Below are 72,089 nucleotides of genomic sequence, written 5' to 3' on the forward strand. Positions count from 1 at the left end.
TGTTCTGAGGACATGAAATTTTATTGTCACAATACAAAAGAGAATTAATAACATAGATAACATTCAAATAATATGCAATGCAGACTGTTTCAGCATGTTTCCAGAATTAAAGCCATTTAACTCTTAAAGTATTTCATCAGCAGAGAGGTAGGATCCAAAAGATCAATTTTATTTATTTGAATGTCCTGGATATGGTAATATAACTAAAAAAATACAGACTATTATTATTATTGCTCTGCCAAATACTCATTCGATTATTTTTTTATAAAGAGAGAGTGAGAGAGGAGAGAGAGCGAGAGAATTTTTTTTAATATTTATTTTTTAGTTCTTGGCGGACACAACATCTTTGTTTGTATGTGATGCTGAGGATTGAACCCCGGACCGCACGCATACCAGGAGAGCATGCTACCGCTTGAGCCACATCCCCAGTCCCATTAGATGATTTTTAAAGTGTTTCCAATTCCATTGTATTTAGCTACAGTAATAGACATGGTTATAATCACTTGAGAGTAGAAAGCTCATTAGCAATATTTATTACAGTTGTTTCTAGAATATTCAATTTAGTTTCTATCTTTTCATCAATATTTATCTGATTATAGATGGCTCTAGAAGTATTTTGATATAGCCACAGAGGCTGTAACCATAGAAGCAATGAATGAAATTAAAGAGCCACTCCAAGGATTATGAGACCAAGAGCTCACTTGGGTCTAGTTAACTGAGCATGCATCTGTTGAAAATCTGAATACCAACATCAGTATACCACTTTTCTGAGACATTTGCTGATAATAAAGGAGGGATGGTGAAGAACCAATGTTCCTTTCCCTCTATTATATCTAGTGATGCAATTGCTACTTAAAAGTTGCATTTTTTTTACAGGCTACCATATATTTATCACTCTTTCTCTATATCTCACATTTATAATAATTAGAGCATAAGAAGATTAAACTCAGGCCTGCAGGCCATAGCAGTAACCCTCCTGATGATTCCTGCCTATGAAATCTGACATGGGGCTATCGGTATAATACAGGACATCTGAGGCTGAAATTAAGCACCAAACATCTTTTTTGATGCCACCTTGGCTGAAGGTTAGGATATTACCAATGAAACCTCCAGGGGTCCTGGCATCCTTACATAATTTTCTTTTGTCAATTCTAGGAGACCAGTCTAAAATATATCCACTATTTCTAGACACTTTATGTTGCACTGGCAAGGTATTTGCACAATCCATCCATTTAGAAAAGGTGTCAAATTCTATTGCAGAATGATTAGGACAGTAAGGTATAGGTGGATGTTTTGTAGAAATGACTGGCTTGTTATGACAATCCCATATTAATAAATGACCTAATATATATGGCATTGAATCTCAGGGGCCAGTACAATTGGCTGGTCTAGGCTCCCCATATGCTGTATTTTCCTCAAATGATATCCTTAGAGAGCCAGCATGCTTACCATGGGACCAACAAACAGGTAGCTGGCCACTCTAACTAGTATAATTAAAACCAGTCACATGGATGGATTTTCCAGTCCATATTGTAAGTTATATTAAAGGTATACTTGGGGAAATGGGTCCACAGAAGTCTCTTTATAGGTTTCTCTTACCTGGCATCTGGTGAAGCCTGCATGGCTGTCAATTCTGCAGTGGGATTTACCTGCCTGTGTTAGGTTTTTCAGCTGTTTCCATGATGACAGTTTTGAATTCCATCCTTTGAAATCTGATTTAACTTACTGAATCATGTGCAGCTGTAGTAAGATTGTTAGTATCACAATTAAAGTAAAATGTTTGAAATATTTTATGAGATTTAGTTTGGGCATATAGGGTCCTTCTTTTCCCCTTTTTCATTTATTAAATTGAATAAAAAGCTGACAAAAGTCATAGTATCACTAATCTTGAGGTATAGAAAATAGTTTAATATAGTACAATTATTTTAATAATAAAAATGTATAATCCTTAGTTTGGCAGAAAACTTGGCAAGAGTCAATTAGGAGCTATGTTAGGGCCAACATTATTGAGTTGGAAAAAGACCATGGTAAATAGAGCCTTAATTTTTCTCAAATGCATAATTTGATTTTGACTTTAACAGAATTATGAAATAAAGAATATAATACGTTGTATATAAAAATTTATATTTTGAAACTAGCTCTAGATGAACATAAATGATTATCTTAATTTGGAATGAGGTGAGAGAAAGAATTTTAATTTAGAAGAGGTGGCCTTTACCAGGAGTATGAGAGAGATATACAGACACCTTTTTAAAATAGAAAGTACTTATGTTTAATAAGCATAGAAAAGATATTCTGTTTTGCCATAAATAAAAAATGAAATAGAAAAATGAATAGTTTTTCCTTACAAATCTATGAAAAACTTTTATTATTATTATTATTAAACCTAGTGTTCATTTAAGTATGTAGATTCAGTACCTTAAATATTTATGGTAAAAATAAGTCAACATATTGTTTAGGACAGTTATCCAATTTAGAATTTTTTGTGGCATTGAATTATCAATGATATTTTAGGGCACCAGCATCAAAATAATCTTTATATAAAAAGATATAGATGTATGAATATATTTAATACCTTTACTAAATATAATAATATTAGCTCAAATAATTATGCACAATTTTACTAATTTTAAAAATATCAATGTTTGTTGTAGGACACTAGCTTACTTTTTATTACGTTTGAAAATGAGCTTATTATGTTGATCTTTTTACTGAGATAAGCTATGGGCTTTTGAGCTGGTTTGTTTATGACTGTCTGTTAGAATATTGAGGGTGACTATTTTTAGGATCATTTTTCTCAGTGACAAACTGATTAAATTTTGTTCAGAGGATAGGGGCTCAAAATAATGCTCTGTTTTAATGTCCTTGAGGCTTCCAAAGCCCACTCATAATTTAGAGGGTGGGTAAAGTCTCCACCCAGGAATTGTATTCCTTCTGGGGCTAAGACTAGCACTTCAGTCTTTTCCTATCTCTGTGCTCTTGATTTCTTTTTACTTGATCTCCATTCAAACTGTGGGGTAACATCTAAGGATTGACTAGGGTCATAAGTCAACTTTTGTCATTTCCTCTGAGTGTCTGGGGCCAACTGAATGATAAATTTATCCTTTAAAAATGTGCAGCCATACATAGGTTTAGGATTTAGGGTGTCATGCATGATCTCCCTGAGTCCCTCCATTAAAAGAGCAGGACCTTCCTGAAGGTCCACCACAATTATTTTCCAGGCATCCTACCCATCACCCAGATCCCAGCTTGTTCCAGGGAATTGCCCACACTCCAGACAAACAAGTCTATATTGTTGGGGCATGGGCAATATGTAGGTCTTCCCCACATTGCTTTTAGGGTGGCCTTCTTCCTGTTAGAGGCTAAAGTTTGGCTAAGTAATAGTGCATTATCCTTTCAGGTGAGGTCAAACACCTGGCATGAGTCCTGAAATATTACAATATATGTATTTGGATTTTTGAAAATCTTCCTGAATTTGTTCTTATGTGTATTAAGTTGGGAGGGTCCCCTTAAATTTTCTTTCTTAGTGGATGATTTCTTAAGACATTGTTTCATGATAGGATTGGGGTTAGATCCAGCAACGCATGAAAATGAGGTACATTTGTGGATCATTTGTAATTTCCCAGTATGCAGACTAGTTGATCCTTTTTAATGTCATATCTAGAATGCAAAATGGAAAAATTAAGAGAACTTTCAATTCCTTTCTGAGAGAAGGTCTCAGTGTAGGAGTCTAGGGGCATCAGAGCAGAAGCAGCAGAAATAGTGTTGCCTTGCTCACTGTCTGTCCCTTGCTTCAGGATGAAAGCACTGGGAGGTAAGGGTCTGTTTGAATCCTTTAGAGTACCTATGCTGCAAAAATTATGATTGATATTGTTATTTGTGTACTGTTGTGTGTAAATAATGATGCTGTTATTTCTATAATTTATTCATATTTTTGTTGGGTGTGGGAAAATTGAACAATTGTTCTACCACAGCAATTTGGGAGCTAAAACTATTAAATTTATTACCCACAAAGGGCACCAGGGCACCTTATTTCTGCTAGTGACCAAGGGATTGAGGAGTATGTGCCTTATTTGAGAAAGGTATCTCACCTTGTGGTTTGTACTCCTGGTGATGCATCTCCATGTGCAAAGCATTTCAGCCATTTCTTTCTATGGGGGGCTGAGCAGCCTGGACTCTGCCAGTCTGTTGTCCCCTTACCTCAGGATGTGAGTTCCCAGCACACACTGCACTTATACATGCAGAATATAAGAAAACTTGAGTGAATAGAGAGAGAACTGGGTCAGCCTGAGGCCTGCCAAGGAATTTTATGCATACACCTTTCAACAGCCATTTTGAACAGACTTCATGGACTCAGAGCAAATCATACCCAGGGAAGGCTCCCATATGTAACAGTGGGACAGCTGGCCACACTTTCTTTGTGTCATATACTATCCCCCAAATAGTGCAGACATGGTAAATGACACCCAAAGAAAACATAACAATCATAATTGCTGTGAGCAGGAGGGTCTTTTTCATACAGGAAATATGATTGAATATGTCCCTGGAGGGTGACCTGGTCATGAAGATGAGTGTGTAGGAGGACCAGGAGGGAGGCGCTCCTAATCCAGGTGAAGAAAATGTGGCATCTCTCTAGGTGAGAGCTTTTGGCTTTGGAGATGAGGCTCACATTCTCATCTGTTCATGTGCAGAGTCCCCTCCTGGCTCCAGAGACAGGAATAGGTGGCCGAGTTTCCTCAGTCCTCAGCAGCTGTGGAAACACCCTTTCAATGAGGAAAAGGACAATGGAAAACCGTGCATTTGCTGAGATTTGTGCCAACATTAAAAAAAAAAAAACAAAAACAAAATCAGACACAGAAGGTATACCTCAGCCCCAATGACAAATGACAGCCTGGGGCCCTTGTTGTCCTACACTGATCTTTGAGGTTCTGTTTAAAGTGGACCATTTCCAGGAGCCACACTGAGTTTCCTATGGTGGGATCCTGTGGTTGGAATCAGAATTGTTGATACCTATTCAAGGTTCTGTACAATAAAAGAATGTGGGCTGCTTAGCTGCTTCTGCCTCAGGCTTAAAAATAAAGCTCAACACTGATCTTCCTCACTCTGGCTGAAACCATGTTGCCAGAGAGTCCCCAACCGGGAGCAGGTTCCCTGGCTGGGGTACTCTGTGGTCTATGGGATCCTGTCTACATATGAGTGACTTGCAGGATAAGAACTGTGCTGGCTATTTCTATTCAGTTTATAGGACAACTGAGAAAAACATGTATGTATTTATTATCTTTCAGACATTGACTCAAGCAGACAGTTTCTTAAAATCTTTGGAAAAATCTTATACAATGCTTCATATTTATTTGCAAAATATTTGAATATGATGCATCATTTTTCTCTGTCTTAATTTTTGTTTTGTGATCATGGTCATATTTTACAATGGAGAGTTTCTTGATTGTGTATATTTCTTGGAGGGCTGCCATGCTGACTCAGTCTGCATCCCTCCTGACTTCACCCACAGGAGGGAGCATCTCCAAGCCCTGCACAGCCTCTCTTTCTCCAGTCACAGTCCTGGAAGCACCTCTCTGACTGGTTCCAGCAGAAGCCACACTGTTCCCTCAGCCAGCTCCTGGGCTGTCAACAGGGGTCCTGGGGTGCCAGCCTGTTTCTATCGAAGCAGGTATGGTAAGGTTTATGACTCACAGTCTGGCTAAGGGCTGCAATTGCTGCACTCTACTATGGGCAGGACACTCACAGGACCTCCAAAGGGAAGGGGCAAACACAAATCTCCCTTGTGGGGCCAGCACACTGCTCAGAGGAGGGCCAAGCTGGGTTGAGGTGGAAATAGCTGGGAGCCAAGGAGGGGAGCAGGAGGACTCTTAGGGAGTGGCTGTAGCTCAGGACTTTTTCTCAGACAGTGTGTCAAATAAATCTGAGCTGCAAATATGAGAGAAGTGACATTTCAGCCTTCCTCCATTTTCTCTTCTAAGGAACTGGTGTCCCCCTCCCTATGCTGTAGTACTGCAATGCTCTGCTCTTTACCACTGTCCCAGACACATTGCCACTTCTCCTGAAAAGTTTAGTTTTCCTTGAATATCTGGTGGTTCTTCTTTGCTGTTAAATTTTTGAAGAACATCTCACCTCCCCTCTATTTCTTCATTCACTAATCTAAGGGCAAAATCCTGTTGATTGTCAAATTGAAAACAAATTGAAACAAGGAAAACCACAAAATTCCAGAAACAAGTGCCATATATATGGAGCTACACATTCTTCAGGGAGATGAAATAACTTAAATCTCAAGGGGATGCCGCCCTGAAGGAAGTAAATGTGTGTCTCCAAAGAGAAAGACTGGGGAGAGCTGTGTCTGTGTGGCCTATGACTTCGGCTTTCTCCCTTAGACTGCTCACCAGCCACGTCCAATTCTCCTCAGCAGTGATAGCATGTTGTCCTTGTGTGACTCCAGATATGGTGCAACCAGTGTCACCAAGGGCAGCTCTACCCCTCAGCCCCTTGGAAGAAGCTCTGTACCTGCTCCACCTGTCCATTTGACTTAAGCAGAAACCGAATGGTGCAAATGTCCATTCATTTACCCAAATATGTGACTCAGCCACAGCTGTTCTCTAGTGAACTCTCCCATGATTTAATGAGCCCATTCTTGTGTTCCTTTCTCCATTTCAGCCATTAGTGTACATCTGTTGAAGAGACAAATGAGGCAAGGCACTGAAGATAGCAGAAACAGTTTTATTTGGCTGCAGCTGTAAGGGTCCGGCGGAGCGTCGGAGAAAGAGACCACACAAAAGACTGACTCCATGCAATTGGCAAAAGGGGATTTATTGAACCAGCATGCTGGGGCTCAAGGCTCACCCAGGAAGGGAGAGAAGCCCAGAGCCCAGAGCAGAGGTCAAGCAGAGCTTAAGTACACTTTCTGGAGAGGGCGGTGGGCTTTGTATACATCAGAACAGATCATCATGAGGCACGGGAAATTGAACAACAACTCTGAGACATGATTAGCACAGTCATTGGTGGGAATAATCTGGGCAGGGGTGATTGGTCATTTCCAAGCGGGGTACACATTTAAACTGATTGGTTTTGGAGCCTAGATGCTTACGTGCCATGCTACCTAGAGCTCTAAGCTATTAAACAACCAGGGAATCAATGGAGATATTTACTGGGCAGTTCCAACATTGTCCTAACAGCTACAGAGATTACAGGTTCCAGGGGTAGCAGAAGAATTTTAACAATACCTAGTCTTTACTTTTTAGCCCAGGCCTTGCCATTTAGAAGCTTTACAATGCCCAATCTTTTACACTTTAACTCAAGTTTTCGCAGCTTAGAATCAGCTTAGAAATTTTACCTTTACACAGCCAGGTTCAGAGGGCATAGCTTTTGCTGTAATCAATAAATTCCCTGAACCCTGACTTCAGGGAGTTTCAGAGTTTTATACCCGGTATGTAAGTGGAGGAGCACAAAAGTTCAGTCTGTAGAAGTTCACATTAAAATCCACTTTTTCTTTCACTGTTCTGGGCAAGTTAACTCTTCAAGGACAACACCTGAGAAGGGGAGAGCTTCTTCTCCCCTTTCTTTCCCCACCCTCTGCCAGCTGTTACCATGGAGCCCATTTGTAACTTATCTTAAAAATATAGATATCTATGTGAAGCCCAATTCAAGGCCAGAGGCCTTGTTTGCACTTTTCTTCAATGTACTATACTGGATATATTTGTGAAAAACTAGTAAGGGGCTGTCCAGCACCTGGAGTGCCAGTATCTTCCCAGCGAGTGTCCAAGTAAACAGGGTGACATGGAAATAGGAAATTTATCTACATTAAACTCTTTCATAGAGATTCTTTTGTTGACAGTCTTAAAATCAGCCATGGTTAAAATGGCTTTTCTGTGGGGAAAGGGGGTGCCACTTCAAATCATGGAATCATTTCTCATGTAAGTTAAAAGAATTTATTTCTTCACTCTTATTTATTGGAAAGCAAGTTCAAATAGAACTGACTCTTAAAACACAGGCTCAGATAGAGGAAGACTATTCCTAATACTAGAGAAGCTGTGACCAGGTAGGTTTCCTGACCTCATCTCCCTCACACAGAGTGCTCCATAGTCATGTTTGTTTATTCTTTCCAGAAATGTTACATTGTCACTTGTAAGCCCTGAAATGATGCGCAAGGAGAAGCATTCCTTTTGAAACATTCCTATAAATATATATAATGTGAATCTGATCAATAGAAAAAAAAACTGAAAAACCTGGTCAGAGGGACATTATGAAAAATAGCCTATCTGTACCCTTCGGAAATGTTAAGGTCATGAAGGAAAAGAACAAACAAACTACACACACACACACAAAAATCACAAATCGTAGAAAAATAATGACACATGACAACTAATACCTGTCCGCCTCCCCCCCAAAAAGAAAGGAATTTGAAATTAGGTCCAGGAACATAAAAATGGCATTAGTGGGGGGAAAATCAGTGTAATTAAATCCCAGACTGGACTCCTCAGCAGCACTGTGTCCATGCTGATTGTCCCTTTGCATAATCACATGTGGTTTAGTGAAAGGGGAGCTTGGAGGAGCTTGAGGAAGAAAACAGAGGGGATTTGTTTCCATGGTTTCATGTCTGATTGGCACTTAGTGACTATGCACAGTCCTGGAGGAGTGTGTGGGGCCAGAGCACAGGTGATGTGTGCAGTGGTCACCTCAGGAATCTGCAGGTCCTTCTTCTGCCCAGCCCTGTGTCTGCAGCCTCAGGCATCCTTCCTGTGGCTGCTTATAAAGCAGCAGACTGTGAGGGCAGAGCCCTGCTGTGGACAGACCAGGAGCCCTTCATCTCCCTGTGGATGACCACTGGTTCTCATCATATGGGTTTATATTTTAAATTTTCCATGTCTAAAATTATTTCAGAATAAATTTGACTATGCTATTGAGGGAGCAGGAGCATTTCTGAGTAACTCCCAGCTCTTAAGCTGACCCCTCCTCTCCTCACCTGAAATTCCTCTCTGAACCCTGGTATTGGCATGTGTCCTTGTCCCATCATCTCCTGTGTGTGGACTGACTTGTCCTAATCCTATTACTTACATAGAATGTTCATAGACACTGTTGAGCACACCTCTGAGTGCAAACGTCTCCAGATTGGAGTTCAGTGTGTGCTTAGGGTTTGGTTTCTCTGTGACAGGAGAGCACTGAGCCCAAAGCCTGGTTTCCCATCCATGTGATGCTGAAGGAACACAGATCCTGCACATACTGCCCTAGTGCTCTGCACCCAGCTGCACCCAGCCCAATTACAAGTTCACAAGTACTTGTGTGGGGCACCAAGTTGCCCAGCCCTTCAGCTTCAGGGAGGCAACATCAGGATTTAAACTCACTTGGGAAGGTGCATCCAGCTCTGCTGCTACAAGCAACTTGGTGCATCCTCTGAACACAACAGACCAAGAAAACCAGCAGAAAACTGAAAATAAATCATTAAAAATGGCTCTGTTCTTTGGAAATTATTTCAGGAATAAAGCAGACTGAGAAGTTAATTCCTGTAAAGCCCTGGAGATTAGGGCAAGAGTAGGGGAGTCTGTGGCCTGTCTTCTGAGACCCAACCTTCCACACCTAACCCAGGGGATCTGCAGTGTCCCCAACAGGAGTTTGGCAGCACACTCAGGCAGCTGGTGACCATATGGGTGGACATGGGTTGGGTGAACATAGAGTGAGACCCCTCTAGCTGATTCATGTATATATCACAGCAACCTGTCAGGTCCCTCTCTTGCCCAGTCCTGTTTCTGCAGCCTCAGGCACCCTTCCTGTGGTTTCTTATTAAGCAGCAAACTTGAGGGCAGAGCCCTGCTCTGGACAGATCAGGTGCCCTTTACCTCCCTCTGCCTGACCGCTGGTTCTCATCATCTGGGTTTATATTTTAAATTTTCCATATCTAAAATTATTTCAGAATAATTTTAACTATGCTATTGAGGGAGCAGGAACCTTTCTGAATAACCCCCAGCTATCCTGCTGATCCCTCCGCTCCCCACCTGCAATTCCTCTCTGAACCCTGGTGTTGGCATATGTGCATACGCCGGTTGTGGAAAGTTAGGTTCCAGAATAGGATAAGATTTTTAACACCACACACTACAGCTAAAATGCTGAAAGGGAGAACTGAGAGAAAATCTTAAATTAACCAGTGAAAACTGACTCTCTGCACACAGTCACAAGCCATTGGACAACTGTCACTGTGACCAAGGGACACTGAATCACGTTGGAGTGAGGAACATTGAAAGGAAAGTTAGAGAAGAATTTCACACCCCTAAACAGACCTTAACAATAGAGAAAAATTAGCACAACTGAAAACACCATTGGCCAGACAGACAGCCCTACCTGAATCCACAGAAGAAGACCTCTAAGACCCCAGGAAATGACAACAGACAGGTCTAGAGGCCACAGGGAGCAAGGAAGGACTCAATATGGTAAGGAAACAAGAGAGACTTGGACACAAGGCAACAGTGAATTTCACATGAAGTTCAAGTTCACGAAGACCCAAGCAATTTTGCTACACCTCAGAATAGAGCCACCTTGGGAGGCTATCCATGGTGAGAAGGCAGCATGAGGGAGAAGAAGAAATGGTATCTCCTGCAGCTCCTCCAGGGTCAGTACTGTATTTTAAAATCCATTCTGGTTCACACTTAAGTGTCTGCCCTTTGCTCTGTGTGTGTTATGTCACTAAAAGTAATCACACTTTGATGGTTCATACTAATGTGAACAAAGAAATAACATTTGCCACAAGATTATGGAAACTTGGCATTATTAAAAAAAATAAACTAATATGTTCCTGGGAAAGTAATAAAAAATTAGAAATCTCCAAGGAAAAACAGGAAGAAACTATAAATAATTTTTGTTCTCCCACTCAGGGAACAACTTTTTTTCTGTTAGCTTCCTAAAAGAGGACCTGCCATGTTAACTTGCTGTTAGGACAGAAGTTCACTCTTACCATTAGATCCTCTACCCCAGTGCACCCACCTGGGGATTTGGATGCTGCTTCCTGCGGAGGCCTTCTTGCAAGGCTAACATAAAAGCTCAGCTCTAACCAGCCCTTGACTCACCAGGACTCCTCAGCTCAGCTTCTCAAAATGAGGCTCCCAGCTCAGCTCCTGGGTCTGCTGCTGCTCTAGATCCCTGGTGAGGACAGAGGGGATGAGGAAGGAGAAAGGGTGTCTGCCACACAACCAGCACTGGCTTCATGAAAGAAGGTTCGATTCATCAGTAACTGCTAGGGAGTTTTAAATTAAAGAGAGAAGACCCTTGTTACCTTTAACAGGAGCTCCAGGACGGCTGGTAAGTTGTGCATTTTAATTGCAGTTTCAACTTTTTTAAAGCTGTTCTAGCCTCTATTGTCAGCTGACATAGAGGTTGGAGAAGGATCTCCTTTCAATATCTGAAATAAAGGACTTAAATCAGAAGTAGTTAGTTTTAAGGATGGCCTCAGCCAATTAATATCTCCTAATAATTTTTGAAAGTCATTAATGGTATGTAATTTCTTAACTTTTATCTGTAGATTTTGAGGACATATTGTATGTCCTTGAATTATCTGACCTAAATATTTAAAGGGAGGAATATTTTGTATCTTTTGAGGAGAAATGCACAAACCCATTTCTGTAACTGAAGCCTCTAACTGAGTAAAAATTTTTGAAAGTACTTCTAGATTAGCATGAGCCAATAATATATCATCCATAAAATGAATAATATATGCATCAGGAACTTTATCTCTTATAGGAGCTATCGATTGACCCTCAAATTTTTGACATAAAATAGGACTATTATGCATCCTTTGAGGCAAGACCTTCCAGCAATACTTTTGACAGGTTCTTTAAAATTAGTTCGTGGGACACTGAAAGCAATTTTTTTAAAATCCTCAGGATGCAACCTTATTGAGAAAACACATTTTTTTTTAGATCTATTACCATTAAGTTATAATTTAAGGGAATTGCTGTGGGGAAAGGAAGTCCAGGCTTCAATGATCCCATAGGCTGAATTGCATCATTCATTGCCCTTAAATCCTGTAGTAAACTCCAATTACCTGAATTTTTCTTAATAACAAAAATGGGGGTGTTTCAAGGACTAAGCATTGATTCTATATGACCAGCCTGAAGTTGTTCCTCAGCTAACATATGAATTTTCTTAAGTTTTCCCCTAAGTTTTTCTCCTGAGGTGGGCAACTGAGAAATCCATATAGGCTCTTCTGTGAGCCAGGTGATCTTTTCTGCTGACTATTGAATCAGGAAGACACTCAGGGCCCCTAGTAAAAATTTTGGTTTGGAGTATTTAATAATCTCTGTCAAGTAGACTGGTTTGTAAGTAGATACACTTTCTGATAAGTTCCCTCATTATTTCCAGGAAGAAGCCATTGATTAATTTCCTCAAATGATCTCATAGAATTTGAAGTTACTAATAATAATCCTATTTTGCTTAATGTATCTCTTTCCCATAGGTTTACTGGTAAGAACTCTAACACATAAGGTATAAAAACTCCACTGTTCCCAGAAGGATCCTCCCAACAGAGATAATTTGCACTTTGAGAAGGCTGTGAGATTTGTCCAATTCCTTCTAGGTTAATTGATGCTATATGTAAGGGCCAATTCTTAGGCCAGAAGTGACTAGAGAGGACTGATATGTTGGTTCCTGTGTACACTACACCTTTGAACTTTTAATGATTAATTTTAATTTCCAGTAAGGGGAGCTCCTGTCACACTAATTGAGACCAGTACACTCAGTCTGGCGGTTTGGAAACTGAATGTAAGTGTGAGTGTCCATCCGAATTACAGGGTAATAAAATTAATTGAGCAAATGTATTTTTTGGAGTAAGCCGAATGACATGATTTGATTTTAGAGTAACATTTAATTCTCTTTCAAAACAAGAATTTACTACTCCAGGTATCACCTCAATGGCCCTTTTTAAATCATTATGTCGCAAAATTAACCCTATACTTTCTTTAGGGAGTGGCCCAAAAATCCCAGTAGAGATTTGTTGTGGCACTAATTCAGGATTCAATTCAATTGTCATTGAGGGTGGTAAAGAAACTGTGAGATTCACTTCCATAAAAATGGCGTCTCCCCATGGTCGGCAGTGATGACGTTAAATTGCATGACCTTCCTTCTGGTTCCCCTGTTTTTTCAGCCTGGGGATGGACCAGAAGTTTTTTGTCTTCTTACCAGGAGGAAGTGAGGGTAAAAAGGTGGGCTGATCAGCACCATCTTGGTCCTCCACGTGGTCTTCAACCCTGTAATACTACTACCAACAGCAGAGGGAGCCCTGGGCTTAAAATTAGGAGCATTACAATTTCCCGAGTAATGGCTGCTCCTCCCACAATGAAAGCATCTCCTGCGGGGTCTGTGTACTAATTCTTGGGGCTACAGAGTTTGTTTTAAAGCAGCAGTGAGCGTAATTGTTTGTAAATGGGCTGAATCAATATCAGAATATAAGTGAATAAATTCTGAAACTGTGACCTTTTTTCTGTGGAGTCTAAGAACATCCTGACAATATTTATTTGCATTTTCAAATTCCAATTGCTTAACAATAAACTTACAACCACCCTGATCACCAATGGAACAGTTTGTAGTTTGGTAGAGTCGCACTACGAAATAAAAATAAAGCTCATTGGCACCTTATTTAACTTTAGTCAGAACTAATCTAAATTGGTCCCTGGAGGCCATTTGTCTCCAGGCATGCTTTGCACAGGCTGAAATCTGATCATACACTGCAAATTCATAATTTAGCTGCCTTTCCAAATCAATAAATTAACCCGTTCCTAAAAATATCTCCACAGGTGTTTGGAGACCTTGCCTATGATTTCTCTCTGCTTGCTCGGAACAAAAATCTGTCCAGTATGACCTCCAAAGTAGAAAATCCCCCCCACTCAAGCAAGCCCTGGTGATGCAAATCCAGTCACTTGGTGGGAGTGGTTTAGAGCAAATAGTCTCTCACAAGCAACCTGCTCGAATGGTGAATTTGGACCATAGACCTCAAAGGCATTTTTTAACTCTTTAATAGTTTTAAAAGGAATTACCACGTGGATGTGAACATGATGATCTTGATCATTAACCTGGGAAGAGCTGAAATTCATTATTATCTTCGCCAATTTCTTGTGCCTTCCTAATCCCCCACTGAAATGGAGTAAGAAAAGTCACTGCTAACTCAGAGTATCTGTTAAAGTTTGTCCTTTTAACAGACAATGGCTGAATTCGAATGGCCAGGGCAGGTGCTATTAAGCACAGCCTGTTGAAATTCCCTGATAAATCCTGCATTTCATTGTCCAATTTCTCTCCCTCAGATTGCAATTCCTCCATAGATTCTCCCCTGTTGACATCTTGAATTGAGCTTGTAAGCCACTTGAAAGAGAAAGACTTTCTATCTCTCTATGAATCTCTTCCAGGTATTCTTCTCCAGGAGAAGGCCTTTCTATCCCCCCAGAGGCATCCTCTCTATGATCTACCTCTCCATGGTCTTCCTCCAGACTACTGTGGTTTGGCTCAGGCAAGGCTAAGTTTTTTACTTTCAGTTTTGATCAGAGGTTTTTTGTTTGAATATAATTTGGCTTAGTTTTTAGCCAGCTTAGAGGAAAGGAGATTTCCTTAGCCTCAGGCAATTTTTCCATTTGAATAGACTTAATGGCCCTCTGAATACCTTTCAATAGTTCTTCTGGGGACCAAGGACTATGGCTCATGTAATCAAAAAAACAAATCTCTAACACAGTCCAAACATTTTGTATATTCTCAAAGTTTCCAGGTAATTCATTAGAAAAGCAAATTTTATGTAATTTCTTTCCTAATTTGTCCCATGTATGTAAATTTGGTGAATCTTGGTCACAAAATCAAGGGCAAAATTTACCCACAACCTTTAAGTATTGTAGCAACTGAATATTTTTAACTTACTTTCCTTTCTGATTAATTATTGTCTCTAAAATAGTAAAATACATGTCTTTATCAGTAGAAGCTGAATTCCCCATTATTAAAATTTTTAACATCCCTTCACTCCAAAAACTGCCTGGTACTTCCATGACCCTAAAAAGGTCACAAATTTCATATTTCTATAGCCTGCTCCCTAACTCAACCTAGTCATTTTACTCATGCCCCACGTTTGGTGCCACTTCTGCCACTCGACCAGTGCTGGCTTCATGAAAGAAGGTTCAATTCATGAGTAATTGCTAGGGAGTTTAAAATTAAAGAGACAAGACTCATATTACCTTTAACATCAGCTCCAGAAAGGCTTCTCCTAGCTCCCACCTCCAGCCACTAATGTGGTGGCAAGGTTTACAGAAGAGACTAGAGAGAGAGAGAGAGAGAGAGAGAGAGAGAGAGAGAGAGAGCACACCAGGGAGTGGGCTTTTATTGGGGAACAAAAAATTCCAGGGAAAATCCCATCCAATAAAGGTTAAGGGGGGACAGCATCCCACAGTCAGGGGCAACAATTGGGTCTTTGGGGCAGTGGCCAAGCATTTCTCTGCATGAACAATTCCTCAGACCTGGAAAAAGGTGGGGAATAGCTCTGACACAGCTGTTTCTAAGTGCCTCAAACCCAGCCAGGGAGGTAACTCAAATCACATGCAAGGATGGCCTCCCACAGGGGAGGAGGGTGAACCCTAGGAATCCACGTGAAGATGTGTTGGTCTTGTACTCCAGATGGGCCAGGTGAGGGTTAGTAAGGAGCTGTGATCCTGTGAAGACAGAGAAAGAGGGAAATGAAGTTGGGATAATCTTAGAGAACAAATAGACCTGAGTTAACTGACATGTTTTGAAATTGAACATTTGGGTGGAAAGAAACAAAATAATGCACATGAAAACTGATTCAAGCTCAAAGAAACAATAATTCATGAAAATGGCTAATGATGTAGATAACCTTGCATTTCAATGTCATTACTTCAGGATCAGTGGGCATATTGTGCTGCCCACACTGCCCTCTCCATGCCCATCACCCCTGCACAGCCAGCCTCCATCTCCTGCAGGTCCAGTCAGGGCCTCCTACACAGTGATGGAAACATCTATGTCTATTGGGCTGTACAGAAGCCAGGCCAGGCTCCAGAAGGCCTAGTATGTGTCCACACAGGTTTCTGGAGTCTCAAGCAGAGTCAGTGGCATGGGTCAGGGTCAGACTTCACTGTGACATCTGAGCACAGGATGTGGAGCTGTGAATGCTGGAGCTGAGGATGCTGGAGTGCATTACTGTATCCAAGGGACTCGTGCTCCTCCCACAGAGGTACAGGCCTGAACACAATCCTCCTGCTGGTGGCCCAGCTGCCACCTGTGCTGTCTGGAGGGCACAGCAGTTGAGACACCAGGGCTCCTAACTCCTGAATCCTGTACCCAGTGCTCACAACAAATTTTCTGTTACACAAACTTGTCTCTCTTATTTTCTGAGAACTCTGAACTAGACACTCTGGGATTTCAGATCCTCTGTTCCTCATCTTCTGTCCCTTACACAAGAGGAGACATTATTCTGAAGCAGGACAAGCTGCACTCACTGCTCTGCTCCTCTGGGTGGCACTATACACAACCTCTAATCTGAGCTTTGGTTTGGATAAATGTCCCCCAAGATTTATGAGTTAAAGCTGGGCTTCCTGCCAAAGGCATATTGGGAGGTGGTTTCCATCTTGAGTAGGAGAGGGCTTGGGGGTCTTCTGGTTGAGGGGCATGACCCCTCTCTCCAATTCAACCTCTTTCTGGTGCCTGACCCTGCATTGTGTGGAGTGAGGCTGCAGGTTCTCTCAAGGGCACCTTCAGCTTAGAATTTACCCTTAGTTATGAATATAATTAATTGTGACTATCTACCTCCAGGACTCAGATTCCCATTAGTCGAGGAAGGTTTCAGTCATGACATCTGCTGTGTCCTCATGGCTCCGTGCAGACATGCTATGGAAGGGCAGCTGCTCAGTCAAAGCACACCTCATGCTCCATGTCTGACCTTCCTCCTGGAATCCTCCAGGGATGTCACCAAGCTCCACCACCTTTCTTCTGGAGGAGCAGTGCTGGGTAATTGGGTAACATCCGGAGGTGTTTCTGCAGGTGACAGGACAAACACAGTGCCTCAGAGGAGTGGCAGTCACACCCAGGACCCTGGGCTTCATGCATCATGAGGTGCCACTGCTCTCCCCAGCTGTGAGGGATTTTGTTCAGGGATGTGTCACTGTGGTCTCCTGGCCACTCAATGCAGTAATAAGTGCCAGTATCATTTGTCTCCACATTACTGATGGTGAGGGTAAAATATGCTCCCAAATGACTGCCACTGAACTGTGCTGGGACTCCTGAAGCCAGGGTGAATGTGCCATGCATCAGGAGTTTAGGGGCCTGGCCTGGTTTCTGCTGGTACCAAGAAAACTTGGAGTTCTCCTTGGGGTTGGTTGTGCAGGTGATGGTGGTTCTTTCCCCAGGATAGACAGCAAGGAGAGCTGGGGACTGGGTGAGGGCAGTACCCATTTTCTCACCTGCAATCTCATAAGACTTTTCAAGATCAGTGTAAGGATACAAACAATTTAACCCGGGCAAAGCATACATACTGCACTATTGAAAGGAAACATTTGGGGTGAGGAATCCATTTCCTTTGGAGAAAGGTTGTCTCAGGCACATGCTCAGTGGGTCCCCTCTAGCAATGTCCATGGGAAGGTGGCTCAGAGCACCATGTCCCCTTCCTTTGCTCACCTGAGATGAAGAGCAGCAGAAAGCACAGGAGCTGAGATGGGGACAAGACAGCCTCTTCAACAAATGGTGTTTGGAAAACTGAAAAGCCATATGCAGCAAAATGAAATTAAGCCCCTAACTCTCACCATGCACAAAACTCAACTCAAAATGGGTCAAGGACCTAGGAATTAGACCAGAGACCCTGTGCCTCATAGAAGAAAATGTAGGCCAAAATCTCCATCATGATAGATTAGATAGCCACTTCTTTAACAAAACTCCTAAAGTGCAAGAAATAAAATCAAGAATTTGATTAATAATTTATCTCTGGACTGATCCTGTGTTAACTGTAGACAGGTGGGGCAAGGCTGGGGGAGATGGGTCATGGGGGCATTTCCTGGAACAATTGTTTTGCCTGTGCCCCTTGCCCCCCTTCCCCTGGAGACCTTGTCATGTCCTAAGCTGCTTCTCTCTGCCGTGTCTTCTGCCATGATGTTCTTCCTCACCCAGAGCCCAGAGATATGGAGCCAGTTGGCCATGGATTGAATCTCTGAAGCTAAGAACATCACTATGCCCTATGACCAACTAAGTTGTTTCTGTCTGCTCTTTGTGTCTCAGGGATGAAGAACTGAGTAAAACCTATACATTGACCCAGTTCTTACATATGAGTATGTTATTTTCCTCATATCTGTGAATTTTCCAGTTTACATGCTGCTGTTAATTTGTAACTTCATACCATTTTCTTCAGAGGAGACAATTTGCATGTTCTATGTTCTAAGGCTTTATAACATCATTGAGATTTGTTTTGTGGCCTAACACATTCAAGATTGGAGAACATTCCACGTGCACTTGAGCAATCGTGTAACAAGCCATTGTGGGTGGAATCCTCCTACTTGTCTGTTAGGTGGGTCATATTGCTGCAGATCTCTATTTTCTGACTTGTCCTCTGTCTGTTTGTCGCAAGGACTATTGAAAGTACAATAGTGGGGTTTCTTCTGTTACTGTATTATAGTCTGTTTGTCCCTCCTAGCTGTCCCTGTTTCTAAATGTGTTTTGGAGCCCTGATGTTTAGTGCACATGTATGTGGCTGTTCTGGTGAATTGACTCTGTTTTCATTATATAATTTCCTCCTTTGTCCCTAAAGCAATTTTGACAAACTTACAGATGTCAGATAAGAGCATAACTCATTTCTTGTCTCTTGCTCAGTATTTGCCTATGATATTTTCCCGTGTTTTCACTGTCAAGCTCTGCTTGTTCTAAGACCTAGGGTGAGACTATTGGACACAGCATGTAGACATACAGTTTCAATCAATGTTGCCAATCTACATAATTTAATGGGAGGTTAATTTATTAACATTAGCAAAATTACAGAAGTGGAAAAATTTCCCTTTGCCATTTTTTTTAAACATTTCTTTCTGCGTCATGTCTATTTGTGCATCTTCTCTTTTATCTTTAGTTGATTTGGGGTAAAATATTTTTATTTCCTTCCCATTTTCTTTTTTCCTGTGTATATGACAGCTTATTGTTTCTTTTGTTTTGGTGAATTTGGGGTTAAAATATAACACACTAAATTTATAACATCTTAACATGAGCTGGTGACATTTTGACTTCAGTTTCCTTAAATCACTGCCCTCTCTTACATCTCCACATCCTCTGATGTGACTAATGTCAATTCACACCTGTTTGTTGTGCAGATGTTAACGTAATGCTTAGAGACAATGACCATTAATATATTTCCTAAAAATCCTGTGAAAAACAAGACTAGGGTTATAATGAAATTACACTAATGATTTAAAAATTATTTTCTGTGTTTGTTTTGACAGAAGAACTCTGTAGTTTTGAACGGTTTCTAGTTGCTCTTTGGCCTACTTCATTTCAACTTGGAGCACATCTTTTCCTCAGAAATCTCCCTTGTGCCAGTGACACACTAGGGCTTCTGCAGCTGCTGGGACCTTGGTAGATGGTGACTGAGCTGTGGCCATGGCACTCAAGGTCCAGAGCCCTAAGCTGCAGCTTCTTCCTCTCAATCTGCTGAGCTGCTGCCGAGACCAGCAGCACAGGTGGCAGCTGGGCCACCCAGACCGGGAGGTTTTGGTTCGGGGCTTCACCACTGTGGAAAAAACATGTGTAGCTTAAAAGCAGTAATACACCCCAGCATCCTCAGCCTCCACCCTGCTGATTCTCAGTGTGAAATCTGTCCCTGACCCACTGCCACTGAACTTGTCTGGGACCCCAGTGAACCGGTTGGAAACCTTATAGATCAGAAGCTTTGGAGACTGGCCTGGCTTCTGCAGATACCAACTCAAATAGGTGTTTCCATTACTGTGTAGGAGGCTCTGACTGGACCTGCAAGAGATGGTGGCTGGCTGTCCAGGGGTAACAGGCAGAGAGAGAGGAGTCTGGGTCAGCACAACATCCCCACTGGATCCTGAAATAATGACAGAAATGAAAGTTTATGCACAGTATTATAAAATATTTTCATGATTTCTCTCTTGTTTTTTTTCTTAATTAATTATTTGTGTGTGCAGTGTATGTAGTTTGGGTTCCTACCAAAAAAATACAATGTCATGTAAGACAGAGGTTGGTGTGGAAAATGCCTGTCTAGAGGGTGATCACATAATCTCTTTCTAGGTTATGGTCTCCACCAGGACACAAATCTTTTTCCTTTAGATACTTCCTCTCTTTCATGGATCTAAAAATCTCATTCCCCATTTTTTGAGCTGAATCTCACACCACGAACCTGGGCAGGGGTCACATGTAGGAGGCAATAAGCTCACCTGCCTCCTTCTTCTCCATCCTTGTTTCCTCTTTCTTCATCTGGAATCCAGAGCAGTAGCAGCCCCAGGAGCTGAGCAGGAAGCCTCATTTTGAGAAGCTGAGCTGAGGAGTCCTGGTGAGTCAAGGCCAGGTTAGAGCTGAGCTTTATGTTAGCCCCCCCCCCAGTGAGCAGCATGCAAATGCCCTGGTGGGTGCAGCTGGGTGGAAAGAACCAATGGGGTGGGTAGGGTGGACTGACTTTGAATGAACAAAATGTCTTCTGTGACAGGAGGGAAACCAAGGAGATGAAGTCCAGGCTGCCTGCAGTAGTGGGCAAAGGATCTGATGGTGAAAGTGAAAATCTTTGGCAAAGACTTAGATTTTCTATGAGTTCAGTAGGAAGCACAAATACATCACCAGAGACATGAAGATGTAGTCAGTGTGCCCAGGGCAATCTTTGGAGAGTGATGGCCAGGCTGTTGGACTCCCTCCCAGCAGCAAACTTGGAGAAAGAAATCATCCCACACCCACTAGAACTGACAGGAAATTTCCTCCAGAAACAACAACAACAAAAAAAACCCATCCCCTTTAGGAACTTCAGTCTTCTGTGGAAGCTCCATGTTAACAAGTGTTGGAAATGATCTCTCCTGGGCCCTTTCATAAATCTAAAGTACCTGACAGGGAGAAAGAAAACTTTCTCTGACACTCAAAATCCATAATTGATTCTTAATTTTCAATGGATCCTGAGAAAAAAATCTCCCACAAGAGTCTTTCTCACCATGTTCAACCAGGTCACACCAGATGTCCTGTTCCTTCTTTGCTGTAGGCGAGGATTGTCTCTCTCCCCTGCCCTTTTTGTGTGGGGTAGCCACACCCATGAGTTCTCAGCTCAGAAGGTGACCCAGTTCATGAGATGTAAGGAACCCTCAGCTATCAGGACTTAAATTCCCAGGCCACTGATTGGCATCTCCTTGGCCTTCATTTAATCATGGTTCACCCTGGAGGAGGAGGCTGGGCCACAGCTGCTCAAGGTCAGTCCAAATGTCAATCTTATTTTAATAGAAAACAGCATGCTCACTCCCCAGGTGATCAAATGACAACTTGCCTCAGATCACCTTGAGTCTCACACCTCACCTCCTGCAGATTGGTGCCATGGTCAAATTTCTTTTGTCCTGAACTCAGAATTCTGCTGCAATTAAAAAAATAAAGCCATGTAACATTGTTGACCAATTTAACAAAGAAGCTAGGCATTTATTTGCTCTGGGAAATCTCCAAGAGTAAGATCTGTTAAACTGGTTGGAGGAGAAACTGAAGTGACATGGACCTTCACACTGATTTCCACTGTAGCAACCAGATTGACTGACAAACATCTAGGGGAGGGGTGTAGAATTTCACATGTCATATTTACCTAGTTGACATTTTTAGCCCTCATGTTTTGCTTCATTCTGTGAATTTGCTGTTCTTCTACCTGATATGTGATGATACGCACAGTTATTCTGAGTCCTCGTTCTGAAAATATGGGTCTTCTAATTAGCCAAGCTAGTGTCAGAGTTGGGAAGAAAAGAGCAGAAAACCAACATACAAAGAACATGTGCACAAATGTCACTGTTACAACTCATATGTAAGAACTATTCTAATGGGTGTCCAGTGAAAAATTAGTTTTACCCAGTGTCATGGATTAATTATATTTTTCCCAAAACATGGTGACAGTCTATCACTCAGTAACTGGGAATGTGACATGACATGGCTTAATGATATTAGTGGTAGGTGATTAAGGAAAGGTCCCCCTGGAGCACAGGGGAAAACTGAAGGCCACTGTTGATATGACAGGAGGACACAGGGCCCAAGCAGAAGCCCACAGGCAGAAGGAGAGCACAAGGACCCTGGGCAGACCCTGGGTTCAGCTGCTACCAGGCAAGCAGGGCCTGGGACAGCAGAGCCTGGAAGGGACAGGAAAGGGGCCCATCTTCAACTGCAGAGAGAACTTGGCCTGCTGTCCCTGGGCTCCAGACTTGAGCCTCCAGAGCTGGGAGTGAACTCCTCTGAGTCAGGCCAGGTGTGCGGTGCCTATTGAGCAGCCCTGGGAAACTCACGTGCCCATTCCCACTGTGGAAACCTGGATGTGGGAAAACCAGGAACAGAAAGAAATCTGTAGTATCTGATTAGTAATAAATCAGGTTTAGAAAAATGTTGGGTTTACAAAGTATTCTATTATAGAATAAAGTTTCAGAGAATGCTGCTATTTTTATTTCAAATGAACATAAGATCTTTAAAATCCTCCTCTCTGATTGGTTATTTTATCTCAGAAATTGTTGACATGATAAAATATTTTAAAAATTCTTTGTTGACCACAAACATTTTCCTATATGCCTATAGAAAGACAAGAAAAGGCAGATCCTTTATTCCAAGGCAGACTCTCAGGCTCCTGTGAATAGCACACCATGCTGTGTGTGGACATCAAAATTGAGAAGTGTCACAGCTGCTCTCTCTTTCCTGGACACACATTACCAAGGTTCTAAGGGTGGCTGAGACTAAATTCTCCATGGGCCCAGGTGGGAGGAGCCTGTGTGTGTCTAAGGTGGCCAGTTTCAACTGAAAGAGAAGGGATGCATGTGAGTTTCTTGTGGTTTTGATTCTGATGCCAGATGCTGTCAGTTGGGTCCATAAAGCTGCAAGACCTTGTGTGACCCCTGGAAGCTGGGAGGCTACTGGGCACTGGACCTGTGTGGATGTGGTCAGGTCAGAGTGCTGAATGCAGAGTTGGCACTGTCACTCCAGCACTAGGCTGTGCTCTGAGGACACTGCAGCCCAGTGACACACAGCCCTGTGGGGCCAGGAGGAGAGACACAGCCCTCTGCTCCTGCCTGGGCCCAAAGGGAGGTCTCCTCAGTGTGAGCTGAGAGTGGGTCCCTGGTGAGACTAGAGATCCACGCTCCCAGAGGGGCTTCTTCAAACCCAAGTTTCAGGGTGGATCCTGAGCTCAGAGGCCCCAGAGGGCAGCAGGCCACCTTCTCTAAGTCACAACCTGTCACCACTCAGTGGAGGATCAATTCATGGACATGCCAGGTACAGGGAGTCAGGGAAAGCTATGCCCCAAACATTGTGGGACACTTGCCTTTTTGCACTCTTAGTTCTCAGGATTCTCAAGATTGGTTGCACCAAAATTTATATGATAAGCAAACACATAAATTTCCAGAAATTCTATGCAGTTTATTCTTTTTTTTTCAATTATGACTTACTTTTAATTTTTCTAAATAACATAATTAATGATTATTGTTCATTCAAATTCTAAAGTTAAAAACATTCTAATGAAATGAGTAGATGTGAAAATATTAAATGTCAGCATTTCCACAATAAGGAGTTTTACTTCAATGGTGCCAGTGCATTCTGAGCACACACAGCAGTGAGGTGTGGATGTCACACTGTGCCCAGTCTCCTGCCCAGTCCTTTCTCATCCCGTCTTTGTCCTTCCTCTGATCCAGCTGCTCTGCCCTCTGCTGTCTCCTGTTCCTATTTTCACATGTGCATTACCATGACTTGGAAACTCGAGAGTCATTGTGGACAAGAATGACATCTACAGAATTCTCATGGGAGGTTGCAGGAGGAATCCAAGTGTCCAACCAAGCTGGACAGTGCAGCAATTGATCAAGTAGTTGAGAAATGCCTGTCCACATTCTGCTTTGTTAAGGGCAATAATGTTCAAATATGTCAATTAATTACATATTAATTATAAGGTGAAATTTGAAGTTGCTGATGTCCTAGTTGGTCCTCCTCTAGGAGTTCCTGTATTGGAGGTTTGGTCCCAGTGTGGCCATGATAGGAAATGGTGGGTTCTTTAAGAGGTGAAGCCTAATGGAAGGGGCCATGTCAGTGGAGATGCTGACCCTGGAAGGACCAGTGCTGGACTCACATACAGAGGGAGTCCTCTCCAGAGTGGGTGTTCATAAATGAGGCCACACCACAGGCCTGGCCACTGCAATGGGAAGCTGGTACACTGCATAGGGACCTCACCTGTGGACAAAGGTGAGACTGCCCAACCTTGTACTTTAAGGCTTGAAAACTATGAAACAATACTTTCTTTTACACAGCACTTACTTAGCTCAGGAATTTTGCTATAGCAACAAAAAAATGACTAATAGGTGGTTTTTTTATTAATAAGTGTTTAAATTGAAATTTCATTAAATGGTCTTGTTGCAGATTAAGAACTCTATCTAAAATAATTGTATCCTACAGGTAGTCCCCCAATCTCATGTGTATGGACCACTCCACATTCTAGAAGTGCAGAGTCTCATCCAGCATGCCTGGGTGGCTCTGAAATTCTGCTCTCAGAACAGCTCTCAGACACAATTGACGCTGTTCAGCCTGACACCTTGAACAGGATGGGAAATCTCTTCACATCCACACTTGGTTTGATTTTCAATTGGTAGGAAGATTTCATTGTTTTGGGAAAGGATCTGTGCCTATTGCTTGTAATTTCTTCCTTTACTGTGGACTCTGTGACTTAATGAATCTTTCATAATGTGATTCCAACTTGCTGAAGGCACTTTGTGGCACATAGAAAATACTCTGTGTATATCCTTCCTGACAGAACTCCAAGAGATGGAAATAATAACTGCCTTTGTGAGGCTGAGACTCAGGCCCAGAAAGTGAGGCTCAGAATCTGGCAGTGAAGGATGTGAGGCAGGTGGGAATGCTGGTCATCCTTTATACAGAGTGGCTAATAACCTGTAGCCAGACCCCATCCCCGAGTCATTTCCCTAGGCTCTTTTAATGTGCAGTTCAAAAAAAAAGGCCCCTGCCAACGAGGTACACAGGGCTCCTGCTCACAGGTTATACTTTATGACCTTGAGAGCATGCCCTGACTCAGAGGGATTATGGCCTTGACCACACAGTAACCATGACAACTACGTCATGACCTTAGATACACACTAAAAACATAAAATCCAGCAGCCCAACAGAAACCTCAGCAAGGAAGCCTACCTATGGACATAGTGGGCCTGACCCACAGTGACCACAGGGGCAGGTCAGCTCATAACTGCAGGACTCACCATGGCTTCTGGAAACACAGTCTCCAGGACCCTGATTCTGACTCCTGTGGAGAAGTTCCACAAGGGACCTCATCTAAGATAGGGAGGATCCAAAAGAGGAAGATTCCACACCACACACTGCACCTGCAGGAGACACGTGGACCAGGTTGAGGACTGGGGAGTCACCTGGGAGATTTAGCAGGTCACTCATGGCATCGCCACACATCTGAGCTCCCCTGCAGGTCCAAAGAAGATAGGGCCACCAGCCTGGGCTTTTTGTGGCAGGTGAGTTCTGGTTTTGGGGCAGCACCAGGGAATCTCCCATGTTCAGCATCTGCATTCCTATCAAGTGGCCCTGGTCTTTCAAACCTTGCGACTTGGACTCAAATGATCCATATTCTATGATTCCTCCAAGGACTACCTCTGCAGAGGTGCTCTGGGCTCTGACAGAGGAACAGAGGGTCCTCCATTGTCACAGCTGCCCTCTCTGTGTTCTGTTTCTGTATCTGCCTCTTTATGACCACACTCCCAGAGCTGTGAGAGCCTGTAGTTTACATTACCATTCCCTGTAATTTAAGGGACTTCCTGTTTGGAACACACACAGTAACTTCTCATTTCTATTTAAATCCAAACTCTTACTATAAACCAAACCCCTCAAATCCACTGATGTTTTCCTTTATTAAATCAGGAGAGACACCAGTGAATCCAGAGGTTTGAGAAGAGACTGGTTTTCTGCTCTGCCAATTTCCTTCATGGAATAAAATTCATGACAATAATGGAAGGGAAGGGTAAATGGAGTAGGATTTATTTCAAGGAAAAATGAGAGAAGTCCCTCAACAATGGAGAGGGTCTGATACACCCTTTGGGTGTGCTAATTAATGGGCTTATGTGGTTTACTGTCTGACCTTAGATCAGTCTATGTTAAAGTGGTGTTGAGAAAGGGTCAAGGTCATTAGTTTGCACTTCAAGCTGAAGGTTTAATCCTTCCTGTGATTTCCATCTGGGTTCACTGCCACCTTCTATTTTTCCACATCTCTGGGAGAAGGAGTTAGCTGGAGTGTTCCCACATATGAGCCTCATGGGATTTTACATTTGGAAAAGGTCTTCATGAGCCTCATTAGTATTTGTACAGGTTAGGCTTCTGGTGTGGTCTCTGCCTTTGAGCAAGACTTCCACTGGGGCCTATCCCTTCTGAGTTCTGACCTTTGACTATTCACTGTCATCTCTGCCTGCTTGGCCTAAGAAGCTGAAAGAGGTTTCATGTGCAGAGGAACCTTTCTGGAATCTTCTACCAATGTCTCCCAGAGCCTGGGTACCTCTGACAGGTGTCCTCAGCAGGAGGAGGCAGCAGGAAGAGCAGCTGGGGCAGCCCAGCCTCAAACTCCCTGGGAGGTTTTTGTCATGGCCTGTATCCTGTGGGAGGACACTCATCATACTGTTCACAGTAATAAGTGGCAATATCTTCAGAATCAAGCTGCTTATACTGAGAGTGGAATCTGTCCTTTTTGCCCTGCCACTGAACCTCGAGGGGACCCCAGATAGCAAGCAGTTTGCCCCATAGATCAGGAGATTAGGAGCTTTCCCTGATTTCTGCTAGTACCATTTTTTAAGTAATTGCTAATGCCCTTACTGGCCATTCAGGTGACTTTGACTCTTTCTCGTTGAGATTTAGACAGGGAGGATGGAGACAGGGAGGATGGTCAATTTGATGTCACATCTGGAACCTGACATTGAACACATGAAAACAAATATGCACAATATTAATCATGTTAAAAGAGAATTTCCCTGAGGATCCAGGCAGCACTGACCACACTGGAATAAGTAAATCCCCAGAACTTTTCCTCTGTATCCATGAGGCAGAGCAGCAGGAGTCCCAGGAGCTGAGCAGGGCCCCTCATGGCCATGTTGTGTCCTGGCTGGGACTGACCCCTGCACAGGGTGTGAGCAGCCTCTTAAGAAGCCCTCAGGGCAGTGGGCTGTGCTGTTTGCACATGCAAATCAGTATGGCTGGGCAGGCTGGTCACAGCTACAGGGCTGCTGCTCTCAGTCACTCAGCACAGGCTTCAGGTCCTGAGTCCCAGGTCAGACAGGGAAGCTCAGAATTGCTGACAGAAAATGCTTAGCTCTCTGGGGCTGAAGGCAAAGTTTTTGTTGAGTCCTGCATGTGACATGCTTTTTTGATGACCTCAGGTTCCATCTGTCCTTCCCTCTGTCTCTGACAGAGGATGTGGGCCATGGCACAACACCAGAAGCTTCAGGAATGCTTAGGAGATACTTGCATTTGGCACCTGAGACTATTAATGTGTCCAGAGTGGATGACTGCTTGCTCTGAATCCCTGATGGTGAAGTAGAAAGGCAATAAAAAAAAAACATTGATTCATAAGAGGGCAGGATCTTTCCTTTCTCATCTTCCTTCTCCAGCTGCTCAAATTCTTTTCTTCTGTTTATTCCTCATCTTTCCCACTGTGTTTATCAAGACAAGCCAAAATCAAATATCTTTTCCTCCTACATGAGAGGCACAGCACGCTTCCTAGCTCTGCCTCTGATTGCCCACACCCATGCCTGATGTCCCCCGCATGCTCAGGCTATCATTCCCACTCCCTCTGGCCTCAAAGTCCACTGACTTCAGAGGTGGCAGTTCTTTCTCCTCCAACCCTCATCCTGCCTATGGTGGCAGAGAGAAGAGCATTTTCTTTCAGCAAAATCTACCATGTTCTTCACCCCTGAATACTCTGCCCTGATCAAGCCTGTAGGTGTTCACAAAAGCATCATCTAGAGCTTGGTTTTGAACAGTGGTGTGGCTCAAGTAAGTAAATTCACAATCAGTAATTAGACCTAAGAGACTCACTGTTGAGAAAACAAGTGATTTATATGACAGAAGAATTATTAAACAAAGTCTGTGTTTTAGAATGTAATTACATGTGATCATGTAAAACCATGGGTTTTGTTGATAGAACATGAGCAAGTATCATTGTGTGTGGTTAAGGGGTGATTTGTTAAATGGAAAATCCATACTAACTTGAAAAAATCATCCTGTTCTCTCAAAAAGAACCTATAATTCTAACACAACTATTCACTAATGGAACCGTGAATTTCTGGGAAACGTTATATTTAGAATATAGGGTAGGAAAAAGAGAAACTAGGACCATTTTGAAACACAGAATGCAGTGAAATATTGAGAGGGTCACAGAGAAACAGAACAGAAGACAATTTGTTTGTGACAGCAAGTAGACAAATTTGGAGAATTTGAAGTGTTAAAATAATTAATGATCACAATATTCTGACCATTGAAGAACATATGAACTCATTAGTATATAACATTATTTCAAAGGACAAATTCTTATTGGTTAAAAAAGGGATAACAATCATTGGAGAACTCTGGTGACACCCTGAGCCTAGGTTCAGAGAGCATCACTAAGATGTAGGACATGAAGCCATGCCCCACCTGGCAGGAGGCCATGAGAAAAGCAGAGCATCACTCTGCACACTCCTGCCCACCCACTATGGGCTGGTATGTGTCCCTCAAAATTCGCAGGCTGGGGCTGTGGTCTGCACAACTTCACAGTGTGCTGGATTATGTAATTATTCAAGTGTGAGTTTTGAGTTTGAGGTCTAATCCAATATGACTGGTGTCCTAATGGAAGAGAAATTAGGTCTCAGAGACACCAGGGACAGACCACCTGACACACAGGAGGATGTCTGTATGAGAGCCAAGGAAGAGCAGAACAGCCCAGCTGGTGCCCTGATGTCTGCCTGAGGTTCCACAGTCATGGGAAAGTCCATTTCTGTTGAAGCCACCTAGTGGTGTTGGGGGGGGCTATCTTATGGCAGTAGAGTTACCACAATGCTGGATGCAGGCGCAGAATTCAATCCTGAATGTCACTGTGTCTTCTGTCAGGATATTCTACAGGGCCACTGGTGCAGTACCTTCAACAGAGACAGGACTCCAATATCCAAGGATGCAGAGGCTGCCGCCCCAAGCTGAAGGAGGCCGAAAAGACCTGGCTTCATAGCAGCTGGAGAGTCTCCATTGGGCCATTTGCTACAGAAGACACTAGGGGGTGACTGGATACATGTGAAATGCCATGAAGACAGGATAGGACAGGGCACTAATGTCCATGTCCTGGTCACAGGGTTCATAGCAGTTATGTTAGTACAGCTGTTTGTAGGGAAGGAAGGAATGATTTCTCAATCCTGAGTGCAACTGGAAGAGTGAATCCACTCATTTCCACCTTCTCTTTCTTAATTTTAAGAGGGTGTCCTCAGCTCCTGAAGAACTAGGCTCTAGACCATACCCATCCCTTGTCTGGAGCCAGGAGGAAACTATGAGTGTAACCAACCAAGATTCTGAGTCACAGACCCCCAAAGGCTCAGCCACTGAGCTGGGAAACCCTGAAGGGTGGGCACCTTCTCTCACCTAGATGAGGAGCACTGGATCCTCTTTTTCCTGCTTCCCATCAGTGGTCAATGCCAGACCACACTGTGGGGACCCAGTGCACAATATTTTCCTCTACAGGACAGACCAGCCAGCTCATGGCACATTATTGTATGTGTTATGTGTTTTCTGTGGCATAATTTCCCCATAATTGCACTCTTTGGGGATAGGACATGACACAGGAAAGGGGGTTTAGCCAAGCACACTACTATGAGGTCCATGAGTACAATTGCTCTGTGTCCATGAAGTCAAAAGGAAGATTAGCTGTTGGACGTTTGTGCAGAGCAGTTCTGCAGGTGGCCTTGGACTGACCCAGGCTCTCCTCTGACTCACTTGTGGTTCTATGAACACATACTGAGTGCACTGGGTGCAGCACCTTGAGACCCAGGGAACCTAGCAGAAAAGCTCAGGCCCTTCCAGTCCCCTTAGAGGATCAACTGGGCTTTAGTGCTTTGGATCATGGGATGTCGTTGCTCAAAGAATAAAAGCCAAGATGGGAGCTCTGTGAGTTCTCTTGGTTGTCCCATAAGAAGTGTTTGCAGAGATCTTTGAGGAGTGTTCTCCTGAGACTTTTTTCTCTAGTGATCTCAAAGGATGCCTGTTCTGGGAATGAGAAACCTTTCCATGAAAGCCGCATGTATGAAGACATGAATGGCTGTGAACATACTTTATGTACAAAGATATTTAAAAAGGTGCTCTATGTGTAATAAGAATTTTAATGCATTTCACTGCCATGTTTTTAAAAATGAAATCAATTAAATATTTTTTAAAAAGAAAGCAGTTAGCATTAAATCAGAGCATACTGCCTTTTTCACACAAAAGTCTATATGGTGACTTGAGTTCTTATAAAAGTAAACTGCCAGTTGTGCAAGGTGAGCAAGCAAGGAGTCAGGAGCAGGAAGCTCAGATCCACTTCCCCACTAGGGGGCAGCAGTGGGGTTGGCAGCAGGGAGAGTGGAAGAACCACTTGTTGATTGGATGGTGAGAATATGTATGGGGAGTTTCACAGGGTGTAGAAAGTCATTGTCCTCTACACAGTCACATGCTCCCTATGGAGGAGGTGTCAGGATCTAAATGAAGTATCATGAAATGGTGATGTTAGTAAAGCTGCTTCCTATGCCATGTCCATCCTGTCAGAGCCTGTTTCAAACCATGCTTGAGTGGACTCTGAATTCATTTTCTGAAAAATGCCTGAAGCACTTTGTAACTCAGTGAATTGATGTTTAGGTATGACCTTGTCTTAGCTGAGTTCACAATTTCAACTTTTAGGTTCTAGCAAAGAGAAGAAGTCTGGTTTGTCAGAAGAAAAAGAGACACCCAAAACACTGTTAGGATACCAGATCCTGGAAATGGGCACAATAAACTGTCTCCAGGAAAGCCTGCCTGTTCACAAATCTCCTCCTCCATGGAGCCCTGAGCCTGCTGTGTGTGGAGGAGAGGCTACATCTGGGCGATTTCTGCAGAGACACAGAACATGAAGGAGCTGGAGCCCCACACTTGATGGTCAAAATACACAGAACTGTCCCAAGGTCTTATCCTGGAATGCAGAAAAAATGCCCTGTTAGCAGGACCTGAAGACAATTGCTGCAGCCATCATTATCAGGCTCTGTCCTGGACAGAGGAGGCCACTACTGGGTCAGGAAGAGAGGGGAAATATGCAGGGACCCTGGCACACAGTTGTGCTTGTGCCATCACTGTTAACCCTGAGCATAGCCCTGGGTGTTTATGGCTCTCCCTGAGCCTCCATTTCCTCCTGCTCACATGCATGTAATAGCAAATACTCCCCCATCCTGTTTCACCTCTGCCATGTACCTGGGGAAGCAAAAGAGGGCCTAAGGGACCAAGCATCTCTCATACATGAATGAAAGTGGGCTTTCTCTCTCCTACAAAATAGAAAACTGCAGAAGTCTAACCTTGTGTCGCTGGAGAGAGCAGTTATACACCAGGCAGAAAGGGATTGAAGGCAGATAGGAGCTGTTATTTCCCTCTGGAATCATCTGGGCTGCTGTGGTGGCCTCTCAGGCTTCTGAGACTAAGGAACTCTCGGCTGCTGATGGACAGGGGGAAGTCTCTCCATGACCCACTGCCCCTGAGCCAGGCTGGGACACCACTGGGCCTGCAGGATTCAGCTCAGATGAGGCCTCCAGGTCTCTGCCTAGGGTTTTGCTGGTGCCAAGGTCACGAGCTGCCCATACTCTAGCTTGCTGTTCCCCTGGAGACAGAGACAGTGAGGCTGAAGTCTGTGTCAAACAATATCTCACATGGTTCCTAAAATTGGAGATAAGACTGTTCCAGCCTTCCTTATCATCAGAAACTTGTTTTGTCTTTTTACCTTCTCTCTAGTACTTGTCAAATGACTCAAAAAAGGAAAAACCCACTCACTTCTACTTGGGGTCTGCTGTACTATAATCCCTTCAGCTTTGTCTTCTAGGGTCTCTGGAAATGCACAAGAAGCACATTACCTAAAACAGTGTTTTATAAAATGGGTTGGTTTATCAATTTGGGGCTCATAAATATATTTAGAATGTTTTTACATTTTAAGACATTACAGTCATACATGATCTTGGTCTATGGTGTTCCTGTTTGTGATTGTGATAAACCATTGTAATGATAGAAAGTAGAACACAGGTTGAAGATACTTTTTCTAAATGGGGGAAGCTGAAAGTGCTTTAGACTTCAGTGTTTTCTAGATTTTTGTAAAGTATTCATCATTTACTAACTGAGCATTTCCATAAAATAATCTAAAACCCACTGAAATCCATCCCAAAAATTTCCGATTTCTGAGCTTTTTGGGTGTAATAAATTAGGACTAGAAAGGCTCAGCTTGCCATAGAATAAGGTGCAGTAAAATACAGTCACCCAGAGCACCCAGGATGTGACTGTGGATGGTGGGAGCATTGCTAGGTGAACTCTGTGTGTGAGGCGTGTGCTGTGTGCTGTGGTCCACTCTCTGTTTTCTGATATTTCTAAGACAAGGTGACTGGTTGGCTGGGCTTGTCTGCCACCTACTGGTAGATCTTAGGCATAACATGATTAGGATTTTAGACTCTGGGTCCCATGGGGCTTCACTGCTAATCTTCACTATTGCTCAGGGAGCTGACCCTATTGCATCCATCACTGGGACAGATTCTGTAAGGAACACAGATGGGCAGCTCATATCAATGATCTTTCTTCTAGCTGAGGACAAATGACTAACAGACAACCAGAAATTTAAAAGTGATAATTGAGAAGAGAGTTAAGGGCTGAACTCTGTGGTGCATGTGAGAGGCCAAGGCTGTGGCTTCAGAGAGGCTCCTGAGGATGCAAGTGTGGAGGCAGAATCGGGGGCCTAGGCCTCCTGACCTCCCTGTCAGTGCAGCTTTGTTTCTGCCCTCTCAGAAAGATCGCAATACAAGACCACACCACCTATGCCTACTAAGAAGGCCCGAGGTCACACAGGCTTGTGATCAGCCGCTAGGAGGTTTGTGCTCTTAGCTACAACATCAAAGATGGTCAAAGCAACATTTTAGACCAACACTGGTAAACAGAACATCCTGTTGCCACTAGTCGCCAGTGTGTATTGACCACTTGAGACACAGCAAGTGCATCTGAAAGATTCAATTTAAACTTTAATTTTATTTTAATTTTATAAACTCACACATGGCTAATTATCCACCATGGCTGGAATCTACCAGCCACACAATATTCTGCTGCTCAACCCTCTCTAGGTAGCAATGGAGGCACCAGAGAATCAGGGTGCTCGGGTTCCAAGCTGTGCAGTTTCTCTGTGGTTCAGGAACAACTTTGTTGACACATTTCAGTCATCATCAATGCACTGTGATAAATAAAATATTCCAAGATGTCCTAAATATAATTATAATTAATTAAATATAATGAAGAATGCAGGGTAGACAGAGATTTAAAAATCAATCAGATTTCTGAGCCCCAAATCAAAACTTCTTCTCCATGTTTTTGATTGATGGTTGGAATCATCAAAAACACATGACCAACCACAGGACATTCAATCTTAATGACTGTGAAGCTTTTGTCCATCAAGTCCACTTAACCAATAGCAACAAGTGTGTCCCTTAGAAATGCCAATTAACATGAAGATTGTCACTATCTCTGCTAATTCACCACTTTTATCATGGGTAGAGGTTCCCAGCTTCTGTGGCAGATGACACTGTTGGCTGGGGAGAACGAGACCACCTCCATTTCTAGAATCTGTGCCTTCTCTTGCCAAATGCCCAGGGCTTTGAAAGACTCACCAGAAATAAGTGGTAAATGTCTAAGGTGAGGAGTGTGATAATTAGAAAATTATATGACCCTTAATAGCTCCCTGGGGCTCCCAGGCCCAGGGCAGCACTCAGCAGTCGGGTAGTGTCACACAGGGCCCCAGACAAGTAGCAGGGAAGGTCCCAGAGGTTCTGCAGCTCCAGGTGCCACCAGACACTGGGCCTCTCTTCTCAGCCTCTGCAGGTGCTGAGCAAGGAAGGGACCTACTCCTGGCCCCCTGAGGACCCTGCTCAGACCCCCACCTTCCCTGAAAGAATCCTGGGCCTCCAGGGTCATGTCTGACTGGGGTGTCCTCTGCCCAGGTGAGAGCACTTCAATTTTTTTAAAATCAAGTTTTCTTACATTGTTTTTGTATCAAGAACAAACCCACTTGGAGGTGGGCCAGGAGGATGGTGACCCTGGGGCTCTGCAGGGAAGGATGTGTCAGGAGCTCGGTCCCTGGCTGAGGTCTAGAGTCTGCTGTGACTGGGAAGGTTCAGCACATCACAGCTGTGACTCATCCCAGCCACTAACACAGGGACAGAGGACATGGAAACAGGAGGGGGAAGTTAAGGTGTCCAAGGTCACATACACAGGAACCTTCTCGGGACAGCAGACATTGTGGAGTTCAAGTTGAAAAAGAAAATAGTTTGTGTCTCAGCCCTGGAAACAGATCAAAAAGTTTCATGTGAAGGGGAAGAAGAGGATGGGAAATGAAGAAAATCATGCACACTTACATATTCACAGCACTGTTGAAAGTCGGCTCATCCAGGATGTAGACTGTGGCCAATTAACTAGTGATATTTATATGAAATATTTGAAAAAGTTATCAATCACTGTAGGCCTGGTTGATTTTGCACACTGAGAAGTTATATATATATATATATATATATATATATATATATATATATATATATATAATTTTTTTTCTTTTTTCAATAAACAATGTTCTTTTGAGCTCTTGAGGTCCCTGCTCTTCCCAAGTTTCCCTACTGGTCTTGCTGTTGCTGTCCCCCATTGGCCATGGGCTCCTTCCTCCCCCCTCAGATGCATCTCCAAATGCCCCTGGGCCTTCCCTGATCCACACAGAGGAACAGCCGCACACACCACACACCACATGTCAAAGCAGACTCCACACAGAATTCAACAGGGATTGAAATAATTTTGCTCCCTTTCTCTCCTGCACTCACTTTCCTGCATGTCTTGGTCCCCATGACCATGAGGACATAAGTGCCTGGGTCACACACTGGCTCAGGTGCACCTGCCTGTGTTAGGGCTCTTACTTATTCCTGCAAACTCTGCCATGCAGCTGAAAACCCTAAAGCACAAGAGTAGGTCCTGGCTTTTATATTACATAAAAATATGGTGATCTCAACTAAACTCCAGGTACAACTTTCACAGTTGAAAAGATCAACTGGGCAATGAAAAGGAAACTTACAAGAGCAACAAGGAGCTTTGAAATGATACAAAGACTGCTTGTATGTAAAATGTCAGCTAAGGTTTACTGTTTTTCACAAAGGAGAACGGAGAGACCCCAGTAGGGTGGTGCTTGATGGGAGGGTCCATCCTGGGATGGAGGTTGGGGGCTGAGGACTGACTCATGCAGCCATCTGACATCAGGACCAGGTGGCTAGTTACAACTCTGTCTCCTGAGCTCTGACCCTAAAAGGAGAGGGGAAGGTCTGGGCACATTCCTAGAGTAAGTGGAGCAGAAGTTGAAAACAGCATCTTCACATCCAGCGCATAGAGCTCACACACAGGCAGCCCTGAGTGCCCCACAGAAGGTCCCCTCTCACTCAGGCTGTTTTAAACTTGGTCTCAACAATCATGACACACAATTCCAGAGTATAACATATGATGATCTCCAATATGAAATTTTTCTGTAGGGATAATGTGTGAGCATGTCTGGCAAGAGGCATACTGTAGAAATATTTTCGTTAATATTGTGTTTTGCTATGTTTGGAATTAAATCTGTGCTATACTGACAAGTGATTGTTCAAAAAAATAATTTTTACATAAAGTAATTTGTGGAAGTCATTAATGAAATATCATTTCCTGAGATCTATATCTGTATTTTTGATGCTGATATTTTTATATCAAAAATCATTGTTAGAAGAGTGAACAAGTAGATAGATTATTTTATGTTAAGATGCAGGTAATATTGTCAGTGATCAGCAGATACATGTCCAAGTTATAATTCATGGACATTATCCTCATGCCACTACCAAGTTTATGCCTTACCCTGGCACCTCTACATGATCTTGCTCCAGGAATAACAGGGATTGTCTCAAGTAGATAATGTCAAGGGGTGGGGAGAAATAAACTAGTCTTTGACCTGAATGGATTAGCCTCATAAAATGGTATATGTAAGGTGTTCAGTATATGCTCCCAGAGTATAGCCAGAATAATGGGTTCACAGGGGTCACACCCAGCATCTCCTTGGTGGGTTTTTCTTCCTGCCAAAGAGGGTGTAAGCCACTTGAAGACTTAAATTCTAAAATAATAGGGGAAGAACAAAAGACAACGAGTTAGAAATATATTTAAAAAGCTGAGCCCTTGATACACTCAGTAGACACAAGAGCTGGAATTAGACAAAGGAAAGATGGCTCTGGTGGTTTATTTAAGGGGGTACATCAAAGGCAGGTATAAGGTGTCAAGGGGGAGCCTTGCTTCTTGTTGTCTTGCAGTGAGCAGGTTGATTGGCACCTTGGCATGTCACACCCATCTCAGGTGCTATGTGGGCCATGGCAGAGTGGGATAGAAATTCACAATGTCTCTGGATTATTGACCTGAGAAAATGTCCACTGGTCATTCCCAGACACGAGATGGACCTATCCACCAGCCTTCCATGCACAATGACCTCCATACAACCCAGGGATGGCTTGTTGCAAAAAGTGGATCTCGTATATTACATCAAGCTAGTAGATATTTATGAAGAGCATATGGTGTGTGGACAGGGGGTGCCCTGATCAAAGATCTGTGCATGGACCCTGGACAGCTGCTTGGCTTATGGCCTAGAGGAGAAGATAGGAAATCAGACACAGTAATCCTGAGAGGGTGCAGCAGATGGGCTTGTGGAGTGGGTTCTGCATGTGCAGACTTTATGGATTCTGTGGGACAGCAGAGAAGGTGCCACAGAGGAGAGCTAAGTCCAATGTGAGCTAGAAGACTCTCTCCTCTGAAAAAACTACCTGGTCTCTGTGTCCCACTCACTACCACCATATTTGCACAATATATCCTTGATCGAGTGGAGGAAGGGATGGGGGTCATGAAAAGAGTCACATCTTTCCACCACCACCTCTACAGTGCTGTTGGTACTACAGCCACCTCAGGATATCTGATTTCTCTGCATCGGAAACAAATGTCACCTGTCACCTGTAGGAAGTTGGAGTTTTTAATCAGTGTCCCCTTGAGGGCTGTGGTGCATTCCTCCTGGAACACACCTGTGGGCCAGAGAACAGGGACTCAGATGACCAGGAGGTGCCTGCCAGTCCACCCCACAGCCACACTGCCACCTTCTGAAGACAGAGACATAGACCTTAAAAGCTGAGAGGGAAAAGAGACACCTTAGCTTTATGGGAGAAGCAACTGGAATGAACAGAGAATTTCTCACCTGGTAACAGGGAGGACAAAGGAAAGTTCACAGTTTCAAGTATTGAAGGAAAAGGCTGTTGAACTAGAACTCTAGATCCGGGAACAGTTCCTCAGAGATCAGCATAAACTCCAGAGCTCTCAGTTGTAGAAACATGAAGAGAGTGTATAGCTGAGCCCAAAGTGGCTGCGAGGGGCTCTATAGAGAATAGAAACATGACAGGAGCAAGGACCTTGGAACACAGGATGGGGAAGGACCATAAAGGATGGGCAAGTGACAAGCCTTTGACAGCTGGGTCTGACCACTGCACATTGTGCACATCTGTTCAACATCACTGTGACACCCCAGGTCACGAAAAAAATGCAAATTAAAACACATGAGAAAAAAGCCTCCCTGAGGGATGGCCAAGTCCAGGAAGGAGCACCCCACAGGTAGCAGGAGGGGAGCCCAGGCCCTATCCCTGCTGCTGAGCTGGACCTGGCTGCAGTCACAAGCCACTCCCAGCAGCTGAGTGTTCTGGGGAGTGTCCACAAGATACCTCCAAGATAAAGACAGGATGTGCAAAACACTGTGACAGATTCTTATAACACTAGGTGTTCTGATATGAAACTAAAGATGGTGAATATACACATCTAAAAATAAATAAAATTCTGTACATAAACACTTACAGGACCTGTGTTCAGCATTGAAAACCTGGAGGACACAAGCCTGCCCTTCAGTAGGGGAATGGATCAATACTGTTATAGAGGACAGAAAACAGAAGATTACTCAGCACTGAAGAGAACACAGTGATCAAGCGAGGTGCAATGATGCTCACATGTAACCCCAGCAACAAAGAGACTAAGGAAGGACAATGACAAGTTTAAGGCCAGGTCCAGCAACTTAGCAAGAACCTAAAAATTCACAGAGATCCTGTTTCAAAATTAAAACTAGGACCGTGAATGTAGCTATGTGGTAGCACCTGCCTGGATTCAGTACCAAGTTTGAAGAAAAATTTAAAATGAAAAATTAAGAAAGAAAATACCTACCTATCACTTCATGGAAACCCCTAGAGGAGGTTTGTGTGAGCAGCACTCAGAGTGACAGGCCAGTCTGAACATCGTCCATGCTGTGAGTGCCAGACCCCTGTCACTCAGCCCAGGTAAAACTACAGGATGGAAAATCATGAAGGTCTGCAGCAGAGAGAAGGGTGAGGGGCAGTTGGAGCTCAGACACTGTGAGGGTGGGACATGCACTGTGCCAGGCCTGAGGGTGGGACATGCACTGTGCCAGGCCACACTGTTGGACACATGTCACTGTCTAGTTGTCAAGTTCCACAGAATGCACAAAGTGAACCTGGTGTGACCTGTAGACTTGTGCAGAGGCTGACGAATTGTAATGAAAGCAACAGAGTCTGGGGGTGATGATGAAGGGGCTGTGGAAGCAGGGGGAACACAGGATAACTCTGTACTTCACCCCAATTTTCCTGGATACTTAAACTATACTCAAAAATAAAGTCTAAAATATTCCTGTGTCGAATACATGGAGGGACCTATCTTTTCTGCACAACTCCTGATACTGCCTAATTGAGACTCTTCAGGTCTTAAATTACTTTCTTTATCACACAATGAGCTCATTGCCTGCTGGGGCTGAGCTGAAGGGTCAAGGAGCAGAGGAGTCCCCCTGGATCCTCTGACTTACCCTCCTTGTAGTGCTCAGGGCCTTGCTGCCTCTGAGCAGTGCCCTCAGCAGGTGGAGGCAGAAGGAGGAGCAGCTGGGGCAGCCCAGACTCACACTTCTGCTCTCTGGGAGGTTTTTGTTATGGCCTGTGTCACTGTGGGAGGGAAACTGCTACTTTGTTGACAGTAATAAGTGGCAACATCTTCAGGCTCCAGGCTGCTGATGGTGAGAGTAAAATCTGTCCCAGATCCAGTGCCACTGAACCTCGAAGGGACCCCAGATTCCAAAGTGTTTGCACCATAGATGAGGCACTTAGGAGCTTGCCCTGGTTTCTGCTGATACCAGTGTAAATAATTGCTAATGCTTTGACTGGCCCTGCAGGTGATGGTGACTCTGTCTCCACGAGACACAAGCGAGGATGATGAAGACTGGGTCATCGTGATGTCACATCTGACACCTGACATTGGAAACGTAAAAAGAAATATACTTCTAAGTAGTGCTTCTCCAAGAGGACTTTCCTGAGTAGCCAGGCAGCACTAAGCACACTAAGATTAGTAAATCACCAGTAATGTCCCTCCTTACCTGGGAGGCAGAGCAGCAGGATCTCCAGGAGCTGAGCAGGGACCCTCATGGCCATGCTGTGTCCTGACTGGGACTGACTCCTGCACAGGGTGTGAGCAGCCTCTTAAGAAGTTCTCAGGGCAGTGGGCTGTGCTGTGGGCACATGCAAATCAGCAGGGCTGGGCAGGCTGGGCACAGCTGCTGGGCAGGCTCCTCTCAGTCACTCAACACTGACCAAGTGTCCCCATGTGTTCCAGGTCAGATCAAGGCAGCACCAATTAGCATTTTAGAGAGTCTGTTTCTCTCTGGTGACATTTTGATACTAAGAATATTATCAGGACAATTGTCCAATTTTGAAAAAGACTTAAGGTCTGAATTGAGCAAAATATTTCCTACATAAAATGAGGATTATGTAGAAGAAGCTTCTTGTAGAGAATATGTAGTGAAGTGTTACAGAGGAGAATATCAGGCCATTAATATGCTCTCACATGTTCCTGGTGGGAGGATACCTTGGGTTTCATTTGAAATTATGTAATTATGAAATAAAGTTTTAAAAGAAAAAATGCATTAGAAAAACTTGGATTTATTCAAAAGCATTTGGAAGGGCTCTAGAGAAGAACTGCATTTATATCAGGCAAATTCCTGCAGAAGGACAAAGATAATACCAAGTTTACTTGGGGAATGTGCCTCTTGGAGATCCCCCTGGATGTCTTCATACCAGGGACTCAGTTGTCCTGGTTTGGTTTGGGGACTCCCATATCAGCCCCCTTTGCTGCCACTTTATCACATTCCCATGGCCCATCAGCATGGGTGCATCAACCTGATGACCTCAAAATCCTCTGCTTCTTCCTCCAGCTCCAGCAGCTGCCTTAGCACAGCCTGAGCCCTGGAGAAGTCCAGCTCACAAGGAAGCAGACAAAGTACATGGCCTGGGCCTGCGGGGAGCTCCTGCAGGGGCTTTAAGCTTCATGTGTCCCCAGCCACTCCAGGGAGGAACACAGAGCGAATCCCTCCACATTCCCTAATCCCAAAGGTCAAGATTGTGCCCAGAGCTGCCCATTCCTTTACCCTCTTGTGTCTCATCTCTGAGCTGGCGGAAGGTGCCCTCTAACCCCTGACCCTGTCCTGGACTGGAAGAGGCTCTCCTGTTTTTACCATGCATAGCTGGACAGAGCAGGTGCTCAGTGAATCACACCTCAGAATGACAGTGACTGCAGACTCTGGTGTCAGGTAACCATCTTGGGTTACCATGGTGGGAATGGGGCCATGCATTTACATGCAGAGCAGACTCAGGCCCTGGACTAACTGGAAGAGGCTGGAACAGGGGCTCCCGCAGGTCTAGCTTAGGCTGGCACTGCCTGAAGGCTGGGCTGTGGCCCTGGGCTGGGTATGCAGCTCTCCTGGGCAGTGGGACTGAGGGCCTGAGATGCCAGGCAGGGGAGTCGGGGGGAAAATCCCTCCACAGCTCTAGATGCTGAGCGGAGCTCTGAGCCCCCAGCCAAGGTGAGAGTCCAAGACCAGGAGGTCAGCCTTTGATGTGGCTCTGTGGGGCAGCTGAGCTCAGCATATGCTCCATGGTCCTGGGGACTAACACCAAGAGGAAAGTGAACAAACCTTCTATCTCAGTTTTGTCAGAGCCAGTTCCATGATGGTTAGAAAGATAAGGAGTATGTGTCATACACCTGGATAAACTGTCTGTTTGCATGTAAGATATAATTACTAAATCAACATATTATTAACTTATTCTTTTATTTGGAATCCATAGCATGAAGTAAAATGTATATTACATTAACTGTAGATAATAACAACATAACCAGTTTATAAAATACAGATCACACATGCTGGTGTTGTGACTCAGTGGTAGAGCACTTTCTAGAATCCATGAGCACTGGGTTTGATTCTCAGCATCATATAAAAATGAAATAAAGGTATTGTGTCCACCTTCAACTAAAAATATCAATAAAAAATGCAGGTAATTAGCCAAGTGCAGTGGTGTACACCTGTCATTCTAGCAACATGTAAGACTGAAGCGGGAGGATCAGAAGTTCAAGATCCGCCTCAACAATATAGCAAAGCCCTGTCTCAAAAAATAAATAAATAAATAAAAACGAAAAGGTCTGAAGATGTTGCTCTATAGTTAAACATAAGGTTCAATACTCAGTACCAAAAAAAATACAGATAATAGAGTATATTAAAAGTTAAATTTTAGTATTTTAAGATTCACTAAAAAGAGTTAAACACAGTAGTGCTGTAACAGGACATAGTTCATTATATACAAAAAGAACTGTATCAATAGTTCACAAAGAGCACCTCAAATCAATAATAAAAATAAACAAGTCAAAGATAAGGGGTCATGACCATGAATGCACAAATCACAGAAAGAAAATTAAAATATATGACAAATATATGAAAATCCATTGTAAATTATAAAAATAAAAAATAAGATAAAATGTTATTTTTGACATGAAATGGAGGGCAGATTTTTAAGAAGAATTTGGCATAGATCAGGGTTGGTGAGAGTAACCCTCTACTGGTGGTGACAGTTGTTCCTGGTGGAGTGGCCTTTGTCTTGCATGATCTGCTGATGGGATTCAAATGGGAGTTTTTCTGGATAAAGGGTTAATTTCACACAAACTCACCCTCCAGAGGTGTCCAGGGCTGACATCTGTATGCTCAACACTGACCACTGTGGCATGTTTGAGTGGTTGCATACTTGGGAACAATCCAAATGTCCCTTAGAAGACTAACACTGGGCTGGATAAGCAGCTCCGAGGTGGAGGCCCTGCCCAGCAGAAACAGCCCTGGGTTCAGCCCACACAGAGGGTGAAGAGAGTGGAGGAACTCCAGCCTCCTGGTGAAGATCTGTGTTCCTGCCTGTCTTCCAGGACCAGGAACAACTCTGAAGGGCCATGGGCCTGGAGCGCTGGAGTGAAGGCCTGTTCACCAGAGTACAGGCTCAGAGCTGCTGTTCCCATGTGTGGAGCAGCTGGTCCTCCTCATATGGGCTCCCTCTCTAGCAGTGTTGCCTCCCATGGGGGCTCCTGGTGTACTCAGGACACCTGAGCCCCTGTGGAGTGAGCAGTTACCACACATAGCTTAGCACCCTGGGGACACTCTGAGGGCAGCACTGACATTGCAGCTTCTCTTCCCCTCCCCCACTTCTTCTCCTCCATGTGAGGTCCCCAGTTTCTGCTCCACACTACAGTGCAGACTGCAGTGGACCTTGTCCCCTCATGGTGATTCATGAGGACAACTCACCACACTGCACACATGGCTGCACCATCTTCAGAGCTGTGGCCTTGTCCTCTTTCTCATTCAGGCTCACTGCTGACCCTTAGTTCTGACCCCACTCCATGAGTCCTCAGAGAATGACATTCTTCTCAGGTTGTGATGATCACAGGTTATAAAGCAAAATAGAAAACATTCAAGAACTTGCCTGTGAGGAGACTTAGTCCACTGTGCACAGAGCCCCAGTGGCCATGAGCCTGGGCACTGGGCACAGTGCCCAAGCCTTAGGGCTCTTCATGGTAAGGGGTCTCTGCTGCTTTCCCAGGGCCTCTGAGGTCAGGACCCTAGGCTGGGTTCTTAGTGGGGTTTGTTTGCCATCTAGTGGCAGCATTAAGGCATAGCAACTTGGTAGTTTTGGTGTGTGGATCTCAGATTCATAAAACTGATCCTCCTCCATCCATCACTAGGGCAGATTTTGTAGGAAACTCAAATGGTCCCTCTCTTCAGTAAGTTGTTCAATTCGATAAGTACAGAAGATCAACACTGCACCAGGGATTTAGAAAACATGCTGGTCTCGAGGAAGCTGGCCTCTAGGTAAGTAACTCTCAGGATATGCAAAAGCTGGGGTTTTGCCAGAGAAGAGAAGGGGCCTGAGTGACCCTGAAGGGGGTCAGTTTTAAAGGTGCAGGAGGCCGAGGGCTCCTGGTCTAGAGAGGCCAACCCAGCGTCATGCCCAACCTTGAATTTTAAGGCTTAAAAACTATGAAACAAAACTTGCCTTTACCCAGAACTTCCTTAGCTCAGGAATTTTGCTATAGCAACAAAGAAATGACTAATAACTGTTATTTTATTAATAAGTGTTTAAATTGAAATTTCATTAAATGGCCTTATTGCAGATTAACAACACTATTTATTATAATTGTATCCTACAGATAGTATCTCAAATCTCATGTGTATGGATCACTCTACATTCTAGAAGTGCCGATTCTCCTCCCCAGGCCTGGGTGGCTCTCGAATGCTGCTCTCAAAACAGCTTTCAGTGACACAGAAGATGCTGTTCAGCCTAACACCTTGAACAGGATGGGAAATCACTCCACGTCCACACTTGGCTTGCTTGTCAATTGATAGGAAGATTTCATTGTTTTTGTAAAGGATCCTTATCTATTGCTTGTAATTTCTTCCTGTCCTGTGGATTCTGTGACATAATGAAGCTTTCATAATGTGATTCCCACTTGCTGAAGGCTTCTGGAAAACACAGTACCCAGGACCCTGATTCTGATTCCTGTGGAGAATATCCACTTTGTGGCACATAGAAAATTCTCTGTGACCTGTCTTTCCCTACAGAACTCCAAGAGCTGGAAATAATGACTGCCTGCCTTTGTGAGGGTGAGACTCAGGCCCAGGAAGTGAGGTTCAGGATCTGGCAGTTGAAGGATGCGAGGCAGGTGCGAATGCTGGTCAACCTTTATTCAGAGGGGGCAATAGCCTGTAGCCAGACTCCATCCCTGAGCAATTTTTCTAGGTTTTTTTAATGTGCAGTTCAAACAAAGAAGGCCCCTGCCAACAGGGTACACAGGGCTCCTGCTCACAGGTCATAGTTCATGACCTTGAGTGCATGTGCTGACTCAGAGGGTTTATGGCCTTGACCATATATTAACAATGACAGCCACATCATGGCCTTAGCTACACACTAAAAACATAAAACCCATCAGCCCAACAGAAGCCTCAGCAAGGGAGGACTTTACCCATGGTGACCACAAGGAAGGTCACCTGGTAACTGCAGGACACACCATGGCTTCTGGAAACACAGTACCCAGGGCCCTGATTCTGACTTCTGTGGAGAATATCCACAAGGGACCTCATCTAAGATGGAGGAACCAGAAGAGGAAGATTCTACACCACCTACTGCACCTGCAGGAGACATGTGGACCAGGGTGAAGACTGGTTAGTAACCTGGGAGGTGTAGCAGGCTGCTGAGGTCATCCCCACACACCTGGGCTCCCATGCAGGTCTAAGGAAGACAGGGCAAGCAGCCTGGGCCCTAAGTGGCAGGTGAGCTCTGGTTCTTGGGCAGCACCAAGGAATCTCCCATGTCCAGCATCTGCATTACTATCAAGTGGCCCTGGTCCTTCAAACCTTGCTACTTGGACTGAATTTATCCATGTTCCATGATTCCTCCAAGGACTGCCTCTGCAGAGGTGCTCTGAGCTATGACACAGGAGCAGAGGGTCCTCCATTGTCACAGCTGCCCTCTCTGTGTTCTGTTTCTGTATCTGCCTCTTCATGACCAACTTGCAGAACTGTGAGAGCCTACAGTTTAGATTCCCATTCCCTGTGCTTTAGAGGACTTCCTGTTTGGAACATGCACAGTGACTTCTCATTTCTATTTAAATCCAAACTCTTACTATAAACCAAATCTCTCAGATCCACTGATGTTTGTCCTTCATTAAATCAGGAGGGACACCAGTGAATCCAGAGGTTTGAGAAGAGACTGGTTTTCTGCATTGCTAATTTCCTTCATGGAATAAAATTCATGGACAATAATGGAAGGGAAGGGTAAATGGAGTAGAATTTATTTCAGGAAAAGTGAGAGAAGTCTCTCAACAAGAAAGGGGGCCTGACACACCCTTTGGGTTTGCTAATTTAGGGGCTTATGTGGTTTACTGTCTGAGCTTTGATAAGCCTATGTTAAAGTGGTATTGAGAAAGGGTCAAGGTCATTGGTTTGCACTTCAGGCAGAAGGCTTAACCCTTCCTGTGATTCCAATCTGGGTTCACTGCCACCTTCCATTTTCTCACATCTCTGGGAGAAGGAATTAGCTGGAGTGTTCCCACAGTTGAGCCTCATGGGATGTTTACATTTTGAAAAGGTCTTCATGGGGCCATTAGGATTTCTACAGGTTAGCCTCCTGGTGTGGTCTCTGCCTTTGAGCAAGAGTTCTGCAGGGGCGCATCCCTCTGAGTGCTGACCTTTGACTATTCACTTTCATTTGTGCCTGCTTGGCCTAAGAAGCAGAAAGAGGTTTCATGAGCAGAGGAACCTTTCTGGAATCTCCTACCAATGTCTCCCAGAGCCTGGCTGCCTCTGAGATGTGTCCTCAGAAGGAGGAGGCAGCAGGAGGAGCAGCGGAAACAGCCAAGCCTCACACTTACTCCCTGGGAGGTTTATGTTATGCCCTGTGTCACTGTGGGAGGACACTCATCATAGTGTTCACAGTTATAAGTGGAAATATCTTCAGAATCAGGCTGCTTATAGTGAGAGTGGAATCTGTCCTTTATGCCCTGCCACTGACCCTCAAGGGGATCCCAGATCACAAGCAGTTTGCCCCATAGATCAGGAGATTAGGAGCTTTCCCTGATTTCTGCTAGTACCAGTTAAAGTAATTGCTAATGCCCTGACTGGCCCTGCTGGTGACAGTGACTCTTTCTTCTTGAGATTGAGACAGAGAGGATGGAGACAGGAAGGATGGTCAATTTGATGTCACGTCTGGAACGTGACATTGAACACATGAAAACAAATATGCACAATATTAATCATGTTAAAAGAGAATTTCCCTGAGGATCCAGGCAGCACTGACCACACTGGAATAAGTAAATCCCCAGAACTTTTCCTCTGTATTCATGAGGCAGAGCAACAGAAGCCCCAACAACAGGAGCAGGGGCCTTCCTGGTCATGCTGTGTCCTGGCTGGGACTGACCCCTGCACAGGGTGTGAGCAGCCTCTTAAGAAGTCCTCAGAGCAGTGGGCTGTGCTGTGGGCACATGCAAATCAGCAGGGCTGGGCAGGCTGGTCACAGCTGCAGGGCTGCTCCTCTCAGTCACTCAGCACAGGCTTTAGGTCCTGAGTCCCAGGTCAGACAGGGAAGCTCAGAATTGCTGACAGAAAATGCTCTGCCCTCTGGGGCTGAAGGCAGTGTTTTTGTTGAATTCTGCATGTGTCATGCTTTTTGATGACCTTTGGTTCCATCTATCCTTTCCTCGATATCTGACAGAGGATGTGGGGCATAGCACAACCCCAGAAGCTTCAGGAATGCTTAGGAGATACTTGCATTTGGCACCTGAGACCATTAATGAGTCCAGAGTGGCTGACTGCTTGCTCTGAGTTCCTGATGGTGAAGTAGAAAGGCAATACAAAAAAAAATTGATTCATAAGAAGGGCAGGATCTTTCCTCTCTCATCTTCCTTCTTCAGCTGCTCAAACCCTTTTCCTCTGTTTATCTCTCCATTGTCCCGCTGTGCTTATCAAGACAAGCCAAAATCAAATATTTTTTCCTACTACATGAGAGGCACAGCACTCTTCCTAGCTGCCTCTGATTGCCCACACCCATGCCTGATGTCCCCCGCATGCTCAGGTTATCATTCCCACTCTCTCTGGCCTTACAGTTCACTGTGTTCAGAGGTGGCAGTCCTCTCTCCTCCAACCCTCATCCTGCCTGTGGTGGCAGAGTGCAGAGCATTTTCTTTCAGAAAAATCTACCATGTTCCCTACCCCTGAATACTCTGCCCTGATCAAGCCTGTAGGTGTTCACAAAAACAACATCTAGAACTTGGTTTTGAACAGTGGTGTGGCTCAAGTAAATAAATTTACAATCAGTAATTAGACTAAGAGACTCACTGTTGAGAAAACAAGTGATTTATGTGACAGAAGGATTATTAAACAAAGTCTGTGTTTTAGAATGTAATTACATGTGATCATGTAAAACCATAGATTTTGTTGATAGAACCTGAGCAAGTATCATTGGGTGTGGTTAAGGGGTGATTTGATAAATGGAAAATCCATACCATCTTGAAGAAATCATCCTATTCTCTCAAAAAGAACCTATAATTTCTAACACAACTATTCACTAATGGAACCGTGAATCTCTGAAAAACGTTATATTTAGAATATAGGGTTGGAAAAAGAGAAACTAAGACCATTTTGAGAGAGAGGATGCAGTGAAATATTGAGAGGGTCACAGAAAAACATAACAGAAGACAATTTGAATGTGACAGCAAGTAGACAAATTTGGAGAATTTGAAGTGTTAAAATAATTAATGATCACAATATTCTGACCATTGAAGAACATATGAACTCATTAGTATATAACAGCATTCAAAGGACAAATTCTTATTGGCTATAAAGGGGAAAACAATCATTGGAGAACTCTGGTGACACCCTCAGCCAAGGTTCAGAGAGCATCACTAAGATGTAGGACATGAAGCCATGCCCCACCTGGCAGGAGGCCATGAGAAGAGAAGAGCATCGCTCTGCACACTCCTGCCCACCCACTATGGGCTGAGCTGTGTCCCTCAAAATTCGCAGGCTGGGGCTGTGGTCTGCACAACTTCACAGTGTGCTGGATTATGTATTTATTCAAGTGTGAGTTTTGAGTTTGAGGTCTAATCCAATATGACTGGTTTCCTAATGGAAGAGAAATTAGGTCTCAGAGACACCAGGGACAGACCACCTGACACACAGGAGAATGGCCGTATGAGAGACAAGGGAGAGCAGAACAGCCCAGCTGGTGCCCTGATGTCTGCCTGAGATTTCACTGTCATGGGATAGTCTATTTCCGTTGAAGCCGCCCAGTGGGGGTGTTGGGGGGGCTATTTTATGACAGTAGAGTTACGACAATTCTGGATGCAGGAGCAGAATTCAGTCCTGAATGTCACTGTGTCTTCTGTCAGGATATTCTACAGGGCGACTGGTGCAGTACCTTCAACAGAGACAGGACTCCAATATCCAAGGATGCAGAGGCTGCCGCCCCAAGCTGAAGGAGGCCGAAAAGACCTGGCTTCATAGCAGCTGGAGAGTCTCCATTGGGCCATTTGCTACAGAAGACACTAGGGGGTGACTGGATACATGTGAAATGCCATGAAGACAGGATAGGACAGGGCACTAATGTCCATGTCCTGGTCACAGGGTTCATAGCAGTCATGTTAGTACAGCTGTCTGTAGGGAAGGAAGGAATGACTTCTCCATCCTGAGTGCAGCTGGAAGTCTGAATCCACTCATTTTCACCTACTCTTTCTTAATTTTAAGAAGATGTCCTCAGCTCCTGAAGAGCTGGGCTCTAGACCATGCCCAACCCCTCTCTGGAGCCAGGAGGAGATTATGAATGTGACCAACCAAGATTCTGAGTCACAGACCCCCAAAGGCTCAGCCACTGAGCCTGGAGACCCTGCAGGGTGGGCACCTTCTCCCACCAGGATGAAGAGCCCTGGATCCTTTTCCTCCTGCTTCCCATCAGTGGTCAATGCCAGACCAAACAGTGGGGACCCAATGCGCAATATTTTCCTTTACAGGACAGGCCAGCCTGCTCATGGCACATTATCGAATGTGTTTTCTGTGGCATCATTTCCCCATGATTGCACTCTTTCAGGACAGGACATGCTATGACCTTTCGCCAGCAAGAAGGACACAAAACAGGATTATTCTTTCAGCAGTTTATTCAGGCCTTTAATTATGTGTCTCTGGAAGCTTCTCTTACTACTAGTACTACTACTACTACTGCTACCACTTATACGTCTACTCCTTCACCCGAGAGCCCCAGCCTTGATAAAGCACATCAAGCCCTAATGCACACTGCCACGTGGATCTTTCTCATAGGGTGTTTTACAGCTACGTGCCAACTCTCCGGAAACAAGGAGTTGTTTATCACAGGCCATGGTGCTTATCGGTGCCATCTTGTAATGGCGACCACGGTCTGCTGACACGGCTCACCACAAGGACATGACACAGGGGAGGGGGTTTAGCCAAGCACACTACTATGAGGTCCATGAGTACAATTGCTCTGTGTCCATGAAGTCCACAGGAAGATTAGCTGTGGGAGGTTTGTGCAGAGAAGTTCTGCAGGTTGCCTTGGACTGACCCAGGATCTCCTCTGACTCATTTGTGGTTCCACAAACATATACTAAGTTCGCTGAGTGCAGCACCCTGAGACCCAGGAAATCTAGCAGAAGAGCTAAGGCCCTTCCAGTCCCTCAGAGGATCAACTGGGCTTTAGTGCTTTGGATCATGGGATGTCGTTGCTCAAAGAATAAAAGCCAAGATAGGAGCTCTGTGAGTTCTCTTGGTTGTCCCATAAAAAGTGTTTGCAGAGATCCTTGAGGAGTGTTCTCCTGGGACTTGTTTATCTAGTGATCTCAAAGGATGCCTGTTCTGGGAATGAGAAACCTTTCCATGAAAGCCACATGTATGAAGACATGAATGGCTGTGAACATACTTTATGTACAGAGATATGAAAAAAGGTGCTCTATGTGTAATAAGAATTGTAATTCATTCCACTGCCATGTTTTTAAAAATGAAATCAATTAAATATTTTTTAAAAAGAAAGCAGTTAGCATTAAATCAGAGCTTACTGTCTGGTGCACACAGAAGTCTATATGGTGACTTAAGTTCTTATAAAAGTAATCTGCCAGTTGCACAAGGTGAGCTGGCAAGGATTCAGGAGCAGGAAGCTCAGATCCACTTCCCCACTAGGGGGCAGCAGTGGGGTTGGTAGCAGGGAGAGTGGAAGAACCACTTGTTGATTGGATGGTGAGAATGTGTTTGGGGAGTTTCACAGGGTGTAGAAAGTCATTGTCCTCTACACAAGTCACATGCTCCCTATGGAGGAGGTGTCAGGATCTAAATGAAGGATCATGAAATGGTGATGTTAGTAAAGCTGCCTCCTATACCTTGTCCATCCTGTCAGAGCCTGTTTCAAACCATGCTTGAGTAGACTCTGAATGCATTTTCTAAAAAAAAGAATGAAGCACTTTGTGACTTAGAGAATTTATGTCCAGGTATGACCTTGTCTTAGCTGAGTTCACAATTTCAATTTTCAGGTTCTAGCAAAGAGAAGAAGTCTGGTTTGTGAGAAGGAAAAAGAGACACACAACATGCTGTTAGGATACCAGATCCTGGAAATAGGCAAAATAAACTGGCTCTAGGAAAGCCTGCCTGTCAACAAATCCCCTCCTCCATGGAACCCTGAGCCTGCTGTGTGTAGAGGAGAGGCCACATCTGGGCGATTTCTGCAGAAACACAGAACATGAAGGAGCTGGAGCCCCACATTTGAGGGTCACAATACACAGAACTGTCCCAAGGTCTTATTCTGGAATGCAGAGGAAATGCCCTGTTAACAGGACCTGAGAACAATTGCTGCAGCCATCATTATCAGGCTCTGTCCTGGACAGAGGAGGCCGTCACTGGGTCAGGAAGAGAGGAGAAGTATGCAGGGACCCTAGCACACAGTTGTGCTTGTGTAGTAGTCACTGTTAACCCTGAACATAGCACTGTTTATGGCTCTCCCTGAGCCTCCATTTCCTCCTACTCACATGCATGTAATAGCAAATACTTCCTCATCCTGTTTCACCTCTGCCATGTACCTGGGGAAGCAAAAAAAGGTCTAGGGGACCAAGCATCTCTCATACATGAATGAAAGTGGGTTTTCTCTCTCCTACAAAATAGAAAACTGCAGAAGTCTAACTTTGTGTTATGTACCAGGCAGAAAGAGATTGAAGGCAGATTGCAGCTGTTATTTCCCTCTGGAACCATCTGGGCTGCTCTGGTGGTCCCTGAGGCTTCCTGAGAGTAAGGAACTCTAGGCTGCTAATAGACAGGGGGAAGCCTCTTCATGACCTACTGCCCCTGAGCCAGGCTGGGATGCCACTGGGCCTGCAGGATGCAGCTCAGATGAGGCCTTCAGGTCTCTGCCTAGGGTTTTGCTGGTGCCAGGGTCATGAGATGCCCACACTCCAGCTTGCTGTTCCCCTGGAGACAGAGACAGTGAGGCTGAGGTCTGTGTCAAACAATATCTCACATGGTCTCTAAAATTGGAGATAAGACTGTTCCAGCCTTCCTCATCATTGGACACTTGTTTTGTCTTTTAACCTTCTCTCTAGTACTTTTCAAATGACTCATAAAAGGAAAAACCCACTCACCTCCACTTGGGGTCTGCTGCACTAGAATTTCTTCAGCTTTCTCTTCTAAGGTCTCTGAAAATGCACAAGAAGCACATTACCTAAAACAGTGTTTTATAAAATGGGTTGGTTTATCAATTTTGGGCTCATAAATATATTTAGAATGTTTTTAAATTTTTAAGGCATTACAGTCATACATAATCTTTGTCTATGGTGTTCCTGTTTGTATGTGCTCATGATCAACCATTGTAATGATGGAAAGTAGAACACAGGTTGAAGATCCTTTTTCTAAATGTGGGAAACTGAAAGTGCTTTAGACTTCAATGTTTTTTAGATTTTTGGAAACTTTTCATCTTTTACTAACTGAGCATTTCCATAAAATATTCCAAAACCCACTGGAATCCATCCTAAAACTTTCAGATTTCTGAGCTTTTTGGATGTGAGAGATTAAGACTAGAAAGGCTCAGCTTGCCATAGAATAAGGTGCAGTAAAATACAGTCACCCAGAACACCCAGGATGTGACTGTGGATGGTGGAAGCATTGCTAGGTGGACTCTGTGTGTGATGCAGGTGCTGTGTGCTGTGGTCCACTCTCTCTGTTTTCTGGTATTTCTAAGACAAGGTGACTGGTTGGCTGGGCTTGTCTGCCACCTACTGGTCGATCTTAGGCATAACATGGTTATGATTTTAGACTCTGGGTCCCATGGGGCTTCACTGCAAATCTTCACTATTGCTCAGGGAGCTGACCCTATTGCATCCATCACTGGGACAGATTCTGTAAGAAACACAGATGTCCAGCTCATATCAATAGTCTTTCTTGTAGCTGAGGACAAGTCACTAACAGATAACCAGGGATTGAAAAGTGATAATTGAGAAGAGGGTTAAGGGCTACACTCTGTGGGTCAGGTGAGAGGCCAAGGCTGCAGATTCAGAGAGGCTCCTGAGGATGCAGGTGTGGAGGCAGAAATGGGGGCCCAGGCCTCCTGACCTCCCTGTCAGTTCAGCTTTGTTTCTGCCCTCTAGAAAGATCCCAACTCAAGACCACACTACCTGTGCCTACTAAGAAGGCTCGAGGTCACACAGGCTTGTTCCCAGCTGCTGGGAGGTTTGTGCTCTTAGCTACAACATCAAAGATGGTCAAAGCAACATTTTAGACCAACACTGTTCAACAGAACATCCTGTTGCCACCAGACACTAGTGTGTATTGACCACTTGAGACGCAGCAAGTGCATCTGAAAGATTCAATTTAAACTTTAATTTTATTTTAATTTTATAAACTCACACATGGCTAATCATTCACCATGGCTGGAATCTACCAGCCACACAATATTCTGCTGCTCAACCCTCTCTAGGTAGCAATGGAGGCACCAGAGAATCAGGGTGCTCGGGTTCCAAGCTGTGCAGTTTCTCTGTGGTTCAAGGATAACTTTGTTGACCCATTTCAGTCATCATCAGTGCACTGTGATAAATAAAATATTCCAAGATGTCCTAAATATAATTATAATTATAATTAATTAATTATAATGAAGAATGCAGGGTAGACAGAGATTTAAAAATCAATCAGATTTCTGAGCCCCAAATCAAAACCTCCTCTCCATGTTTTTGATTGATGGTTGGAATCATCAAAAACACATGACCAACCACAGGACATTCAATCTTAATGACTGTGAAGCTTTTGTCCATCAAGTCCACTTAACCAATAGCAACAAGGGTGTCCCTTAGAAATGCCAATTAACATGAAGATTGTCACTATCTGTGCTAATTCACCACTTTTATCATGGGTAGAGGTTCCCAGCTTCTGTGGCAGATGAGACTGTTGGCTGGGGAGGACCAGAGCACCTCCATGTCTAGAATCTGTGCCTTCTCTTGCCAAATGCCCAGGGCTTTGAAAGACTCACCAGAAATAAGTGGTAAATGTCTAAGTTGAGGAGTGTGATAATTAAAATATTATATGACCCTTAGCAGCTCCTGGGGGCTCCCAGGCCCAGGGCAGCACTCAGCAGTTGGGTGGGGTCACCCAGAGCCACAGGCGAGTAGCAGGGAAGGTCCCAGAGGTTCTGATGCTACAGGTGCCACTACACACTGGGCCTCTCTCCTCAGCCTCTGCAGGTGCTGAGCAAGGAAGGGACCTACTCCTGGCCCCCTGAGGACCCTGCTCAGACCCCCCACCTTCCCTGTAGGAGTCCTGGGGCTCCAGGGTCATGTGTGACTGGGGTGTCCTCTTCCCAGGTGAGAGCACTTCAATTTATTTCTTTTAATCAAGTTTTCTTACATTGTTTTTGTATCAAGAACAATCTCACTTGGAGGTGGGCCAGGGGGATGGTGACCTGGGGCTCTACAGAGGAGGTGTGTCAGGAGCTTGGTCTCTGGATGAGGTCTGGAGTCTGCTGTGGCTGGGAAGGTTCAGCACATCACAGCTGTGACTCATCCCAGCCACTAACACAGGGACAGAATACAAGGAGACAGGAGGGGAAAGGGAAGGTGTCCAAGATCACCTGCACAGGAACCTTGTCGGGACAGCAGACATTGTGGAGTTCAAGTTGAAAGAGAAAATAGCTTGTGCCTCAGTCCTGGAAACACATCAAAAAGTCCCATGTGAGGGGGAAGAAGAGGATGGGAAATGAAGAAAATCATAAACAGTTATGTCTTCACAGCACTTTTGAAAGTTGGCTCATCCAGGATGTAGACTGTGGTCAATTAACTAGCAATTTTTATATGAAATCTTTGAAAAAGTTATCAATCACTGAAGGCCTGGTTGATTTTGCACACTGCAGAAATTATATTTTTTTTCTTTTGTTGATGAACAATATTCTTTTGAGTTCTTGAGGTCCCTGCTCTTCCCAAGTGTCTCTCCTGGTCTTGCTGTTGCTGTCCCCCATTGGCCATGGGCTCCTTCCTCCTCTCTCAGATGCATCTCCAGATGCCCCTGGGCCTTCCCTGATCAACACAGAGGAACAGCCGCACACACCACACACCACACATCACAGCAGACTCCACACAGAATTCAACAGGGATTGAAATGATTCTGCTCCCTTTCCCTCCTTCCATTACTTTCCTGCATGCCTTGGTCCCCACGACCATGAGGACATCAATGCTTGGGTCACACACTGGTTCAGGGGCACCTGCCTGTGTGAGGGCTCTTACTTATTCCTGCAAACTCTGCCATGCAGCTGAAAACCCTCAAGCACAAGAGTATGTCCTGGCTTTTATATTACATAAAAATATGGTGATCTCAACTAAACTCCAGGTACAATTTTCACAGTTGAAAAGATCAACTGGGCAATGAAAAGAAAACTTACAAGAGAAACAAGGATCTTTTGAAATGATACAAAGACTGGTTGTATGTAAAATGTCAACTAAGGTTTGTTGTTCCCCACAAAGGAGGATGGAGAGACCCCAGAAGGGTGGTGCTTGATGGGAGGGTTAATCCTGGGATGGAGGTTGGGGGCTGAGGACTGACTCATGCAGCCATCAGACATCAGGACCAGGTGGCTAGTTACAACTGTGTCTCCTGAGCTCTGACCCTAGAAGGAGATGGGAAGGTCTAGGCACATTCCTAGAGTAAGTGGAGCAGAACTTGAAAATAGTATCTTCACATCCAGTGCATAGAGCTCACACACAGGCAGCCCTGAGTGCTCCACAAAAGGTCCCCTTCTCACTCAGGTTATTTTACATTTGGTCTCAACAATCATGACACACAAGTACAGAGTATAACATATGATGTTCTCCAATATGAAATTTTTCTGTAGTGATAATGTGTGAGCATGTCTGTCAAGAGGCATACTGTAGAAATATTGTTAATATTGTGTTTTGCTATGTTTGGAATTAAATCTGTGCTATACTGAAAAGTGATTGTTCAAAAAATGATTTTTACCTAAATAAATTAATGAAAGTCATATTTTTATATAATTTTTCATATTTTTATGCCAAAAATCATTGTTGGAAGAGCGAACAAGTAGATAGATTATTTTATGTTAAGATGTAGGTAATATTGTCAGTGATCAGCAGATACATGTCCAAGTTATAATTCATGGACATTATCCTGATGCCACTACCAAGTTTCTGCCTTATCCTGGCACCTCTGCATGATCTTGCTCCAGGAATCACAAGGATTGTCTCAATTAGATAATGTCAAGGGGAGGCAAACTAGGCTTTGACCTGAATGGATTAGCCTCATAAAATGGCATATGTAAGGTATACAGTATATGCTCCCAGAGTGTAGCCAGAATAATGGGTTCACAGGGGTCACACTCATAATCTCTTTGGGGGGTTCTTCTTCCAGCCAAAGAGGGTATAAGCCACCTGAAAACTTAAATTCTGAAATAATTGGGGAAAAACAAAAGACAAAGATTTAGAAATATATTTAAAAAGCTGAGCCCCTGATACACTCAGTAGACACAAGAGCTGGAATTAGACAAAGGAAAGATGGCTTGGGTGGTTTACTTAAGGGAGTGCATCAAAAGCAGGTATAAGGTGTCAGGGAGAGCCTTGCTTCATGTTGTCTTGCAGTCAGCAGGTTTATTGGCACCTTGGCAGGTCACACACGTCTCAGGTGCTATGTGGGCCATGGCAGAGTGGGATAGAAATTCACAATGTCTCTGGGCAATTGACCTGAGTAAATGTCCACTGGTCATTCCCAAACACCAAATGATCCTATCCAACACGATTCTATGCACAGTGACCCCCAAACAACCCATGGATGGCTAGTGACAATGGGAGGATTTCGTACATTACATCAAGCTAGTAGATATTTACGAAGAGCATATGGTGTGTGGACAGGGGGTGCCCTGGTCAAAGATCTGTGCATGGACCCTGGACAGCCACTTGGCTTAGGGCCTGGAGGAGAAGATAAGAAATCAGGCACAATTATCCTGAGAAGGTGCAGCAGATGGGCTTGTGGAGTGGGTTCTGCATGTGCAGACTTTATGGATTCTGTGGGACAGCAGAGAAGGTGCCACAGAAGAGAGCTAAGTAGCAATATGAGCTAGAAGACTCTCTCCTCTGGGAAAACTACCTGGTCTCTGTGTCCCACTCACTACCACCATATTTGCACAATAGATCCTTTATCGAGTGGAGGCAGGGATGAGGGTCATGACAAGAGCCACATCTCTCCATCACCACCTCTACAGTGCTGTTGGTACTACAGCCACCTCAGGATATCTGATTTCTCTGCATCAGAACCAAATGTCACCTGTCACCTGTAGGAAGTAGGAGTTTTTAATCAGTTTCTCCTGGAGGGCTGTGGTGCATTCCTCCTAGAACACAAATGTGGGCCAGGGAACAGAGACTCAGATGACCAGGGGGTACCTGCTAGCCCATCCCATAGCCACACTGCCACCTTCTGAAGACAGAGACAGAGACCTTAAAAGCTGAGAGGGAAAAGAGTCTCCTTAGCTTTATGGGAGAAACAACTGGAATGAAAAGATAAATTCTCCCCTGGAAACAGAAAGGACAAAAGAAAGTTCACAGTTTCAAGTGTTAAAGGAGAAGACTGTTGACCTAGAACTCTAGATCCTGGGAAAAGTTAATCAGGAATCAACATAAACTCAAGAGCCCTCAGTTGTAGAAACATGAAGAGAGTGTGTAGCTGACCCCAAAGTGGCTGTGGGGGGCTCTATAGAGAATAGAGACATGACAGGAGCAGAGACCTTGGAACACAGGATGAGGAAGGACCATAAAGGATGGACAAGTGACAAGCCTTTGACAGCTGGGTCTGACCACTGCACACCCCAGGTCACCAGGGAAATGCAAATTAAAACACATTAGAAAACATCCCCCCCTGAGGGATTGCCATGTCCAGGAGGAAGCACCCCACAGGCAGCAGGAGGGGAGCCCAGGCTCTATCTCTGCTGCTGAGTTGGACCTGGCTGCAGTCACAAGGCACACCCAGCAGCTGAGTGTTCTGGGGAGTGTCCACAAGATATCTCCAAGATAAAGACAGGATGTACAAGACAGTGTGATAGATTCTTACAACACTAGGTGTTCTGATATGAAACTAAAGATGGTGAACGTACACATCTAAAAATAAATAAAATTCTGTACCTAAAAACTTACAGGACCTGTGTTCAGCATTGAAAACCTGGAAGACACAAGCCTGCCGTTCAGTAGGGGAATGGATCAATACTGTTATAGAGGCCAGAAAATAGAAGATTACTCAGCACTGAAGAGAACACAGTGATCAAGCGAGGTGCAATGATGCTCACATCTAACCCCAGAAACAAGGAGGCTAAGGAAGGACAATGACAAGTTTAAGGCCAGGTTCAGCAACTTAGCAAAGACCTAAAAATTCACGGAGATCCTGTTTCAAAATTAAAACTAGGACTGTGAATGTAGCTAAGTGGTAGCACCTGCCTGGATTCAGTACCAAGTTTGAAAAAAAAATTAAAATGAAAAAATTAAGAAAATACCTACCTATCACTTAATGGAAACCCCTAGAGGAGGTTTGTGTGAACAGCTCTCAGAGTGACAGGCCAGACTGAACATCGTCCATGCTGTGAGTGCCAGACCCCTGTCACTCAGCCCAGGTGAAACTACAGGATGGAAAATCATGAAGGTCTGCAGCAGAGAGAAGGGTGAGGGGCAGTTGGAGCTCAGACACTGTGAGGGTGGGACCTGCACTGTGCAAGGCCACACTGTTGGACACATGTCACTTTCCACTTATCTAGTTCCACAGAATGCACAAAGTGACCCTGGTGTGACCTGTAGACTTGGGCAGAGGTTGACGAATTGTAACAAAAGCAACAGAGTCTGGGGGTGGTGATGGAGCAGCTGTGGGAGCAGGGGGGAAACAGGAGAACTCTGTACTTGACCCCAATTTTCTTGAATACTTAAACTATACTCAAAAATAAAGTCTAAAATATTCCCGTGTGGAATACATGGAGAGGCCTATCTTTGCTGCACAACCCCTGATACTGCCTAATTCAGTCTCTCAGGTCTTAAATCACTTTCCTTATCATATAGTGAGCTCATTGCCTGCTGGGGCTGAGCTGGTCAGGGTGCAGAGGAGCCCCCCTGGATCCTCTGACAAACCCTCCTTGTAGTGCTCAGACCCTGGCTGCCTCTGAGCAGTGCCCTCAGCAGGTGGAGGCAGCAGGAGGAGCAGCTGGGGCAGCCCAGCCTCACACTTTTGCTCCCTGGGAGGTTTTTGTCATGGCCTGTATCACTGTGAGAGGGTAACTGCTACCTTGTTGACAGTAATAAGTGGCAACATCTCAGGATCCTGGCTGTTGATGATGAGAGTGAAATCTGTCCCAGATCCACTGCCACTGAACCTCGAGGGGACCCCAGATTCCAAAGTATTTGCATATCTGATGAGAAGCTTAGGAGCTTGGCCTTGTTTCTGCTGATATCAGTGTAAATAACTGCTAATGTTCTCACTGGCTATGCAGGTGATGGTGACTCTGTCTCCACTAGACACAGGCAAGGAGGATGGAGACTGGGTCATTGTGATGTCACATCTGACACCTGCCATTGAAAACATAAAAAGAAATATCAATGCAAGTAATGATGTTACAAGAGGACTTCCTGAGTAGCCAGGCAGCACTGACCACACTGTGATTAGTAAATACCCAGTGCTGTCCCTCCTTACCTGGGAGGCAGAGAAGCAGGATCCCCAGGAGCTGAGCAGGGACCCTCATGGCCATGCTGTGTCCTGACTGGGACTGACTCCTGCACAGGATGTGAGCAGCCTCTTAAGAAGTCCTCAGGGCAGTGAACTGTACTGTGTGCACATGCAAATCAACAGGGCTGGGCAGGCTGGGCACAGCTGCTGGGCAGGCTCCTCTCAGTCACTCAACACTGACCAAGTGTCCCCATGTGTTCCAGGTCAGATCAAGGCAGCACCAATATCCATTTCAGAGAGTTTGTTTCTCTCTGGTGACATTTTTTTACTAAGGATATTTTCAGGACAATTGTCCAATTTTGAAGAAAACTTAAGGTCTGGATTGAGCAAAGTATTTCATACAGAAAATGAGGACTACGTAGAAGAAGCTTCTTGTAGAGAATATGTAGTGAAGTGTTACAGAGGAGAATATCAGGCCATTAATATGCTCTCACATGTTCCTGGTGGGAGGATACCTTGGGTTTCATTTGAAATTATGTAATTGTGAAATAAAGTTTTCAAAGAAAGAAGTGCATTAGAAGAACTGATTTATTCAAAAGCATTTTGAAGGGCTCTAGAGAAGAACTACATTAATATCAGGCAAGGTCCTGCAGAAGCACAAAGATAATACCAAGTTTACTTGGAGAATGTGCCTCTTGGAGATCCTCCTGGATGTCTTCATACCAGGGACTCAGTGGTCCTGGTTTGGTTTGGGGACTCCCATATCAGCCCCCTTTGCTGCCACTTCATCACATTCCCATGCCCATCAGCATGGTGGCTGACTAATGGCGTCAACCTGATGACTTCGCAATCCTCTGCTTCTTCCTCCAGCTCCAGCAGCTGCCTTAGCACAGCCTGAGCCCTGGAGGAGTCCAGCTCACAAGGAACCAGACAAAGTACATGGCCTGAGCCTGCAGGGAGCTTCTGCAGGGGCTCTAAGCTTCATGTGTCCCCAGCCACTCCAGGGAGGAACGCAGAGCGAATCCCTCCACATTCCCTAATCCCAAGGGTGAAGATTGTGCCCAGAGCTGCCCATTCCTTTACCCTCTTGTGTCTCACCTCTGAGCTGGTGGCAGGTGCCCTCTCACTTCTGCTCCTGTCCTGGACTGAAAGAGGCTCTCCTGTTCTTACTACGCATAGCAGGACAGAGCAGGTGCTCAGTGAATCACACCTGAGAATGACAGTGACTGCAGACCCTGGTTTCAGGTGACCATCTTGGGTTACCATGGTGGGAATGGGGCCATGAATTAACATGCAGAGCAGACTCAGGCCCTGGACTAACTGGAAGAGGCTGGAACAGGGGCTCCCGCAGGTCTAGCTCAGGTTGGCACTGCCTGAAGGCTGGGCTGTGGCCCTGGGCTGGGTATGCAGCTCTCCTGGGCAGTGGGGCTGAGGGCCTGAGCAGCCAGGCAGGGGAGCCAGGGGGGAAAATCCCTCCACAGCTCTAGATGCTGAGCAGAGCTCTCAGCCCACAGCCAAGGTGAGAGTCCAAGACCAGGAGCTCAGCCCTGGATGTGGCTCTGTGGGGCAGCTGAGCTCAGCACATGCTCCATGATCCTGGAAACTGACACCAAGAGGAATGTGAACAAACCTCCTATCTCAGTTTTTTCAGAGCCAGATTCATGATGGTTAGAAAGATAAGGAATACGTGTCATACACACAGATAAACTGTTTGCATGTAAGATATAATCACTAAATCAACATATTATTAACTTATTCTTTTATTTGGAATTCATAGCATGAAGTAAAATGTATATTACATTAACTGTTGATAATAACAACATAACCAGTTTATAAAATACAGATCACACATGCTGGTGTTGTGACTCAGTGGTAGAGCACTTTCTAGAATCCATGAGCACTGGGTTTGATTCTCAGCATCATATAAAAATGAAATAAAGGTATTGTATCCACCTACAACTAAAAATATCAATGAGAAATGCAGATAATTAGCCAAGTGCAGAGGTGTACACCTGTCATCCTAGCAACATGTAAGCCTGAGGCGGGAGGATCAGAAGTTCAAGATAGGCCTCCACAATTTAGCAAAGCCCTGTCTCAAAAAATAAAAAAAATAAAAAAAATGAAAAGGTCTGCAGATGTTGCTCTGTAGTTAGACATAATGTTCAATATTCAGTACCAAAAAAAATACAGATAATAGAGTATATTAAAAGTTAAATTTTAGCATTTTAAGATTCACTAAAAAGAGTTAAACACAAGTAGTGCCGTCACAGGACATAGTTCATTGTATACAAAAAGAACTGTATCAATAGTTCACGAAGAGCACCTCAAATCAATAATAAAAATAAACAAGTCAAAGATAAGGGGTCATGACCATGAATGCACAAATCACAGAAGGAAAGTTAAAATATATGACAAACATATGAAAATCCATTGTAAATTATAAAAATAAAAAATAAGATAAAATGTTATTTTTGACATGAAATGGAGGGCAGATTTTTAAGAAGAATCTGGCATAGATCAGGGTTGGTGAGAGTAACCCTCTATTAGTGGTGACAGTGGCCTTTTTCTTGCATGATCTGCTGATGGGATTCAAATGGGAGTTTTTCTGGATCCAGGGGTTATTTGCACACAAACTCACCCTCCAGAGATGTCCAGGGCTGACATCTGTATGCTCAACACCAACCACTGTGACATGTTTGAGTGGTTGCATATTGGGAACAATCCAAATGTTCCCTAGAAGACAGACACTGGGCTGGGTAAGCAGCTCCGAGGTGGAGGCCCTGCCCAGCAGAAACATCCCTGAGTTCAGCCCACACAGAGGGTGCAGAGAGTAGAGGAACTCCAGGCTCCTGGTGAGGATCTGAGTTCCTGCCCATCTTCCAGGACTTGGAACAACTCTGCAGGGCCATGGGCCTGGAGCACTGGAGTCAAGGCCTGTTCACCAGAGAACAGGCTCACAGCTGCTGTTCCCATGTGTGGAGCACCTGGTCCTCCTCAGATGGGCTCCATCTCTAGCAGTGTTGCCTCCCATGGGGGCTCCTGGTGTACTCAGGACACCTGAGCCCCTGTGGAGTGAGCAGTGACTACACATAGCTTAGCACCCTGGGGAAAGTCTGAGGGCAGCACTGACATTGCAGCTTCTCCTCCCCTCCCCCTCCCTTCCCCTCCTCCATGTGATGTCCCCAGTGTCTGCCCCACACTACAGTGAAGACTGCAGTGGGCTTTGTCCCCTCATGGTGATTCATGAGGACAACTCACACACTGCACACATGGCTGCACCATCTTCAGAGCTGTGGCCTTGTCCTCTTTCTCATCCAGGCCCACTGCTGACCCTTAGTTCTGACCCCACTCCATGAGTCCTCAGAGGAGGATATTCTTCTCAGGTTGTGATGATCACGGGTTATAAAGCAAAATAGAAAACATTCAGGAACTTGCCTGTGAGGAGACTTAGTCCACTGTGTGCAGAGCCCCAGGGGCCATGAGCCTGGGCACTGGGCACAGTTCCCAAGCCTGAGGGCTCTTTATGGGAAGGGGTCTCTGCTGCTTTCCCAGGGCCTCTGAGGTCAGGACCCTAGGCTGGGTTCTTAGTGGGGTTTGTTTGCCATCTAGTGGCAGCATTGAGGCATAGCAACATGATAGTTTTGGGGTGTGGATCCCAGATTTATAAAACTGATCCTCCTCCATCCATCACTAGGGCAGATTTTGTAGGAAACTCAAATGGTCCCTCTCCTCAGTGAGTTGTTCAACTCGATAAGTACAGAAGATCAACACTGCACCAGGGATTCAGAAAACATGCTGGTCTCGGGGAGCTGGCCTCTAGGTGAGTAACTCTCAGAATATGCAAAAGCTGCGGTTTTGCCAGAGAAGAGAAGGGGCCTGAGTGACCCTGAGGGGGGTCAGTTTTAAAGGCGCAGGAGGCCGAGGGCTCCTGGTTTAGAGAGGCCAACCCAGCCTCATGCTTCCCATGCAAAACACTTCCAAAGGTACTGAGGGCCTCTCAGGGCTTCCAGAAGAGCTTCCAAGCTCAGCAGTTTGGCCAGGGCAGCTAAGGCAGTTGAAGAGCAGTGCAGAGTGTCCCAGAGGTTCCCAGGCCCTAGCCCCCACTGCCCCACTTGGCCCTTTCTTCAAGCCTCTGCAGGGTGCTAAGGAAGGGAAGGGACCTGCTCCCTCCCAGCCCCAGCATGCCTGGCTTCCCACACTGCATCTGCCCTTAAAGGAGTCCCTGATCACCACATGCACACAGGATATCTGACACCCTCTCAGGGAGCAGGTGGGTTGACTTTTATCTAAAACCATAAACTTGCCCAGGAGCAGAAGGATGGTAGTGGTGGGGCCCTGCAGGTCAGGAGGGTCAGGAGCTTGGTTCCTGGCTCAGGTCTTGGCTCTGCACAGCAGGTACTGAGCACAGGAGATGACAAGTGCTGTGCCCATGAACAATGGAAAAACTGGCTTGGGGACATCTCAGGAATTGACAGGACTACACCAATGTCACCATTAAAGGTGCTTAAAGTCAAATTTCCTTTGAAAATAGACCATGGGGCCCCTGCTTTCATGGGGGCTCCTAGGAAGTAGTTTCCTGTGCTCAGCCTCCCAGGAACTCAGAGGAAGGTATACCTGTCGTCCCAGGAGGCTTGATGACAACTAAAAATGGTGGCAGACTTGGGTCTCATCCACGTGGAGCTGGTTCTGCAGGATGCAGGTGTCATGGTTCAGAGATTCCACTGGGATTTCAAAGGAGGCCCTGAAGGCCAGGCAGGGGTCATCGGGGCTGAATCCCTGCAGCAGCCCTGAGAAGACAAGGTGTGGAGATGTGAGAATGGAGGTGACATTGCAGTGGAAGCCCTGAGACTGAGAGATGCCAACAGCATGGGACATCTGCTGAGGGAAACTCTGAAGCCAGAAGAGGCAAGTGGAAAGGGAGGCCATGTGGGCTGCAGCCAGCATGTCCATAGGGGCAGAGCCCGGTGTCAACCCTTGGGACAGAAATTCACTGTGCCACATGCCCAGGTGCTGGATAGGGGCTGCAGGGTGGGTTTGTCCAAATGGATTTTACAGTCCAGCTTTGGCACCATCTTTTCTTGCTGTGCTCATATTCCTCCCCTTTGAAATGGAAATGGTGACATTCAGCCCTTGGATGATGGACATATGTAACTTGCTTTAGACTTTTACAGGGTTCAACACCCTGAGTTTTTGGGAGGGTCTCAGAGACTTTAAACTTGGACTTTAAGATAATGCTGAATTTTGAAGACTGTGGGATTCTCGAAAATGGACTAAATGCACTTTGCATTGTGATTTGGACATGAGAGTTTTCGAGGTCAGGAGTGGATTGTTAGGATTTGAATGTGAAATGTGTCCCAAAAGCCTCTGTTAACCTGGGCGTCTTCAGGATTAGGAAAATGTGACATCATCACTCCATCTTAGTCTGAATGGAAAGTGTCAGGGATAACTGTGAGCAGGTGGAGCATGGCTAGAGGGGGTAGGCCACTGGGGGTATGTCCTCGATGAGTTGACCTTCCTGTGTCCCTTCCTCTTTCTCCCCATCCCTCTCCTGTTGACATGACCTTAGCTGCTTCTCTCTGCCATGTCCCCTCCTGTGATGTTCTGCCTCACCTTGGCCTCAGGACTATAGAGCCAGTTGACCATGGACTGAACCTCCAAAAGCCTGAGCCAAAATAAACCTATCCTTCTCTCAGTGTTCATGTCTGGTCTTTGGGTCCCATAAATGAAGAGCTCACTAAAACATTTCATTTGAGCCAATTCTTATATGAGTGCATTATCTTTCCTCATATTTGTGAATTTTCCTGTTCACTTTCTATTGTTAATCTTGTAACTTCATACCATCATCAGAGGAGGAGATAATATGCATGTTCTATGTTCTATGTCTTTATAACATCATTGAGATTTGTTTTGTAGCCTAACACATGGAGGATCTTGGAGAACATTCCATGTGCACTTGAGCAGTCATGCAGCAAGCCATTGTGGGTAGAATCCGCAAACATGTCTGTTAGGTGGGTGGTATTGCTGCAGGTCTCTGTTTCCTGACTTATCCTCTGTCTAGTTGTTGCAGGGACTATTGAAAGTACAATAATTCGGTCCCCTCTGTTACTATATTGTTGTCTATTTGTCCCTCAAATCTGTCCTTGCTTTTAGATGTGTTTTGGAGCCTTGATTTTTGGTGCATGTATGTTTGTAACATTTATCACCTTGGAGAACGAACTCCATTATCACTGTATAATTTTTTTGTCTGTCCAATCAAATTTGAAAAAATTTTATATTTCTGATAATAGCATGACTACTTTTTATGATTTTTTTTCATATTTTTTTACCAGCAAGCTCTGCTTGTTCTAAGACCTAACATGAGATTACCAAATGAACATGCACATACACAATTTCAATCCATTGTGCCAATCTACACATTTTGATTGGATGTTCACCTATTTACATTCAGCAAAGTTACAGACAGGGAGGAGCTTCCCTTTGCCATTCTTCTGTGCTTTCTCTCTTCCTCCTGCCTTTTTAATCCCTGAATCTCCTCAACTACAACCACCTTTCTCTTTAGTTTATATTGGGAGTATAATGTTTCAATTCTCTTCCCTTTTTTTCTGTTTATATGATAGCTTTTCCCCCTATTTTTGTTAATTTGGGGTAAATTATAACATACTAAATTTCTAACACTAACAAAAGCTGGTGACAATTTGACTTCAATCTCATTCACATAGGACCCTCCCTTACCCCTTAGCACCCCTGGGTGTTACTAAGGTCATCATTTGCATCTTTTTGTTGTACAGGCATTAACACAACATGATGAGTGCTTTCAAGACCTATTAAAAATACTGTGGAAAATAAAGATTAGATTTATAATGAAAATATTCCTCATCTTTGTTTTGACAGAAGAACTTTGTGTTTTTGCATGGCTCTTAGGGCCTCTTCAGCCAGGGTCTCCCTTCTGCTGGTGCCCCACCAGGGCTTCTGCAGTTAGTGGGATCTTAATAGGAGGTGACTGAGCTGTGGCCATGGCACTCAAGGTCCAGAAACTTCAGCTGCAGCTTCTTCCTGTCACACAATCTGCTGAGCCCAGACCAGCACCACAGTTGGCAGCTGGGCCACCCAGGCAGGGAGGTTTTTGTTCAGGGCTATACCACTGTGGAACGGTACCATGTAATCTGCATTTAGTAATACACCCTAGCATCCTCAGCCTCCACACTGCTGATTCTCAGTGTGAAATCTGTCCCTGACCCACTGCCACTGAACCTTTCTGGGACCCCAGTGTTTCGGTTAGAAACAAGATGTATTAGACTCTATGGAGCCTGGCCTGGCTTGTGCACAACCCAATGCAAATAGTTGTTTCCATCACTGTGTAGGAGGCTCTGACTGGACCTGCAAGAGATGGAGGCTGACTTTCCAGAAGTGACAGAGAGAGAGGACTCTGGGTCATCACAGTGCCCCCACTGGATCCTGAAATAATGTCAAAAATGAAAGTTTATTCATAATATTATGAAACATTTTAATTTTTTTGTTCCTTTCTCAACTAAATTATTTGTGCATTCTTGAGTATATAGTTTGGGTTTCTATCCAGAAATACCCAATGTCATATAAGATAGAGTTTTACATGTACAATTCCTGTCTAGAGGTTGACCAGACCACTCTCCTCTTTCTATGTCCCAGTCTTCATCAGGAGATGACTTGTTTTTTCTCTAGAAATTTCCTCCCTTTCAAAGATCTGAACATCAAATGCCACATCCTATGCAGGGACACTCACACAACTAACATGTGCAGAGCTCACATGTAGGAAGCACTGAGCTCACCCCCTCCTCCTTCTTCTTCCTCATCCCCTCTGTGCTCACCAGGGATCCATAGCAACAGCAGCCCCAGGAACTGAGCAGGGAGCCTCATTTTGAGAAGCTGAGCTGAGGAGTCCTGGTGAGTCAAGGCAAGGTTAGAGCTGAGCTTTTATGTCAGTCTTGCAGGAAGGCCCTCCCCAGGGAGCAACATGCAAATGCCCTGGTGGGTGCATCTGGGTGGAAAGAACCAATGGGGGGGGGCGGGTATGGACTTACTTTGAATAAATAAAATGTCTTCTGTGACTAGAGGGAAACCAATGAGATGAAGTCCATGCTGCCTGCAGTTGTGGTCAGAGGATCTGATGGTGAAAGTTAAAATCTTTGCCAAAGTCTCAGTGAGTTCAGTAGGAAGCACCAATATAGCACCTGACATGAGAAAGTGGACAGTGTGTCCAGGGCGATGTCTGGGGAGTGAATGGCCAGGCTGTTTGACTCCCTCTCCCAAAACCTGGAGAAGGAAAACCCCCAACACCCACTAGAACTGACAGAGGAAGGTTCCTCCCTGCAAACCCACCTGCTTTAGCTTTTTTAAGACTCCTGTGGTGGCTCGTGTTACCATGTTAACAAGTGCTGGAAATGGTGTCTCCCTGGGTCCTTGCAAAAGTCAAAAGAACCTGACAGGGAGAAGAAAATCTTTCTCTCACATTCAAAATCAATAATTAACTCTTAATTTCCAATGGTTCTTTGGAAAAAGATCTTCCCACAGGACTCTTCTCACTATGTAGAATCATGTCCTCTCAGGGGTCCTGTTCCTTCCTTGCCTTGGGTGAGAAACTGTCTCTTTCTCCTGGCCTGTGTGTGGGGTGGCCAGAGCCATGAGTCCCCAGTTCAGAAGGACACACAGTACATGAGTAACACAATGCTGCAGTCTGGCTGGGCACAATTTATGAGCCACTTGTCAAGCAGAAATGAACTTTATTTTTAAAACACACACACCGCACCACACGAGCTCTTCAGGAATTCCCTCAGAGCCCAACTGCCACAACTGGCTTCCAGCGAGCCTCTCAACCTTCACTCCTCCTGCTCTTGAGGCTGATTGGCTGGGTAGAGGAGCCAATCAGCTGGAAGTTTGCTGGGGCTGCTTTGGCTGTGGCCCTCAACATCTCCCCCTCTCTGTTTAATTAAACAACAAGCATGTGGCTTAGGGACCTTGCCTACCTGAGGTTGTCCAATACTACATATGGTCCTTACTTTTCATTGGATGAGCTGACCTCTAGGTGTCAGCCTTCTGTCTTAGGTTGGTACCATTGCAATTGGATCTTACCCGTCATTGACTACCGGTCCAGCATATAGCCACACCTGTGGATAGGCCTTTGTACTAGTCGGGGGGGTGAGGTTCTTTGCCTCACCTCTGTTGGCCCCCAAATCTTAGCTGAACAACCATCACAAGCAGAAGGGAGGAGGATACACCAGCTCCTTTAGGAAAAATTGTACCACCAATAACACCATCAGCAAAAATACACCGGCACTACCGCAAGTCGCTGCACCAACAGATAGTTCACAATGCATACAAGTGATACATAGTCGAGGCAAGTTCTGCACGCAGTTCAGTGATAGCTATTGAAGAAGCTGTACTTTGGTTTTATCTTTGTCTTCACTGGCACTGGGATGATAGGAATTCTGGCAATAATGGCTAAAGAAAAAATTATGTAATATTCCAGCAGGCACTAAAAAAAAACAATTTTCTGAACAATTTACATTGTCCTGAACAGAATAAATTAAATATAATGAAAAGGAAAGGTGAAAGTAAACAAACAGATCTTTTAACCTCCTTCTTTGTTCACACATTAAAACAATCCTCAACAGCTCTTTACTCAATTTAAATTAAACCATTTAAATCACGTGAATAAGAAAAAAAATATTTGGATCCATTTTTTATGAGCACTCATCATATATGATATATGGACATACGCACATACAAACATACAACACAAAACACAAGTGTGCATACATAATATAATACATACAACACATAACATAATAGTAAAGTCCTTGTAACTTTTTACATGTGAAATCTTCATTGCAATGTTTAAAAACTCCATAGTCCAAAAATAGAACTGAATATAACTGATCAGCAAAACATTAACCTAGGTCTTTATGAGCTCAAAAAACAAAATAGATCTTCATGATGTGGGAAAGGGAAATAATAAAATAGATATTGAAAAAAGCATCCTGGTTTCATTAGCCTCCAGGTGATGGAGAACCACTGTCACAGATGTAAGGATAGCCAAACTGGAGTTCTGGATATCAGCTGGTATGGATTTGAGCCAAATCATCTTCTTTTTGGTCTGTAGAAATCACTTTAGTTAATCTCTCTGGAATCCAAATTGACTGCTGTTCTCCCTGTGGAAACACACAAACAGACCTCCAGAAAATCACTGGGTCAGGACCTTTCCATTGTCCTGTTAGAATATCCTTCCAAAGTACCTTGGGCTTATGTATATTTTTTGGACACATTTGCCTTTCGGCAGCACTAAGCCCTGATTAATCCAAATTTAAAAAGTTTAGAGTAAAAAGGGTTATTTTAAGTTTATCTTTGGGGGATATATACCCCTTCCCAATTCCCTCTTTTTGCTTTAATAAGTACATTTTAATAGTTTGATGAGCTCTTTCAACTATGCCTTGTCCCTGTGGATTGATTGGGATTCCTGTTATATGAGTAATGCCAAATGATGAGCAAACTTGTTTAAAAGAGGTAGAAGTATAGCCAGGACCATTATCTGTTTTTAACTGTTTTGGAAAGCCTACAGTGGCAAAATTTTGTAAGCAATGAACTATAATATCTTTAATTTTTTTCTCCAGTATGAAGGGTGCCTATCAAAAATCTGGAAGAAGTATCAACTGTAACATGCAAATATTTTAATTTTCCAGATTCTGGCAAGTATGTGACGTCGATCTGCCAAATATGGTTAGGTATCAGTCCTCTAGGATTGACTCCAATATTAACTTGTGGTAAAAAGGTCACACAACTTTGACATTGTTTTATTATTTGTCTAGCTTGTTCCTTAGTTATTTTAAAATGCTTGTGTAAAGTATTAGCATGGACATGGAATTTTTTATGAAAATTTGTAGCTTCTTCTAATGTAGAGAAAATATGTATGCTTCAGTGATTTGAAATCTAAAACATGGTGAATTCATTGCCCTCATGCCTGTTCAAATACAGGGCATGCTAATCTTTGAGGTCCTGTCTCAGGATCCCATCTATCAACTACGGGGGTTGGGGGCCTCGCAGCATATGGAGGTGGAGCTGTTGGTTGGACACATTCGCCCTCGCCCTCTGGTGATGGAAAGTTGTTGGTAACAGCCTCCTGTTGTAAGTTCTCCCCAGATGGCTTTTCCTCCTTTAAATTTTCTTCCTCTGTCTGACTAGCTCAAGAGACCTTCTCTTTTACTTGATCTAACATGTTTTCTGCCATAGGCTGAACTGAAAGCTTTGGACTAGGCAAACAAAATCATATCATCATCCACAATGGCAATGTGCCAACTGGCAGAGTTCCTGGGTTTTTCTTTTCCCTCTCCCTTACATCTTCACCATGATAGTCCCATTGTGATATATTCAACAACTCCTCCTTAAAAAGCCATGGGCTACATTTTTGTATTGTATCAATGTATGCCCTAACTGTTCTTGGCTTTACTGGGGTGCCTCCTTCCTCTAACAATTTACTTAACACTCTTTTGGTTTGTTTTTTTGCTAATTTCTGATCCTGTATTTCTACTATAAAGATAACACAAACCAACAAAATAACACCAAACAAAACCGAAACAGAATAAAAGAAAAATGGAACAAAAATTCATTATATCAGCCTTTCTATCCTCCTGAAATGACCATCCGTCCTTTCTCCCTATCTGTTCCTCAGGTGCAAATAGTTTTTCCTCAGATGTGAGCGGTTTTTCTTCCATCTCACCCATCCCCAGGGACAGGCAACTTAAAACAAAAGCGAAATAAAATGAAAGAAGAATCTTAAAATGGCTACCTGTCCTCTCGCCCTGCCCTCAGGGGCGAGAAGTTTACCTTATCACTTACCCTCAGTTGTTCCCCATGTGGGCCGCCAAATTCACCAGCCACTTGTCAAGCAGAAACGAACTTTATTTTTAGAACACACACTCTGCACCACAGGAGCTCTTCAAGAATTCCCTCAGAGCCCAACTGCCACCACCAGCTTCCAGTGAGCCTCTCAACCCCCACTCCTCCAGCTCTTGAGGCCGATTGGCAGGGTAGAGGAGCCAATCAGCTGGAAGTTTGCTGGGGCCACGGTGAGCCAATCAGCTGGAAGTTTGATGGGGCAGCTTCGGCTGTGGCTTTCAACACATGAGTGACAAAACACAGCACCCTTGGCTGTCAGGTCACGTGGAGTTTCATACCTCCTGCAGATTGGTGCCAGAATCTGAACTCAGAATCCTGCAGCTATTGAAAGGATAAGTCACACTGTTTCAAATATTTGGGGTTATATACACTCAGTTTCAAGAAATCTAATAGCATATAGATTATAGAGCAAGTTTAACCTGGAGCTTGATCTGTATAAGCTCTGGGAAAACTCAATAGGAAATGTTAGGTTGGAAGAGAAAGTGAAGTGACCTTGACCTTCACCCTATTTCCACTGCAGCAATAAGATTGGCTGACAAACATCTGGGGGATATTGTGAATATAACATGTTACCTTTACC

General features: G+C 44.4%; 2 long non-coding RNA genes across 4 annotated transcripts; one reads left to right on the forward strand and one right to left on the reverse strand.

Annotated features, from left to right (window-relative positions):
- Positions 1-15,325: 15,325 nt before the first annotated feature.
- On the reverse strand, positions 15,326-32,410 carry LOC144368988 (uncharacterized). 3 transcript variants are annotated; one of them, XR_013428402.1, is made up of 6 exons: positions 31,758-32,410; positions 20,403-21,571; positions 19,972-20,053; positions 17,650-19,735; positions 16,783-17,010; positions 15,326-15,671 (listed from the first exon to the last, which is right to left on the reverse strand). It is a non-coding gene; the product is annotated as an uncharacterized LOC144368988 (long non-coding RNA). The 3 variants fall into 3 exon arrangements; XR_013428403.1 differs by lacking the exon at positions 31,758-32,410 and having other exon boundaries at positions 20,403-20,515; positions 21,161-24,992; XR_013428401.1 differs by lacking the exon at positions 31,758-32,410 and having other exon boundaries at positions 20,403-24,992.
- On the forward strand, positions 25,329-30,665 carry LOC144368989 (uncharacterized). The gene is made up of 2 exons (XR_013428404.1): positions 25,329-25,694; positions 29,308-30,665. It is a non-coding gene; the product is annotated as an uncharacterized LOC144368989 (long non-coding RNA).
- Positions 32,411-72,089: the final 39,679 nt, after the last annotated feature.

This window comes from Ictidomys tridecemlineatus, chromosome 12 (assembly GCF_052094955.1).
Source record: "Ictidomys tridecemlineatus isolate mIctTri1 chromosome 12, mIctTri1.hap1, whole genome shotgun sequence".
Classification (NCBI taxonomy): domain Eukaryota; kingdom Metazoa; phylum Chordata; class Mammalia; order Rodentia; family Sciuridae; genus Ictidomys; species Ictidomys tridecemlineatus.